The sequence below is a fragment of the Nothobranchius furzeri genome, chromosome 16 (genome assembly GCF_043380555.1).
Source record: "Nothobranchius furzeri strain GRZ-AD chromosome 16, NfurGRZ-RIMD1, whole genome shotgun sequence".
NCBI lineage: Eukaryota > Metazoa > Chordata > Actinopteri > Cyprinodontiformes > Nothobranchiidae > Nothobranchius > Nothobranchius furzeri.
The window spans coordinates 3,824,254-3,896,342 of NC_091756.1; the positions used below are offsets into that span (position 1 = coordinate 3,824,254).

The 72,089-nt window shown below is 44.7% G+C and overlaps 2 protein-coding genes across 7 annotated transcripts in view; one reads left to right on the plus strand and one right to left on the minus strand.

Moving 5' to 3' along the window:
* Positions 1-6,601: 6,601 nt before the first annotated feature.
* Positions 6,602-29,298, minus strand: tfam (transcription factor A, mitochondrial). Its single transcript, XM_015941870.3, has 7 exons — positions 29,088-29,298; positions 28,654-28,793; positions 25,155-25,225; positions 24,938-25,087; positions 19,798-19,893; positions 7,151-7,207; positions 6,602-7,063 (listed from the first exon to the last, which is right to left on the minus strand). Exons 1-7 carry the CDS (start codon positions 29,156-29,158, stop codon positions 6,785-6,787), a joined length of 864 nt encoding a protein of 287 aa, XP_015797356.3. The 5' UTR covers positions 29,159-29,298; the 3' UTR covers positions 6,602-6,784.
* Positions 29,299-41,910: 12,612 nt separating this feature from the next.
* Positions 41,911-72,089, plus strand: part of rab3gap1 (RAB3 GTPase activating protein subunit 1) — a 76,065-nt gene continuing 45,886 nt past the window's right edge. For 4 of the 6 annotated variants that reach the window (XM_054734338.2, XM_054734339.2, XM_054734341.2 and 1 more), the window contains exons 1-7: positions 41,919-42,071; positions 42,166-42,224; positions 42,498-42,552; positions 42,632-42,767; positions 54,395-54,473; positions 65,590-65,709; positions 65,855-66,020. In XM_054734338.2, the coding sequence (XP_054590313.2) occupies positions 42,054-42,071; positions 42,166-42,224; positions 42,498-42,552; positions 42,632-42,767; positions 54,395-54,473; positions 65,590-65,709; positions 65,855-66,020 (633 nt within the window). In that variant the 5' untranslated portion in view covers positions 41,919-42,053. Of the gene's footprint in view, positions 42,072-42,165; positions 42,225-42,497; positions 42,553-42,631; positions 42,768-54,394; positions 54,474-65,589; positions 65,710-65,854; positions 66,021-72,089 lie in introns of all 6 variants that reach the window. The other 2 variants (XM_054734340.2, XM_054734342.2) reach the window with 1 other exon arrangement.

Consider the following 72,089-nt stretch of genomic DNA (forward strand, 5'->3'; position numbering starts at 1 on the left):
GATACTTTTGAGTGTTTATTATTTTAATTCTCTTTTATAATTAAATATATTTTTTTCACAATATATAACCATATATGATAAATATCACGATAAATAACATACAACTGTTTGTATTTTAACATCGTCCTTGTAGTTTCATAAGCTGATAATTAAACTGAAGCAAACATCTTTACTGTGAACTAAATTTACTGTGTATCTTCATTCCTTTTGCCGTCTTTTTTCTTTTGATTTTTCCTACTGGGAAGGTAGAATTTCCGAGGAGAAAGCGAACGCACCATTAGCTGATAACAACGGTGGCAATGGAAGCTAACATATCAAGCTAACGTTATCTTAAACAGTTTATTTAGCTGCTGGAGCAGATTAAAACGATGATGCCTCACACTTAGATCGTTGTCGCTGGTTTCATCTTCACCCAATCACCCGTCGCATTTAGTAAAGTGAAGCCAAACTTTAGAGCGCGTTCATGTTCTTCTAATCAGGAATTCGGAGTTCCGAGGAGAAAGCGAACGCACCATTAGCGAAACCGAAGCTAACATATCAAGCTAATTATATTTACCTACCGGAGCAGATTAAGATGAGGATGTCTCACTTAGATCGTTGTCGCTGGTTTCATCATCACCCAGTTACCCATCACATTTAGTGAAGTGGACCCAAGCTTTAGCGTGCGTTCTTTCTACCATGCTGCTCTGTTTACAACTGGCTCACAGCGACCGACGACATAACGCTCTTGCGCATGCGCAGCTGTCTTGGCAAGTTCTCATTGTGAAGGACGAGTACCGAAACGAGGCACCGTTTCAAATGACGTGAATCGGTGCTCGGTCGGTACTATGGAATTCGGTCGGTACCTTCAAAAGTACCGAATTCGGTACCCATCCCTAACCATTGGTGCCACCCATGCGCAAAGCTGTGCCTCACCTGGGCCCCTCCATTTTAAATGATCTGGACACGCCACTGGTATGAGTGTACTGATTAACTTGTAAAATCAAGCAATACTGATCTGGTGTCGTTTAAGAACTAAGATAATCATCGCAGGGAAAATATTCATTTTGAACACATCATTGATTAAAGCACAGATTATTTTAGGACTTAAACATTTTGTTCATTCAACACATTTGATTTGTTCAACCTATAAAATGTAAAGTGACTCATGAACTTTAGGGAAGAAGAACTTTATTCAGAGTAAAGATGCAGGAGTCTTGCTCCTGCATGAGACCGTGGCTCAAGCTATGTCTTCTTTGACGGGTAACAAGGTCTGGCGCAGTGCTTTCTGGTTAGGAGGCCGAACAGATGGGGTGTTTGTGTCTGCAAATTAAAAGTTACTCTCTGGTCTTTTTTTTAGATGTAAATTTGACCTTTGATCCGCTACAACTCCCCCCCTCCAAGGACACGGGGTCATGTACAGAAGACCACGAGGCGTTTGACACCCTTAGAGGCCCTGAGGACTCAGCAGAAGAAGACAGAGTTAGTTCTCAGACACCACAGCAGCAGGATTTCCGAAAATCAAACCTTCACACAGCAGAACAGTCAAATATCCCAATCAGCAAATTATAATCCCGCTCAACGAAATCCGCAGGCAGGGACCACGATGAGGAGGAAGCCAGAGCCATGAGGAAAAACGGACCAGACCATAGCGAACCACAGCGAGCCACGAGACGGGAAAACCCAGAGGATGTCCAGAACTCCCAGAAGAACCAGAACCCAGAGCAGCAGGAAGCAGAAGCCAGGCCATGGTTGGAGAAAGCAGCGATGTCATTCCCAGGCAGCGAGGACATCTGGCGGAACTCAGCACAGCATCAAAACACACACACACACACACACACACACACACACACACACACACACACACACACACACACACACACACACAGGGCATTTGACCTTAGACCCTCACAGATGGCGTCTGATGGAAAAGAACAAATAAAAAAAACACTAGAACTACATGTAACCTGTATGTGCTGTGTGAATGGAGAATATGCAAAAAGGTGTCAGGTGAAAGATGTGGATGTAGTTAACTTCGAGTATTGGAAAAGATGCACAAATGAAGAAAATAAACAAAACCCTGTAATAAACATAAGGGAAAAAGGAAAGCTTCTGAGCAAAAATTGTGAAAAAAAATGGAAGAGCTAATTAATCAATAGCTCATAACTGACAAAAACCTGAAATTGAAAGCAAAGGAAATCATAAACATTTTGTAAACATCAACGTAATGGAAGTATGTATGGATTTGAATGAATCCTTAAAGGAATTAATAAAATGAAAAAGGCTGAAGAAAACACAAGAAGTTAATCAGTGTTAGTAATCAGGCCTATGTGTGAATGAACCACAAAAGGAATTAAAGATTAGTATTGTAAAATATGAAATATGAAATGAAACTTCAATCAGCATGACATTTTTAAAAAAAATTTAAAATTACTTTTGAAACCATCTAGACATTGAAAAAAAATTGAATTGGGATTCATCTCAACAGTTAGCAGATTTAACCGCGTGTCACTGTAATGAACTTAGTCCTCACAGATCTTCAGAAACCCACAGCATGACAACATCAAACCTGCAGCCAGACCCACCAGAAGACTGAGGATGGCGTCAGGTGAAGTTGCAGCTTGCCAGCAACGCTGGCCTGGAGAGGATGTGGCAAGTGCTCGAACCCTTGAGCGCCCCAGTGTGGAATTCCCCTGACCCTCAAAAGGAGGAGACGAGGCGTCGGGAGGGGACAAAGTCTCTGAAGGCAGGGCCGCTGCATCATATGAACCCTCACGGTCTCTGCACTCCCCTGGCAGGTGTCTCCTGGTTATCCGTAGTCAGGACACATACTCTAGGCGAGGCGTCCTTCCAGTATTACGGCCCTCACTTCTGGAACGAGCTGTCGGAAAACCTCAGGGCCGCAGAGAACGTTCATGTTTTTAAGACCAGGCTCAAGACCCGTCTATTTAGGTAAGCTTTTAACTAATTATTCATTATAGATTTATTATTTGTTTGACATGATTATACTTTGTCATTATTTCATCATTTAATAATTTTACCCGGCATATAATTGTATTTATTTTCTTACCTTTATCATTTAAATTAGCTCTTTTATTTTGTATTTTTACACATTTTAATCCAGTGTTTTCTCTGTGGGGGCCTTCTGCCCTGGGGGGTGGTGGTTGACTGTTGCTGCCTGGGAGCGTAGTGGTGGTGGTGGCCGTCTATGCTCTCCCTCCCCTGGGTGCCCTGACTTGGTGGCTGTGGTTGACCTGATGCTGCAGGGGCAGACGGCTCCTCTGATGGCATTTCCTTGCTTGGCTCATTTGGACTCAGCCAAATATAATATTGTGTGTGTGTGTGTGCACAGCAAATTCAGCATGCTCAAAATAACTTATCAGAGTTGATTTCAACACTTTTAAAGTGTCTATATGGGTCCACCCCAGTGAGTGTTAATTTAACACTTTTTGGAGAGTTGGTACTTTAACTCTGATTTAGTGTTAAAAACCAACTCCTCTAGAGTTAAATATTTAGCACCAGTGTTAGTGTTACTATCTTAAGTGTGCCATGCCAGGGAGCTAACAGCTACACTGTAAAACACTGGCTAACTCATGCCTTGTGCACCTCATGACTGCTACCAATCAGTAGGAGAGGATCACAAGAAGTAGAGTCCTGAGCATGTAGTATGAGCCATGTACCACATGTGTATTGTGACAGTGAAACACACAGCAGTCCCATTCTTTTGACTGGCCTCCCCACTCACGGTACAAACATGACATAACAAGCAAAACCACATTAGCAACAGTGAACTAACTAAGAACAACACAACTCCCCAAAATAAACATGCATAAACACCCCAAAATAGAACAAACAAACTAAAATTATGACTACCTACAATGCACCTCGCCCACTGCAGCTCCTGCAACTGTCTGCAGCCAATCGGTCGCTACCAGTCCAACTTTTCGAATAAAAGGGTGGAGTCTACAAATGAGCTCTGCGGGAGTTACAGCAGCTGTGGAGTTCAGAGTTAGATTTTCAGGACTCCTTTTTTAACACTGCGGTTTAACTCATGTCAGTGTTACATATCAACTGTATAACTCGTTTCAGTGTTAAATTAACAGTTCTTGGTGTTAAATTTGAACAACACCAGAAAATTAACACTTGAATTTTATGTGTATATGACTGTTAATGCTTTTAAACAGTTATGGGAATTTGGGGTAATTTTTTACTCTGTAAAGCACTTTTGAGTCGCACTTTTGCTTGAAAAGCGCTTTATAAATAAAACCTGGTTGATTGATAGCTTCCTTTACTCTTCTCTCAAACCATCTATCTCCTCTGTCCAGAACGTGTACATTGTCATCTTCAAAGGTGTTTCCCTTGTCCTTCAAGTGTGGGTGGACTGCAGTGTCTGGACTGAAGATGTGGTTCTCCAGTGTTGTGCCATGCATTTGTGTAATTGGGGCTGTGTGGTGGCGCAGTTGTTAGCACCGTTGCCTCGCAGCAAAAACGTTGCCGGCTCAAAACTCTGCTGAGGCTTTTCTATGTGGAGCTGCATGTTCTCCCGATGCATGCGTGGGTTTCCTCCAGGTACTCCTCACACATCACAACATGCCCTATAGGTTAAAAAGTGTACATCGCTTTGGATAAAAGTGAAGAAATAAACATAAATTGTTGTTTAGTTTCCCCAATGTAAAGATCAGGGGCCTCATTTATAAAGCTTGCTTACGCACAAAACGCGGTCGGCAAACTGTGTAAGCAACTTTCCACGCAAACTTTGGAATTTATGAAAGAAAACTTAGCGTAAAAAGGTGCGCAACTTTAAGTTGACTAAGGACCTGGCTTACGCACATGTTGGACATGGAGAGCACCTGCAGTGCTGCTGCTGAGGGAGATATAATTATGAAATCCTGCAGCATTATCACTTGTACTGCTTCGTTTTCACACAGACCCCCCCCCCCCCCCCCCCCCCACACACACACACACACAGCCTGAAGCCAGAATACAGAAATCAGCAGGGGGACAGATTGAGACAGAACATCATGCGTCTGTGACAGTGTGTGCCCTGTCACTGTGACCCGATTGATCATGCGCCCTGGCGACTTGGACAGGGGAGATCTGTTTGGCTGACTGGTTAGTGTGCGTGACTTTCACCCGGGAGTCTGGGGATCAAATCCTGATTGGATCATTGTTTTATATCCGCCACAGATCTCTCTGTCAGCATTGACGGCTTCAGCAACGCTGTGCCACTCCGTGGATTTTATTTGTTTTGCAAAAGCACTTCCTTTCATTTCTCCACCTCTCCCACAGGTACCTCAACTTATGCTTCTGTGAAATTACGCTTCCTTGATCTGCGGTCGCCATCGTTAATGGTGGAGCGCTGCAACAAGCCGGCTTATGTATATGCATGAGATCCACAAGACACTTTGCATTGACCATTTATGGCAGTAAGTGGGCGTGGTGAGGGCGGGATGTGACTCGGAAACATCTGAGAACCTTTCTAGGTAGTGGATTCTTTTCCAGACTTTTGTTGATTTGTTTCTCTTCCTTTTGCATTCCTTCAGTCCACAAAATAGGAGACTGCAAAACGTCGCCTCAATTTATTAGGTAGTTTCTACATGTTGCTTTTACAGTGCATTTTTAATTTTCCAACTACAAGAACCCCCAGACCCTCGATCATACATGCTGCGATGCCACGGTAAGAAGACTGAATGACAGCTGCAGAAAGGGGCTGCATTCTCGAACTTTCCAAATAAAACGAACTCCAAACTCATTTTTCATTTATTTGTGACGGGGATCTCTCCTCTGGACCGCATTAACAATCTCTGCTGTTTATTTGGCACTTCGGCAGCCAGCGTCTCTCACCGTCAGTATGGTTTGTGTGTGTGTGTGTGTGGGGTGACAGGCAGGGAATTCCCTGAGCTGAGGAAGTGGTGTGACCAAATATGGTTAACAAGTTTTTCTGTATGTAAATGATCGTGAACGGACACGAGCACCTGGTACATACAGGTGGGATTCATCATTGGATGACTGCGGAGGAACAAGTGGCCATCGCGTTTCATAAAGCAGGGCTTTGACCGCACAAACGTTTTAAATTTTGTTCAGACGAAGGAACATAGAAATATTTCTATTACCGTTTGATGAATGAGGCCCCAGGAGACTGCAGGACCTCTCCAGGAGTCGTGTTCAATGGACAGGTCTTCCAGAAGAAAAACCTTAAGCCTGGCGTTCATTAGGAATGGGGTGACCAGATGTTTCCCGACATTTATCACTTCATTAAACCCCCTCCTAGTCTACTCTGGTCCAGCCATCAAAAACAGAGGATGTAAACATTGTTAAGTAGTATTTATTAGTAAATTTTAACGAAATGCTTTGAAAAACTTGACACAAACAAAAAACCTTATTCCAGTGAAGTTCTATCCATGCCCACCTTGTTGCATGTGCAGCTCTCCCACGACCCGAACCCTGAAGAGTTGAACTTTCAGTGAGAACCGGTGAGGTTCTTCGGTTTGGACTCTTCACACCAAAACTATTAGACTGGCGGTCAAGAAATGTCGACGTAAAGGATTCATCAATCCAACAGACACAAAAGGGTCTGGGCCCCCAGCGCACCTCTAGAGACTGCATGAACAGTAAACAGCAGTTTGTTTTAATAGCATGTGCTGATGTTTATTTGTTATCAATACACCAACAGCTTTAACCTTCACTAAGACACGGTTCAGTCTGAAAAGAAAACTTCTGCTTCAACTACTCAACATTCAAGGACTTTGTAGAGAATTATAAAAGGGTGAACAAGAAGAAGCGTGCTCGTAAGCCAGAAACGCTGTTAGGACTCCCTAACGGACCCTTTGGGGACAGCTTGTGCTGAGCTTCTTGGTTTGGCTTTTTTGGAGGCTTCAGAGGTCTGCGTGGCCTTCTTCGCTGTTTTAAGTTTAGTCTGCTTTTTTTCTTTTTTGACCTGCTTAATTTTAGCTCGAGGTTTCTTTGTGTGGAGCGTCTGTCCACGAATCAGATCTTCTCGTCCGATCTCCTCCATGTGGTCTTCCCAGGACTCCATCTCATTCTTGTAGCGGATCTTGTCATCCTCAGCTAGCTGTGTATACACCTGGAACGTGATTGAGAGGAACTCAGAACAGGAAACTGGCTGGACTACAGACAATTTTAGATCAAGTATAGTGACTGCGAAGGAAACCTTTTTATGATCGCTTAACAAACTCTTCCAATCCTCCAACAGAAACTTCATTTTGGCCTGAAAAAAAAAATCAAAAACAGAATTTGTCCACAGATAATCCCACAAAGGAAGGATGTACATAGCTGACCAGGTAGTTGCTGTTAATGTAACCGGATTAAATCGTGTTGCCCAGTTAACTGCTTAGGCAGTCCACGTCCTTCTGAGTGTGTGTGTGTAATACCCTTTATGCCACTAGAGTGCACGAGAGCACCACTTAAAATATGTTTATTTGAAAACCACAGAAGAAGACGGGATATCGTCACATGACATGGGCGACGCAACGGCTTAGCAACCCCAACTGTTGTACGCACCCCCACTCCCACCACCACCGCCCCGCGTGCGCTGGCCTGGAGCAGCATGACCAGGCGTTGTCTCACATTTAAGACAGTCTCCCGTTTCGTGTTTAAGTCTTCCATAAACGGCGTGGAGAAAGTCGGAGTCGGACCACTACACGTTTTTACCTGTATAAAACAATAAGTTACACACATGTAATATTTATACATCTGATAAAGTTCAGATCACCTTCAACTCTCAGTCACACACCCAGGGCCGTACCAAGACATTTTGGGGCCAAGGCAAAACGGAACACCCCCCACCCCCATAACTGGGCTCCCCAGAAGCCTCTGTGTACTTCCTACCCTGTCCAGGAGTATCAGGCCCTGTCCACACGTAGCCGGGGATCTGCCAAAATGTAGATATTTTTCTACGTTTTGGCCTGTCATCCACACGAAAACAGATCTTTTTAAAAACTCCGGCCAAAGTGAAGATCTGCGTTTTCTCCGTTTTGGGTGTCTGCGTGTGGACAGACAAAACCAGAGTTTTAAGGTCCGCAACGTCACTTTCTGCTACAAAAAATGCTGACATCACGTGTGCGACCTGTGTTTACACTAGCCGGCAGCATGGACGCCCTCAGAGCTGCGCTCGCTTTATCAATCGTCCAAGCGCTTTCTGCTTGTTTGTTTTTGCAAGCGGAGTTACTGCTCCTGGCGGAAGACCACAGACGAAGGACGAGGTTAAGAACGGGGGAAGTACTGCCCCCTACAGGTCTGGCATGTCCTTAACAACGTATTTATCCGGGTACGTGTGGACAGTTTGTTTTTAAACGAGGTGGTGTGGATGCAAGTTTTTGGAGGGGCGGATATTCGTTTTTAAAAAGCCCCGGCTACGTGTGGACTAGGCCTTAGTTATACGGTGTTTGTAAAAGCCTCTCAGACATTACTGACATGTTCTAATAGTATCAGATGAAAACTAAATTGTCGGACACGCCGTCTCATCTGCTTCTTGTCTAAACTCACAAACATCTGTCTGTCAGTAACAAAACCGTTTGAAAGCCTCTATTTGTGGATTCTCTGAAAGTTTCCATGGAGTGTGTGACAAACGTTTTTTTCATTGATCCCATCGACTAATCTCACAGCTGAAATAAGCATCCTTAATAATCTGAAGCTTCAACAACGCTGTAGTAAAACAAAATGTTGTTGCAGCCCTGAAGCAGCAGAAAAATTAGGTTTTGCAATAAATATGCAGAATATTTACAAATGAACTGTTTTAGAGCCGTTTTGCTGGCAGAATCTGATGTTAATGTTAGCTACAAGCTAGGTGTTCTGATAGAACACCGGGAAAAATGGGTCCCAGTGTGGTTTGTGTGCTGTGTCATGTATGTAACAGTGATATTGAAAGGCAGAATAAAAATGTTCACCTTTTTCTGTACTTCATTTCGTTGCACCCCCTCGCTTTTCAGTACGCACCGACAGCGGGCAGCGACGCCAAACACTGGCTGAGCAACTGTATAGCAACTAATGGTAAAATGTCCTGGAGCCGCCCATGTCACATGATCACATTAATTTTCTCAAAGATGAAGCTTGGGAGCATTTTATTCCTCATATGCAGGTGCTGGGCAACAATTAGAATATCATGACAAAGTTCAGTTGAAAACTTTTAAAAAAAGGAAGAAAAAAAAGAAAAGAAATGAGTTTTCTTTGCAGAGTGGCTGGGCTCTCCCTTAGAGATAGGGTGAGAAGCTCGGTCATCCGGGAGGGGCTCAAAATAGATCCGCTACTCCTCCACATCGAGAGATGCCAGTTAAGGTGGCTCAGCCATTTAAAGTAAGATGCCTCCCTGGTGAGGTTTTACGGGCACGTCCACCCGGGAGGAGGCCTAAAAAGAGAACCAGGTCCCATTGGAGGGACTAGGTCTCTCACCTGGCCAGGGAACGCCTTGTGGATCTCCCGGAGGAGCTGGCCCAAGTAGCAAAGTCTGGGCCTTTTGACTTAGGCTACTGCCCCCGCGACCCGACTCCAGATAAGCGGAAGAGAATAAATGAATGAATGGATGGATGACTGGTAAGGAAACTAGTGTTTTTTTTAGAAAGCGTGTCCCCCAAAATGCACCGATGACCAATGCTGTTAATTCGATGCGGGTGTTAATTTTGTTGACAACATTTTTTCGTTTCTTTTTCCGTGACGAATGAAATTTTGCGGACTAAAACTGAAGGAAAACTAAATTTGAATATTGTGTGGGTGAGAGCCGTTTCCACCCAGCCCAGGCCGAGCTGACCAAAATGCTAATTTGCCATATTTTCCCCCTCGTCTTCCTGCCTGTCAAGGACAGGAGCTGAGGAGATCACCATTAGTCTAAACGTGTTTCATACCAGCATTTGATCTTCTCAGTCCCTACACCCCCAGCAGGTCCCTGAGGTCCAGTGACCAAAGCCTACTGGTTGTGCAGCACCAGGCTAAAGGTCAAAGGTGACAGATCATCTGCTGCTGTGGCCCCCAGACTCTGGACCTCTCTCCCCCTGAGCCTGAGATCAGTGGACTCAGTGGTCTCCTTTAAAAAGCAGCTGAAGACTCACCTGTTCAAGCTTTTGTATGACCTTCTTCACCTCTCTCTCTTTATCCTGCTCGCCCCACCTATTCCACCTTCCTCACTTCCAATGATTTCCCTCTTTCCTGTTCACTCTCTCTTTAATATTTTTAATCACAATTGTCTATTTTTGCTCATTTTAATATATTTTTGATCATTTTCTAAATTCTTTTTATATTTTACATTTTTTGTTTTTGTGAAGTGCCTCGTGATTTTTATCTTGAGAGATGCTAGGGCTGCACAATACTAGGAAAACCTGCGATATTCGATAACAGTGCTTAATATTGCGATATCCATTTTAATCACGATAAATGAACAAATACTAAAGTATGCAGTGTTGATGTTGTCTGGCGTGTGACGTCTGCTCTGGGTTCAAAGCAAACAAAAACTAATGCATGAATTCCATTACAACATAACATTTTTATTGCAAAATCATGCAGCTGCACCTGCTACTGTATTAGCAGCTGCACCTGCTGCTGTATTAGCAGCTACACTGTATTAGCAGCTGCACCTGCTACTGTATTAGCAGCTACACTGTATTAGCAGCTACACTGTATTAGCAGCTGCACCTGCTACCGTATTAGCAGCTGCACCCGCTACTGTATTAGCAGCTGCACCTGCTACTGCATTAGCAGCTACACTGTATTAGCAGCTGCACCTGCTACTGTATTAGCAGCTGCACCTGCTACTGTACTAGCAGCTACACTGTATTAGCAGCTGCACCTGCTACTGTACTAGCAGCTACACTGTATTAGCAGCTGCACCTGCTACTGTACTAGCAGCTACACTGTATTAGCAGCTACACTGTATTAGCAGCTACACTGTATTAGCAGCTGCACCTGCTACTGTATTAGCAGCTGCACCTGCTACTGTACTAGCAGCTACACTGTATTAGCAGCTGCACCTGCTACTGTACTAGCAGCTACACTGTATTAGCAGCTGCACCCGCTACTGTATTAGCAGCTGCACCCGCTACTGTATTAGCAGTTGCACCCGCTACTGTATTAGCAGCAGCACCCGCTACTGTATTAGCAGCTGCACCCGCTACTGTATTAGCAGTTGCACCCGCTACTGTATTAGCAGCTGCACCCGCTACTGTATTAGCAGCTGCACCCGCTACTGTATTAGCAGCTGCACTGCTACTGTATTAGCAGCTGCACCCGCTACTGTATTAGCAGCTGCACCCGCTACTGTATTAGCAGCTGCACCCGCTACTGTATTAGCAGCTGCACCCGCTACTGTATTAGCAGCTGCACCCGCTACTGTATTAGCAGCTGCACCCGCTACTGTATTAGCAGTTGCACCCGCTACTGTATTAGCAGCAGCACCCGCTACTGTATTAGCAGCAGCACCCGCTACTGTATTAGCAGCTGCACCCGCTACTGTATTAGCAGCTGCACCCGCTACTGTATTAGCAGCTGCACCCGCTACTGTATTAGCAGCTGCACTGCTACTGTATTAGCAGCTGCACCCGCTACTGTATTAGCAGCTGCACCCGCTACTGTATTAGCAGCAGCACCCGCTACTGTATTAGCAGGTGCACCCGCTACTGTATTAGCAGCTGCACCCGCTACTGTATTAGCAGCTGCACCCGCTACTGTATTAGCAGCTGCACCCGCTACTGTATTAGCAGCTGCACCCGCTACTGTATTAGCAGCTGCACCCGCTACTGTATTAGCAGCTGCACCCGCTACTGTATTAGCAGCTGCACCCGCTACTGCATTAGCAGCTACTGTATTAGCAGCTGCACCCGCTACTGTATTAGCAGCTGCACCTGCTACTGTATTAGCGGCTGCACCCGCTACTGTATTAGCAGCTGCACCCGCTACTGTATTAGCAGCTGCACCCGCTACTGTATTAGCAGCTGCACCTGCTACTGTATTAGCAGCTGCACCCGCTACTGTATTAGCAGCTGCACCTGCTACTGTATTAGCAGCTGCACCTGCTACTGCATTAGCAGCTACTGTATTAGCAGCTGCACCTGCTGCTGTATTAGCAGCTACACTGTATTAGCAGCTGCACCTGCTGCTGTATTAGCAGCTGCACCTGCTACTGTACTAGCAGCTACACTGTATTAGCAGCTACACTGTATTAGCAGCTACACTGTATTAGCAGCTGCACCTGCTACTGTATTAGCAGCTGCACCTGCTACTGTACTAGCAGCTACACTGTATTAGCAGCTGCACCTGCTACTGTACTAGCAGCTACACTGTATTAGCAGCTGCACCCGCTACTGTATTAGCAGCTGCACCCGCTACTGTATTAGCAGTTGCACCCGCTACTGTATTAGCAGCAGCACCCGCTACTGTATTAGCAGCAGCACCCGCTACTGTATTAGCAGCAGCACCCGCTACTGTATTAGCAGCTGCACCCGCTACTGTATTAGCAGCTGCACCCGCTACTGTATTAGCAGCTGCACCCGCTACTGTATTAGCAGCTGCACTGCTACTGTATTAGCAGCTGCACCCGCTACTGTATTAGCAGCTGCACCCGCTACTGTATTAGCAGCAGCACCCGCTACTGTATTAGCAGGTGCACCCGCTACTGTATTAGCAGCTGCACCCGCTACTGTATTAGCAGCTGCACCCGCTACTGTATTAGCAGCTGCACCCGCTACTGTATTAGCAGCTGCACCCGCTACTGTATTAGCAGCTGCACCCGCTACTGTATTAGCAGCTGCACCTGCTACTGTATTAGCAGCTGCACCCGCTACTGTATTAGCAGCTGCACCTGCTACTGTATTAGCAGCTGCACCCGCTACTGTATTAGCAGCTGCACCCGCTACTGTATTAGCAGCTGCACCTGCTACTGTATTAGCAGCTGCACCTGCTACTGCATTAGCAGCTACTGTATTAGCAGCTGCACCTGCTGCTGTATTAGCAGCTACACTGTATTAGCAGCTGCACCCGCTACTGTATTAGCAGCTGCACCCGCTACTGTATTAGCAGCTGCACCCGCTACTGTATTAGCAGCAGCACCCGCTACTGTATTAGCAGCAGCACCCGCTACTGTATTAGCAGCAGCACCCGCTACTGTATTAGCAGCTGCACCCGCTACTGTATTAGCAGCTGCACCCGCTACTGTATTAGCAGCTGCACCCGCTACTGTATTAGCAGCTGCACCCGCTACTGTATTAGCAGCTGCACCCGCTACTGTATTAGCAGCTGCACCCGCTACTGTATTAGCAGCAGCACCCGCTACTGTATTAGCAGGTGCACCCGCTACTGTATTAGCAGCTGCACCCGCTACTGTATTAGCAGCTGCACCCGCTACTGTATTAGCAGCTGCACCCGCTACTGTATTAGCAGCTGCACCCGCTACTGTATTAGCAGCTGCACCCGCTACTGTATTAGCAGCTGCACCCGCTACTGTATTAGCAGCTGCACCCGCTACTGTATTAGCAGCTGCACCCGCTACTGTATTAGCAGCTGCACCCGCTACTGCATTAGCAGCTACTGTATTAGCAGCTGCACCCGCTACTGTATTAGCAGCTGCACCTGCTACTGTATTAGCAGCTGCACCCGCTACTGTATTAGCAGCTGCACCCGCTACTGTATTAGCAGCTGCACCCGCTACTGTATTAGCAGCTGCACCTGCTACTGTATTAGCAGCTGCACCCGCTACTGTATTAGCAGCTGCACCTGCTACTGTATTAGCAGCTGCACCTGCTACTGCATTAGCAGCTACTGTATTAGCAGCTGCACCTGCTGCTGTATTAGCAGCTACACTGTATTAGCAGCTGCACCTGCTGCTGTATTAGCAGCTGCACCTGCTACTGTACTAGCAGCTACACTGTATTAGCAGCTACACTGTATTAGCAGCTACACTGTATTAGCAGCTGCACCTGCTACTGTATTAGCAGCTGCACCTGCTACTGTACTAGCAGCTACACTGTATTAGCAGCTGCACCTGCTACTGTACTAGCAGCTACACTGTATTAGCAGCTGCACCCGCTACTGTATTAGCAGCTGCACCCGCTACTGTATTAGCAGTTGCACCCGCTACTGTATTAGCAGCAGCACCCGCTACTGTATTAGCAGCAGCACCCGCTACTGTATTAGCAGCAGCACCCGCTACTGTATTAGCAGCTGCACCCGCTACTGTATTAGCAGCTGCACCCGCTACTGTATTAGCAGCTGCACCCGCTACTGTATTAGCAGCTGCACTGCTACTGTATTAGCAGCTGCACCCGCTACTGTATTAGCAGCTGCACCCGCTACTGTATTAGCAGCAGCACCCGCTACTGTATTAGCAGGTGCACCCGCTACTGTATTAGCAGCTGCACCCGCTACTGTATTAGCAGCTGCACCCGCTACTGTATTAGCAGCTGCACCCGCTACTGTATTAGCAGCTGCACCCGCTACTGTATTAGCAGCTGCACCCGCTACTGTATTAGCAGCTGCACCTGCTACTGTATTAGCAGCTGCACCCGCTACTGTATTAGCAGCTGCACCTGCTACTGTATTAGCAGCTGCACCCGCTACTGTATTAGCAGCTGCACCCGCTACTGTATTAGCAGCTGCACCTGCTACTGTATTAGCAGCTGCACCTGCTACTGCATTAGCAGCTACTGTATTAGCAGCTGCACCTGCTGCTGTATTAGCAGCTACACTGTATTAGCAGCTGCACCCGCTACTGTATTAGCAGCTGCACCCGCTACTGTATTAGCAGCTGCACCCGCTACTGTATTAGCAGCAGCACCCGCTACTGTATTAGCAGCAGCACCCGCTACTGTATTAGCAGCTGCACCCGCTACTGTATTAGCAGCTGCACCCGCTACTGTATTAGCAGCTGCACCCGCTACTGTATTAGCAGCTGCACCCGCTACTGTATTAGCAGCTGCACCCGCTACTGTATTAGCAGCTGCACCCGCTACTGTATTAGCAGCTGCACCCGCTACTGTATTAGCAGCAGCACCCGCTACTGTATTAGCAGGTGCACCCGCTACTGTATTAGCAGCTGCACCCGCTACTGTATTAGCAGCTGCACCCGCTACTGTATTAGCAGCTGCACCCGCTACTGTATTAGCAGCTGCACCCGCTACTGTATTAGCAGCTGCACCCGCTACTGTATTAGCAGCTGCACCCGCTACTGTATTAGCAGCTGCACCCGCTACTGCATTAGCAGCTACTGTATTAGCAGCTGCACCCGCTACTGTATTAGCAGCTGCACCTGCTACTGTATTAGCAGCTGCACCCGCTACTGTATTAGCAGCTGCACCCGCTACTGTATTAGCAGCTGCACCCGCTACTGTATTAGCAGCTGCACCTGCTACTGTATTAGCAGCTGCACCCGCTACTGTATTAGCAGCTGCACCTGCTACTGTATTAGCAGCTGCACCTGCTACTGCATTAGCAGCTACTGTATTAGCAGCTGCACCTGCTGCTGTATTAGCAGCTACACTGTATTAGCAGCTGCACCTGCTGCTGTATTAGCAGCTGCACCTGCTACTGTACTAGCAGCTACACTGTATTAGCAGCTGCACCTGCTACTGTATTAGCAGCTGCACCTGCTACTGTACTAGCAGCTACGCTGTATTAGCAGCTGCACCTGCTGCTGTATTAGCAGCTACACTGTATTAGCAGCTGCACCCGCTACTGTATTAGCAGCTGCACCCGCTACTGTATTAGCAGCTGCACCCGCTACTGTATTAGCAGCTGCACCCGCTACTGTATTAGCAGCTGCACCCGCTACTGTATTAGCAGGTGCACCCGCTACTGTATTAGCAGGTGCACCTGCTACTGTATTAGCAGTTGCACCCGCTACTGTATTAGCAGCTGCACCTGCTACTGTATTAGCAGCTACACCCGCTACTGTATTAGCAGCTGCACCTGCTACTGTATTAGCAGCTACACTGTATTAGCAGCTGCACCTGCTACCGTATTAGCAGCTGCACCCGTTACTGTATTAGCAGCTGCACCTGCTACTGCATTAGCAGCTACACTGTATTAGCAGCTGCACCTGCTACTGTATTAGCAGCTACACTGTATTAGCAGCTGCACCCGCTACCGTATTAGCAGCTGCACCCGCTACCGTATTAGCAGCTGCACCCGCTACCGTATTAGCAGCTGCACCCGCTACTGTATTAGCAGCTGCACCCGCTACTGTATTAGCAGCTGCACCCGCTACTGTATTAGCAGCTGCACCTGCTACTGTATTAGCAGCTGCACCTGCTACTGCATTAGCAGCTACTGTATTAGCAGCTGCACCTGCTGCTGTATTAGCAGCTACACTGTATTAGCAGCTGCACCTGCTGCTGTATTAGCAGCTGCACCTGCTACTGTACTAGCAGCTACACTGTATTAGCAGCTGCACCTGCTACTGTATTAGCAGCTGCACCTGCTACTGTACTAGCAGCTACGCTGTATTAGCAGCTGCACCTGCTGCTGTATTAGCAGCTACACTGTATTAGCAGCTGCACCCGCTACTGTATTAGCAGCTGCACCCGCTACTGTATTAGCAGCTGCACCCGCTACTGTATTAGCAGCTGCACCCGCTACTGTATTAGCAGGTGCACCCGCTACTGTATTAGCAGGTGCACCCGCTACTGTATTAGCAGCTGCACCTGCTACTGTATTAGCAGTTGCACCCGCTACTGTATTAGCAGCTGCACCTGCTACTGTATTAGCAGCTACACCCGCTACTGTATTAGCAGCTGCACCTGCTACTGTATTAGCAGCTACACTGTATTAGCAGCTGCACCTGCTACCGTATTAGCAGCTGCACCCGTTACTGTATTAGCAGCTGCACCTGCTACTGCATTAGCAGCTACACTGTATTAGCAGCTGCACCTGCTACTGTATTAGCAGCTACACTGTATTAGCAGCTGCACCCGCTACCGTATTAGCAGCTGCACCCGCTACCGTATTAGCAGCTGCACCCGCTACTGTATTAGCAGCTGCACCCGCTACTGTATTAGCAGCTGCACCCGCTACTGTATTAGCAGCTGCACCCGCTACTGTATTAGCAGCTGCACCCGCTACTGTATTAGCAGCTGCACCCGCTACTGTATTAGCAGGTGCACCCGCTACTGTATTAGCAGGTGCACCCGCTACTGTATTAGCAGTTGCACCCGCTACTGTATTAGCAGCTGCACCTGCTACTGTATTAGCAGTTGCACCCGCTACTGTATTAGCAGCTGCACCTGCTACTGTATTAGCAGCTACACCCGCTACTGTATTAGCAGCTGCACCTGCTACTGTATTAGCAGCTACACTGTATTAGCAGCTGCACCTGCTACCGTATTAGCAGCTGCACCCGTTACTGTATTAGCAGCTGCACCTGCTACTGCATTAGCAGCTACACTGTATTAGCAGCTGCACCTGCTACTGTATTAGCAGCTACACTGTATTAGCAGCTGCACCCGCTACCGTATTAGCAGCTGCACCCGCTACCGTATTAGCAGCTGCACCCGCTACCGTATTAGCAGCTGCACCCGCTACTGTATTAGCAGCTGCACCCGCTACTGTATTAGCAGCAGCACCCGCTACTGTATTAGCAGGTGCACCCGCTACTGTATTAGCAGGTGCACCCGCTACTGTATTAGCAGGTGCACCCGTTACTGTATTAGCAGGTGCACCCGTTACTGTATTAGCAGCTGCACCTGCTACTGTATTAGCAGCAGCACCCGCTACTGTATTAGCAGGTGCACCCGTTACTGTATTAGCAGGTGCACCCGCTACTGTATTAGCAGGTGCACCCGCTACTGTATTAGCAGGTGCACCCGCTACTGTATTAGCAGCTGCACCCGCTACTGTATTAGCAGCTGCACCCGCTACTGTATTAGCAGCTGCACCCGCTACTGTATTAGCAGTTGCACCCGCTACTGTATTAGCAGTTGCACCTGCTACTGTATTAGCAGCTGCACCCGCTACTGTATTAGCAGTTGCACCTGCTACTGTATTAGCAGTTGCACCCGCTACTGTATTAGCAGCTGCACCCGCTACTGTATTAGCAGGTGCACCCGCTACTGTATTAGCAGTTGCACCCGCTACTGTATTAGCAGCTACACCTGCTACTGTATTAGCGGCTGCACCTGCTACTGTATTAGCAGCAGTACCCGCTACTGTATTAGCAGGTGCACCCGTTACTGTATTAGCAGCTGCACCCGCTACTGTATTAGCAGGTGCACCCGCTACTGTATTAGCAGGTGCACCCGCTACTGTATTAGCAGCTGCACCCGCTACTGTATTAGCAGCTGCACCCGCTACTGTATTAGCAGCTGCACCCGCTACTGTATTAGCAGTTGCACCCGCTACTGTATTAGCAGTTGCACCTGCTACTGTATTAGCAGTTGCACCCGCTACTGTATTAGCAGCTACACCTGCTACTGTATTAGCGGCTGCACTTGCTAGTGTATTAGCAGCTGCACCCGCTACTGTATTAGCAGTTGCACCTGCTACTGTATTAGCAGCTGCACCCGCTACTGTATTAGCAGCTGCACCCGCTACTGTATTAGCAGCTGCACCTGCTGCTGTATTAGCAGCAAAAAAACAAACTGCATGCATGCAGTTTCTCAGTGACTTTAAAACATCACCTCCACCATAAAACTTTTCCTGATGCTCCAAATACAGAAAAACATCCCTTACCAGAGTTTTTGGAATAAATAAAAATATCTGAAAATAAGTTTACATGTTAAATAATAGTTGACATCACTTAAATGCAACAGCAAATTCTCTCATAGCTACTGAGCATTTTCTCCACTTATGTGGTTATGATATAAGGCTGTTGCTGTAATTGGGAAGTGAACTGTGCTGGGCCAAACTAGGAGAATATTAAGATTTTCTGAGGGAAAGAGAAAAACAATTGTCTACCTTTCAGAAGAGGAACTGGCAAAAAAACTACATGAAAACATGTGAAAACGTTTGTTTTTAACCCCAAATGGAACAAGTTTACCTAGATCTTAAAAAGCAGCTCAGATGATGAAACTGCAACTATGATTCTGATAACAAGCTAACAAACTGAACTAGCTCCTCTAAGATAAGCGGCTAGCAGAGCTTCTGACTGACAGTTTATGTGCAGCAGCAAATCAACTATCCTGATTAACAAGGTTATAAAAGCTCATCAATGAAAAATCACTTTGATGTGTGGGGGAACTTTTCCAGGCCCTCTTTAGCAGGGTGGGACTGGGAGGAGAGTGCTGTAGCCTTTTAGCTGGAAGCTAACCGGAGCCTGGGGCTAACACCACCACCTGGTGGAACACTAGCGACATGGAGGGAGGTGGGTTGGTTCACCGGCACGTGTCGGAGTCAGCCCGGTTATTATCAGCTGCTTAACGACACCGAGCGGACTCACGTTCACGTTTGAAAGCAGCGCTGAATCCAGAAACCTCAGCACAAAGTGTGTTTGTTGCTCTGAGCCAGCATGACGAACAAGGGAACGGCGCCGCTAACTCAGTTCGGGTGATGCTTTCCATCCTAAGGGTCTACGTAGGGGGCGGGCGTATTACGTGAATGGACCCATCTGATTGGCCGCATATCAGAAGGACTACATTTGATTGGTCAAATAATACTTCTGCGTAAAAAACAGAGCTGGTTTACAAAAAGGGGATGTATGACACGGATGGAAATGTTTGAACCAAACATTTATCGCTGTTTTTGACGTGCTTTGCGACGGGCCTATCGCACGTCCTGTTATCGCGATGACGATAATTTTACGATATATTGTGCAGCCCTAAGAGGCGCTATAGAAAATCTATTTTCTTCTTCTTCTTCTTTAAATGCAGTGCACGGAATCAAACCTCTCACCTGTGAGGTGGATCCTCTGGCCTCCTGAAAGTGCTCGGACACGTAGATGTTAAAGGCAGTGCGAGGACGTTTGGGCTTTCCCAAGGTGGTCAGCTCCTGAAGAAGACCCATGCACACAAACCAGAGCATGTTGTAATCATATTATGAAAAATTAACACAGCTGTAAATTATGTATTACACAATAGCATAAAAATCTACTTAGATGTCAATAAAAGAAAAACGAGAAAGTTGTACAAAAGTTCTTGTTGCATTTTATCCTAAAGGATCTTGGCGAGTATTTTCCATGAGAAGAATTGTAGATTAGAGCTCTTCTATGGGATTGGCAGGGTTCCCCCAGTGTTTTATAAGCCTGGCGGCCCGCCAGGCTGAGTGTGGTCCTTACCCCCACCCGGCCCTACTTTCTCCGCTGACACGGACGTTGCATCGCAGCGAAACGAGCCGTGGGCCTCCCCGCTACTGATACTGATGAGAAACGGTGCAGCACAGCCAACACTAAGGTGTTTCTGGTTAAAAACCCAGGAAGCGTGCGCCCCCACCCCTCTCACAGACGAGGAACGGTAGCGCTACCCCAACCCCGCTCTCATGGTCAAGTTTTCTTGAGCTAACGCTGCAGCGCCAGTACGGCTGAAACGAATACTAAAATAAGTCATTTAAATCGATTTTAAAAAGTAGACTTTTATTTTGTAAATTGACGCTTCGTTTATGTTCACTTCTGGGTTCTACAACCTCCATCCGGTGTGACATTCCGGTTATTTTACAACGACCGACGGCAGCACATCACCCCTGTTCTGGTACATCTACACTGGCTTCCAGTTCGGTTTCGTATTAAGTTCAAGATTCTCCTGTTGGTTTACAAATCTATCCATGAAATGGGCCCCTCTTATTTGGCACATCTTTCCAGTCCCTATGTTCCGGCGAGAACCCGGAGGTCCTCTGACCAGCACCTTCTGCTCGTCCCTCCTGCCCGCTATATGGCCTCTGGCAAACGGGCTTTTTCAGTTTGTGCGCCTAAACTTTGGAACCAACTCCCCCCGACGGTCCGACTTGCCCCCTCCCTTCCCACTTTTAAAGTACGTTTGAAGACTTCTTTCTATTCCCTGGCCTTCCCGGCTGAGACTGTTTAACCCTTGTGCTTTCCTGTTTTTTTGTTATTATCGTTTTTATTTGTTTTATCTACTTTATGTTGCCGTATCTACTTTGGTGACGTATTGTCGTGTACAGCACTTTGGTTGGCGTTGTCGCCGTTTAAATGTGCTTCATACATAAAGGTTGATGATGAACCGTGCTTGCTCCAACTGATCATAGAGTTGGTTAGAGCCCTAAAAGCCAACTGGTGTGTTTTTCTCTGTGTTTTATGGCAAAGCAGCATGAGAAGTAGACTAAAATGTTTGAAGATGTTGTCTTTTCTACAGCTAGCTCCTCTCTAGATAAAGGTCACTAAGCACTTGCTTGTTGGCTTTGGTTTTGCATGCATGTTGTTAAATTTCAGGTACTTTTTTTGTAACCTTGCAGTTTTATCTTTATTGCGAAAAGGAAAAGCATGTATGAATGTTTTGGTGATTATTCGTTTTATCGTTAGAAAAACAATCAAAGTTGGTAAACTACATTTATTTTCTCTATATTTCAGGAACCTGCATCATTTGACGGACTGGCCCAGGTAAATCCATCCAGCATGGTGTTAGCTGAACATGAGAGCAAATGAAAAGGAACTGAATAAAAATTGTTACATAAATATTGTGGTTGACTTGTTTTTCTGCTCTGTTTACATTTCTACAGCATTTTCGAGGAAACAGAGGATTATCAGAATATTCGATTACTAAAACAATCGATAGTTGCAGCTCTGAGCGCCACTATTTTTAATTCAAGACCGGCAGGCAAAAGGCTGCAGAATAGCATTTTTTTGGTTTTTTTTAAACACAGTAAAGGGTTGTTTCACCTTTTTTATCTTTTTCTGCTGCTCACAGGTAAACGGAGCAGGAAGTGACGCCGCCATTAGCGGCTAGCTTTGATGAAGACCGCAGGAGTGGTAGAAACTGTCAGCAAAAAAAAGTTCAACAACCCTATCCTGTGTTTAAAAATAAAAAAAAAATAATAATAATGCAATCATAAGCAACACAGTGAATGAATACACAACCAAACAACCAAAGCCAGTAAAAAGGAGCAGCCCAGAAGTAATTTCTTTTGTTTTACTCTAATATTGGGTAAAGAAGGCTAGAGGCTAACACTGAGCTAACCACGTTAACAGTCAATAGTCAGCTCTCAGGCATTTTTTTTTCAATTACTAACAAACAGAGGTGTGAATCTTCCCTTGTCTCCTGATTCGATTACGATTATTGGGTCAACGATTCAATTCGATTCGATATCTCGATGCATCACGATTATTTCATGTTGATTTGTTTCATTAATAAATAGAAGATGTCAGATAATTGCTTTTTATTTTATTTTTTTAATCAAAAGCGTAATTGACACAACCTGCCATCCCTCAAAAGCTCTCCATCCACAACAGGTTAGGACAAAACATTTAAACATTGAAGAAGATTTAACAAAGTAAAACATCGGTTTCCTGGTTCAACACCACGCCTCAGGCTGAGAAAAACACGCTTTGCAAAAACTCACAAAACCTGAAAAAGTACTGAGAACCTACAGGACACATAATGTAATAATAAAATCCATAATGGGTTCATAAATGAGTGTTTAATGTCTCTGAGCAGCTCTAGAGTCAGATGTTTATGTTGAAGGGTGTCAGAAATAACACCAAATGAAATGTTTGACTTAGTTTGTTATTTTATTTGAACCCAGTGGTTCATTTCTGAAATGTTGGAGAATGAATCAAGTTCTGTTTGATGCAGAAAACAATAAAACAAATTCTACACTTCCAATAATATTTAAGATGTGTGTTTTATTCTTTCTGATAATAACACCAGCAGAAGGCTGTGGGCTGGATTAGGATTAAATTACCCAGCTGATGGATCTCCTTCACTAACCAGCTAACCACTAACCTGTCCTGTCCTGTGTGACCCTCATGTCCATGCTGTCTCTGGAGGAGCAGATGGGGAACAAGCTCTCCTGTAACCTAAAATGAACCAAAGCTTCCTCCCAGCTTCTCTTTAAAGGGACTTTACGGAGTTTTGAATTTTTATGCTCGCGATTGCCCCCTCAGTCCAAAAGCGTAACGGCAGCTTCAATAGTAGGCTCATAAGCGAGGCGCGCATGCTGTACGTGCACACTCCTTACTGAAAATAACAGCTGAGACAGTCCCGTGTGTGTGTGTGTGTGTGTGTGTGTGTGTGTGTGTGCGCGTGTGTGTGCGTGTGGTCCGGAGAACAGAGGACAGGAGAACGCGCAGCTAATTAATTAAATAATTTGGTTCTGTACCTTTCTCTTCAGCACAGCCGACAAAAAGAAAGTTGAACCCACATCTTTTTTATCTGTGAATTCAATGTCGTTCGGCGAGTCTCAAATAAAAAGTTGGACATCTTACTGTAAAAATTATACCATTAATGTAAAAATGAAACTCTAAATAATCTACGTTGACATACAGAATCGAACCTGGTTCTCCTGCACGAGAGTCCGATATCTTACTAGGTGAGCTAAACAGCCGCTGACGTCCAATTTATCTGTAACATTTATATCCTTGATGACAGCTGAAACAACGTCAAACCAAAGAACGGTTCAGAGTGAAAATGGCTATTTTGTTGCTAATTAGCAGGAAATATCTAGAAGAAAGTTCTACAGAAAGTAGCTAAGGGTCCTCAGAAATGTAGCTAGCTTTGTCACTAGGCGTTAGGAACAGCGACAAAGTGGCACTGCCTCTCTCTCTGCTGCTAAAGCTACGGATAGCAAATGCTACGGGCGATGCCTGAGCGTGAACGCGCATGAAGCAGCCTGCTCGACCCGAGCATCTCTCTTTTTCTGTGATTTTACAGAAAAACAGGCAATCACAGTAAAAATGCCAGGGCTCATTCTACAGGACCAGGGCATTGCAGGAGAACGTATGAAGAAGACATTTATTATTTCTACACATGTTTTGGCTGTCAGACTTCCATAATGCCCCTTTCAAGCTGAATTTAACATCAGTTTATCATCATGAAACAAAGAATAAAGTGGAACAAGAACTTCTATCTTCTGTTTCTCTCTCTTTTTAACTTCTCCGTGTCCCTAAATAAAAGAGACAGACGATCACGCTGCAGCCGCCGTCACTGACCCCGCCCCCTCCCCAAGACCGGATCTCCTGACCTCACAACACTCGGTCTGACTGAGCGCTTCCAGGAGAAATAATAATTATGAAAATAATAATGCGTGTTTGGAGGAGCGTCCTCCGATCCTCTCTCTTACTGGGCAGACAATGCCCCCCCCCCCACGCTCTCTCTGTCTCTCAGTCGCTGATCGAGCGAGCGGAGCGCGCGACAACCTGCTCAATTAACATAATTCACGGCCCAAATCCGACAGAACCGATCGGGCTGATCCGGGTTCGGTCTCAGGTTCCAACTCCAGCGCTCAGCCCTGCAGCACCACATAAAGGCAGACCAAAGTTTCCTACCCGGTAAATGTGGAGAGCACGGCTCTGACAGATCTGGATGCTGCAGTTAAAGTAACACAGCTACATTCCACTATAACTGATGATGGTTCTCTTCTATGATGCAGAACGGTTTATGCCCGCATCTCGATGCATCCATTATTTGATTATTTTCCTCAGCTCTACTAACAAATCGATATTACACTGAAAGGTACTTATCTTCTCATCAACTTACTGCGTATGACTCGTCTTCACTAGCATCTTCTGGTGCTGAGCCAAAGCTGGCAACAGCCAAAAAACTCCCGAAACAGGAGTGGGAGAGTCACTCGTTTGTTTAGAAAATGGGCTGCAGTACCCAAATTTGACCACAGGATGTCATATTTACTTTGCTCCCACGTTTATGTTCATGTTTCTTCATTTAGGAGACGCTTTTATCCAAAGCGACTTACAATTTATAACCTATAGGGCGTGTTGTGATCCATGTTGTTTTAGCTCCAAGGAGCATGTGCAGTAGTTCATGTTCGCCAGACCCACGTAATACACTGTTGACTATAGTCTCACCAACACTAGAAGCTAATTCGATCAGATCTTCGGAGGAACTCCTTACATACAAACATCTCTTACCCTCTTCTTCCTAATGGCTGTTCTTTTGCGCCTCCTTGTCTTTTGCTCCAAGGCCTGTTGCTGAAGCTGTGCTGGGGTTTGCTGGGCCTTGTACTTCTGGAGATCAACCTTGAACTGCTCCATGGCTTGGTGGGATGCCTCTTGGAAAGGCTGTAAGAGAGGACACCACAGAGTAAACAAACAGGGGTTTTGTAAAACATCAAATTGAACAAATTACCTGTTTTTGTTCTGGGCTCAGCAGTGTCCACTGCTGGGCGATCTTCCTGATGGCATCCAAATGCTTTATTTCTAAAGGACAAAGGAAGACGTTAAATGAAAAGAAAATCAAAGTGCTATTGATTTCTGCCAATAAAACAATAACTCACTTTGTCCCTGATCATCTAACACGGGCCAGTACCGGGGCTCAAATGGCATCTCAGCTGCGTCAAGGCTTTTCTAACCTTTATACGCATCTACAGGCTGGAGGAAACTAGATGGTGCTAAAAACAGTTTTCCACGTCCAAAAGTCTTTGTTGTCCGTGACTTAGGAATGTACATAGCTAACCGGTTAATTGCCGTTAATGTTGTAACTAGGGCTGCCACGATTGGTTGACTCGTCACAATTAATTTAATAGTCGACGTGTTTATTCAATAAACATTTTTTAAATCTCGGCTGCTGCGGCACGTTCGGCGGGTGCTTCCTGCCCCTCTGCTTACGCACATGCGCACTAGTCACCATCCAGGTCTGTAGCAACTTTTAGCTCCAAGAAGCATGTGCAGTAGTTCATGTTCGCCAGACCCGGAAGCTTCTCCGAGGCACAGTGCAGGACAAACTGTTGCCCTGAGGTTCTGTCTCTTCAGCGGATAAGGATTTGACTGCAGATCACCGTCTTTCATTTTGAACGATTCCTTTTCTTCCCATCTCCTGGATTTTACGTACATGATGGAAACCTGGGCTGAGGAAGGAGACGTCAGCTCCTTCTCTGACCTGCTTCCTGCGGGCTGTGGCTTCATCAGCTCTCCACGGACTGCAGGGAAGGGCTGAGGGGTTACTCTGGTGTTCTGATCCTGGTTATTCTGTCGGCATCTTTCAGTCGACCACTTCTCCAGCTTTGAGGTCTAGCTCGCGGCAGCTGAAGGTGACACTCCAGTGTTGTGTGCGGTGACTTAGCGAACACCAGAATATCAGCAAACATTTCCTCAGCATTTGGCGGACTTTCTGTCAGGGATTATGCTGACGTATGACCGCATCTTAATTGTTGGTGATTTTAACGCATGTTTGTTGTGAGAGGACTTCTTCGATCTGATCGACTCTTCTATCTTGACTCAGTGAATGGTTCCACTCATGACACGGGCCACACTTTGGACGGGTGTTTGTGTTGCGTCCGTGCGCCACAGCACCTCCTCCTCAGATTATTAACTCTCTAGGGTCGTCACGGTGAGGAAATTTAACCTCACGGTTATTGTGACCAAAATTATCACGGTTTTCGGTATTATCGCTGTATTTTTTTTCAAACGTGCTACATTTTCACACAATTAAATAAACCCTGTATATCAGGAAAATATTGTCCTCAGTTTGTGTCTAAATTTTGCCTAAAATGTGTTATTTTGTAATTATGTTGTTTATTTGTTTACATTTTTTCCCTTTAGTCTTTAAAATACCAATATTTGCCCATAACTTCTTATTTTTTGTCTGTTTGATGTCATCATTTTAAAAATATTAGATCAGATGATACTCAGTACTCAAGTAGCCTTCTAATCAGATACTTTTTTACCCTTACTTGAGTAATAAACCCTATATCAGGAAAATATCGTCCTCGGTTTGTGTCCTTCCAGTGAGCTTTGCAGATGTGGGAAAATGTCATCAGGCAGTAATCATTGTTAAATTCATAATTATTCTCGGAGAGAGACCAACTCTTATCTGCCCCTGGGAGCCCCGTAATGCATAGCGTCATTTCAACATGGCGGTGTCCGCGACACGGTTTATATGCAGGTAGCGGCGCTGCGGCTGCTTTATATAGCGACTCGTTGCATTCTCCCTCAACCCAAATCCTCGGATCACGCATTTTAGCTAAAGCGCTAACGTTAGCTTGCCTTGCGTTGACTGCAGAGTTGTGGGTGATGGTCACGCAGATGTGTCATGAGATCTGAAGCGTTGCTGCCTTTCACAGACACTTTTTCTGCACGTGCTGCAAACAGGATAGCAGTCTTCTATCAACTGTCCCTCGGCATTCTTCAGATATCCAAAACATGCCCGTACTTCCCACTTTGTCTTCTTTGAGGGATAATAAATGTCCTGAGCGCTGCCGTCTCCTCCTTTGGCCATTATTTCAGCTTTAGCTTCAAGAAAGTTTTGGTTGTAAACAACAAAGTGCGCATGTGCCGCCGGCAACTTCAGCAGATGATACGGTGGCTGGTAAGGGTCACCGCGCCTACACCGCAGCCACGGTAATCCACCAAGATAATACAGTTTTTTTTAAAAACAAGACGGTTATTATTATTGTCAACTGTTTTACCGGGGTTTACTGCTACACCGGTTACCGTGACAACCCTAGACAGCGCAAATGTTTTTAGCAGAATCAGAAATCTACTCTTTAGTCTCTCCAGAGTGGAGATGTTAATGTACTTCTTAGTCACTTTACCTCTGCTCGCATAACTATTTAGGACGAGTAAGTTCCTCTAAAGTCTAAATGCTGTACAGCAGTGATGTCACCGTGGCTCAATGATGACACGCGCGACAAAATCATCTGACCTTTTAATTGTAATTTCTCTTTATTGTTATTGTGCAAAAGAAAGGCACATAGAGTGCAAACTCTACAAAGTGAAACTCCTTTCACGGGAGCACACCAGCGATGCACGAGCACCTTAAACGTAAGCACATCATGGTGGAGAACAAAGTTTCTCTTGTTTGCTGTTATTTGCATTCATAGCTGTAACAACACCAGTAGTGGTGGTGATTTTATTACCTTTAGAACAGGTTTCTATGTCACATATTTTTGCTCCAATTACAAACGCTAATAATTTATTTCATCCCGCTACGTTAGTGTTAATAAAAGTGCTCCTCTTGAATGGATGAGTTTGTTAGGTGAACACCTCAGCAAGCTAACGTCCTGACCGAGGGCTTTGTGAGCATGACGGTCATGAGACTCCAGCCCACGGTCGGTATCAAGGTTTCAGAGAGAGGACCCAGGGAAGTGTGGCGGTTCAGTGAGACCAACAACTGGATGGTCCAATAGTTGCATTTGGTCCGAAACGTGGTATTGGTGGAGGTTTTAGAACAAAAGTGCCAAATTATGAGATCTTCTGCTTGTTTTTTAATCTCTACAATACATTTATAGTGATACCATGTTAGAATGCAAGAGGCATGAAAAAATGTTTTAAGCTAATTTGTTTTCCAAATGTTCTGTAGCAGCTTTAAGTGTTCATTGTATGCCTAAGTGATGGCCTTTCTTGACCTCTGACTTTGTGTATGCAATATCTGTATAATGTACCCATGCATGGACGGAGGTTTTTTTTTGGGGGGGGGGGGGGGTATGCTATTAAATTACATACCATTAAAAAGAAAACATATGGATGAAAGGTTTTGCTAATGCATGTAACCGCATGCTAAAACAAACGGGACCAGTAAGTCTATCTGCGCGTGGCCCCACTTTACAAGTGGAGTGTACCGACCAAATTAAAATGTAGCGTTTGGACAAACACATCACAGCCCTAGAAAACAACAGGTTCTGGTTTACCTGGATTTTGACCAGTCACAATTGGTTTCTGTTGGAGAAGATATCTCATGTATCCATTTAGAGGTCTCTTAGGAGGCCCGCTGGTCTGAGAAGTCAGGTATTTTACTGGGTTCACATTAGCAGAGAAGATCCTGGAAAACCTGAAAATACCAAACGGACCTGCTCATAAGCAACAGACACAGCTCAGGTAAGCACACATCAGTCTGGTGATGAAGCTCACTTTACAGTTATTTACTCTGGTTTAGAAGGCTACACCTTTTGTTTACACAAAGTTTCATAGACTCGTTGCAAAATCTCCGTTTAGGAACCACGAATAAAAGCTACAGCAAAGATAACTCGTTTCTACAGATTATCTTCTACAATCAAATGATGCTTGTCGGGCTATCAGCGGTGTGGGCTGAAGCTGTGCTAAGCTAGTAGCAAAACTTAGTTACCTGGAGTGGGAGAACACACCGAGAGACTTAGCCAACAGGTTAACGGTGACGGTCAGCCCAAACGGAGGCATGTCGGAGTTTAAAACGCTTAAAGTTCAAACAAAAGTAGTACAGACAGACAGTCGCCGAGTGGCTACATGCATGCACGCGCGCTTTTCCCTCCCTCCCAGGCAACAACAGGCGACCTCGGTGCCGCCCGGTGCATTGTGGGAAAAAACAACAATTTATATTTCTTCTTCTTTATGGTGGAAAGCAGACTAGACGCAGCATGTGCGTGTGGCTGCCCTCTAGTGGTTCAAACAAATAATATCAACGAGGCCGATTCGGGAAATAGCTAAAGGGCAATTACACCATATTTTTCTCTACTCTGAATCTGCTCTTTCTTAAAAACTACAACAGCCCCATTCTTCAAACATGTGCAGGATTGTTCTACACTAATAGCAGATTGCACAAAACACAGCTTTTATTTGTGACAAAAAGCCAGATTTATAATTATTTTTTGCATCTGGCCTTCACTGGAACTGGTCTTGTGCAAAAAACAACAACATCCACTCTTCAAACCTGTACCCGATTATTAACAGATTATGTAAAAAATGATTGTCATCCGTCCAACCTTTTTCTGATTTCAAGAAAGCCAGATTTATGCATTTTTTTTTAGCATCTACACTACATTGGAATTGACAACAAACACACTCTGCAGATTGCATAAAAAGTAGTTTGTGCTTAGTGAAATCTTTTTCTGATTTGTGAGACTTCCTAAAAGCCAGATTCATGGATTTTTTTTAGCATCTGGTCCACACTGGAACTGGTCTATCTAAAAAACTACAACCCCCACACTATTCAAACCTGGACTAAATTATTTTGCACTACCAGCAGAACAATTAAAACCAACTCTGATATTTGTGAAAACTTTACATAAAGGTAATTTAACACCTTTTTATGGATGTTGACCACAGTAGAACAGATTTCATGCAACTGTCCAATTTTTATTTATTACCTGTTCCTGTATAATTAAACTTATTTTTTGTTTTAGTCAGTTGTTCTCTCTTCATAGAAGATATCATACATTTGGGCATATTTTTCTTGGACTCTATGGACTGATTCAGACATCATGCAACTGTTTCATTGAACTTGTTCTACGGTACGAACCTATGTTGTCACTATTAACCCATGTATTATATTCACACATTTATTTGTTCATTGTTTATGATGTTTGATTAAATACAGTAAAAAAAAACTTCATAGAGGGTCATCCACTGAGAAACTACGACCAACACCATGATGTTCTAATTCTTCTCCTTTCTACTTTTTAGTTGTTTTTAGCATCGTTTTCCTTTTGTAGTTCCTCCATGCAATGACTTTTCAAAATTTCACTCCAGTTTTTTTCACACACTTTTCAATTCCCTTCATGTTGGTTCATTAATTTTGTCACACGCTACAGCGCATTTAAACTGTACACTGCACAGACACAAACCGGGCAGAGGCCTACAGGGTTTCCTCTGGAGTTTGTTAATTTATTTGACTTTGCGTAAGATCGTTAAAAATTAATTCCTGCAGGTGCACAGACATTTCAAGCATTACTCATGAGCATTTTCTCATGAATATGCTTAGCATCTCGTTGACAGTGCGCTCAAGCGAACTGCGTGCTGAAGAGGATCCCCACATAGCAACCATAACTGGCCCAATGCTGGCTGAGGTCTGGGTCGGCTGACCCATTTGTTTTCTTTATTGGCCCTATTGTGGTTCAATACCATATTTGCCAAAGGTGGACGCGATGTGACTGACACACGTAAAATGGCATGTGGCCTGACAGCAAGCGCAATTATGTCATCGTCGTCTTCCTCCGCTTATGCAGGTCCGGGTCGCGGGGGCAGCATCCCAACTAGGGAGCTCCAGACCGTCCTCTCCCCAGCCACCTCCACCAGCTCCTCCGGCAGGACCCCAAGGCATTCCCGGACCAGATTGGAGATGTAACCTCTCCAACGTGTCCTGGGTCGACCCGGGGGCCTCCTGCCGGCAGGACATGCCCGAAACACCTCCCCACGGAGAATTCCAGTTGGCATCATGACCTGACCTCAACTGACTCCTTTCGATCCGGAGGAGCAGCGGTTCTACTCCGAGTCCCTCCCGAATGTCCAAGCTCCTCACCCTATCTCTAAGGCTGAGCCCGGCCACCCTACGGAGGAAACTCATTTCGGCCGCTTGTATCCGCGATCTCGTTCTTTCAGTCATTACCCAAAGCTCATGACCATAGGTGAGAATTGGGATGTAGATCGACCGGTAAATTGCGAGCCTAGCTTTCTGGCTCAGCTCCCTCTTCACCACGACAGATCAGCTCAGCGTCCGCATCACTGCAGATGCTGAACCAATCCGCCTGTCGATCTCCCGATACCTCCTACCCTCACTTGTGAACAAGACCTCGAGATACTTAAACTCCTCCACTTGAGGTAGGACCTCTCTCCCGACCCGGAGTTGGCAAGCCACCCTTTTCCGGTCGAGAACCATGGTCTCAGATTTGGAGGTGCTGATCCTCATCCCAGCCGCTTCACACTCGGCCGCGAACCTACCCAGCAAGAGCTGAAGGTCAGAGCTGGATGAAGCTAGGAGGACCACATCATCCGCAAAAAGCAGAGACGAGATTCTCCTGCCACCAAACTCGACACACTCCACACCACGGCTGCGCCTAGAAATTCTGTCCATAAAGGTAATGAACAGAACCGGTGACAAAGGGCAGCCCTGGCGAGTCCAACCCTCACCGGGAACAGGTCCGACTTACTACCGGCTATGCGGACCAAACTCACGCTCCTCTGGTAAAGGGACTGAATGGCCCTTAACAGAAAGCCACCCACCCCATACTCCTGGAGCGTCCCCACAGGGTGCCCCTGGGGACACGGTCATAAGCCTTCTCCAAATCCACAAAACACATGTGGATTGGTTGGGCAAACTCCCATGCCCCCTCCATCACCCTTGCAAGGGTATAGAGCTGGTCCACAGTTCCACGGCCAGGACGAAAACCACATTGCTCCTCCTCTATCTGAGATTCAACTATCGATCGGACCCTCCTCTCCAGTACCTTGGAGTAGACCTTTCCAGGGAGGCTGAGGAGTGTGATCCCCCTATAGTTGGAACACACCCTCAGGTCACCCTTCTTAAAGATGGGGACCAACACCCTGGTCTGCCACTTCACAGTAACTGCCCCCGATGACCACTCAATGTTGCAGAGACGTGTCAACCATGACAGCCCTACAACATCCATAGCCTTGAGATACCCAGGACGAATCTCATCCGCCCCCGGGGCTCCGCCGCTGTGTAGTTGTTTGACTACCTCAGCAACTTCTGCCCCTGAGATTGGACAGTCCATCCCCAGGTCTCCCGGCTCTGGTTCCTCCTCGGAAAGCGTGTAGGTGGGATTGAGGAGCTCCTCAAAGTATTCTTTCCACCGTCCGACTATAGCTCCAGTTGACGTCAGCAGCTCCCCATGCCCACTCTAAGCAGTGTGAGCGAGTTGCTGCCTTCCTCTCCTGAGGCGCCGGACAGTTTGCCAGAACCTCTTTGGAGCCGATCGATAGTCTTTCTCCATGGCCTCAGCAAACTCCTCCCACACCCGAGATTTTGCCTCGGCAACTGCCACTGCTGCACCCCGCTTGGCTTTCCGGTACCTATCTGCTGCCTCTGGAGACCCACAGACCAGCCACGCCCTGTAGGCCTCCTTCTTCAGCCTGACGGCTCCCCGAACCTCTGGTGTCCACCAGCGGGTACGGAGGTTGCCACCACGACTGGCACCGGCCACCTTGCGACCACAGCTAGCAACAGCCGCCTCAACAATCGCAGAGTGGAACAAGGCTGTTACAGCTGTTGCTGTTTACCTCAGAAAACAGACACTGCAGAGGACAATCAGTGCATTGCCTCCTCCTCCTACCTGCACAGCTGCACTCACTTGGGCTGATCACGTCCTGAGCAGCATAAAAGGGAGAGCTGCCAGGAGGAAGGGAGAGACTGGATCTGTGCCAGTTCTCTCATGTGCTCCATTTATTGGTGTTTTAATGGCTTTTAAATGGGTTTTAGTTCTTTAAGCTTAGAGAAGCTTAAGAGCTTTTAGAGGTTTTTAACAGACGAGGGACCAGAGTGCTGGTTACCTCTTGGCTCCCAAACTTGTGTTTAAGTCAGTGGACTTTGTTTTGTGAATGTTTGGGAGCATTCAGATGTCTGTTTTAAACGTAAACCCTTGGCCATTTTAACAATGTGTTTAAGTACTTTTAGATTTGGAGCTTTTTGTCATTTTAAAATTCTTTTAATAAAATCAATGTTTACAATTTCCACAACTGAAACACATGCCTCTGTGTTACTCCCCGTTCTTCTCCATATCCACCAATAGAGGACGTAACAAAGGCCCACTCGGAGTCAATGTCCCCCACTGCTCTCGGGACGCGATCAAAGCTCTGCCGGAGGTGGGAGTTGAAGACTGTCTTAACAGGTTCTTCTGCCAGGCGTTCCCAGCAGACCCTCACTATGCGTTTGGGTCTGCCAGGTCTATGCAGCATCTTCCCCTGCCATCTGATCCGACTCACCACCAGGTGGTGATTAGTTGACAGCTCCGCTCCTCTCTTCACTCGGGTGTCCAAAACATATGGCCGCAGGTCAGATGATACGACTACAAAGTCTATCATCGACCTGCGAACTAGCCTGCCCTGGTACCAAGTGTACCGATGGGCATCCTTATGTTCGAACATGGTGTTCGTTAAGGCTAAACTGCGGCTTGCACAGAAGTCCAATAACGAAACACCACTCGAGTTCAGATCAGGCGAGCCGTTCCTCCCAGTCACACCCCTCCAGGTCAAGCTATCATTGCCCACATGAGCATTGAAGTCCCCCAGCAGGACAATGGAGTCCCCTGATGGAGCACTATCTAGCACTCGTCCCAGGGACTCTAAAAAGGGTGGGTACTCTGAACTGATATTTGGCCCATAAGCACAAACAACAGTCAGGACCAGTTCCCTGACCCAAAGGCGCAGGGAAGCTACCCTCTCGTCCCCCGGGGTAAACCCCAACACACAGGCAGAGAGTCTTGGGGCTAACAAAAAGCCAACCCCAGCCCTCCGCCTCTCACCCAGAGCAACTCCAGCAAAGGAGAGTGTCCAACCCCTCTCAAGGTCATGGGTTCCAGAGCCAATGCTATGTATCGAGGTGAGTCGGACTTTATCTAGCCGGCACCGCTCAACCTCTGCCACAAGCTCCTGCTCCTTCCCCGCCAGCGAGGTGACGTTCCATGTCCCAAAAAACAGTCTCCTTGTTCGGGGATCGGACCTCCAAGGCTCCCGCCTCGGTCTGCCACCCGATCCACACTGCACCGGACCCTTCATGTTCCTCCTGTGAGTGGTGGGTCCACAGTTGGATGAGCCCATGTATCCGGTTCGGGCTGGACCCGGCCGGGCCCCATGGGCGAAAGCCCGGTCACCAGGCGCTCGCTCACGGGTCCCAACCCCAGGCCTGGCTCCAGGGTGGGACCCCGGTAACCCTCCGGGCCAGGTACTCCGACTCTTTTGATTGTACATCCATGAAAGATCCAAAAGCACGCTCTTTGATGGAGTGTTCTTTTGGAGTGATGAAAACCAGGTTCAGAGCCATCTTCCTGCAAGCGCTGGAGGTCCACCACACCTTTGTGCCTCACGTAAGTGTATGAAATGTGGCTTTTCTCATTTCTTTGAAATATATTTCAATTAATTAATTTACGTATTACAGGTTGTTACCGCTTGTGCCATCCTCTACAACACATATGTCAGACTCAAGGCCCGCGGGCCAGATGCGGCCCACGGAGCATTTTTATGTGGCCCGCGAGACAATTATAAATATGTTAAAACTGGCCCGCTGGCCGAGTTTACAGCAAAGACTTCAACTCCCATGATGCTTTGAGGCGTTAGCGCGCAGCCGATGAGCCCCCTCGTTTGTGTTTTTTCCAGCGCCTGCTGCCGGTGTGTGCAGCTCCGCTGTCTCGGACAAACTACACTCCTCTCACTCAGCGCCGAGTTCACTCAGCTATTTTCTGACGTTGAAGCCCAGAAACGGAGATTCTAGCCGCTCAGTAATGTGTTCACGACTGAAAGAGAAAGTTTTCCAACTAACGTCCAGACAGAGCTGATATAACTCCAGCGAGCAGCGACACGCTCAAACCAGCACGGCTCTGTGGCTGCTGTAGTTTTTATTTTTCCTCCCCGACACACAACAACGTGGTCACGCTGCTCAGACATGTTCATCAGCACAAACCTATGTGAGCACCTGTTGTCATCTAATGTTGTCATTATTATGATGAAGATGAACAAAACAACAGGAGTCTCCTCCTCAGCTCAGATCAGCCCCATGATGCAGGTATCTGGCTGGAACAGGTGAGCATCACAGTAAACCAGTGGAGCAAACTGAGCTTTAAATATGTTGGTTTTATGCTCTTTTTCTGCTCGAAAACATGAAAGTTAACAGGTGAGATGTTGCATTTTCATTTAAGATAAAATGATATTTTATTTTGTTGTTGGCCCGTGAGAAAAGATTTAACCTACAGTAAACAGGAAGTGGAAAGGCTGCAGATAGATGAATAGAATAGAAAATCCCTTTATTGTTCCTCAGTGGGGAAAGCTAGACGTCACAGCAGCGATGACACTTATTACAGGAGAAAAAAGGAGAATAAAAAATAAGAAAAATGAATAAACAAGAAAACATAAATCCTGAATAGATTTTAAAAATGCTGATTATACCAGAAGTAATGAATACCACTGATGCCTTTTATTTAAAACTGACTTGCTCGTGTGTCATTTGGTTATTCCACATTCAGCGTTAATGCAGAAATAAGTTTGTTTCCAAATTTAAAGGTTCAAAATTGCATAATGTTGATGAAGAAAATGTGCAAATTTGCCGTCACTTTGTCAAAAAATATTAAGTTTGGCCCTCGACTCCGTCCCAGAGTTTCATTTCGGCCCCGTGTGAGTTTGACACCCCTGCCCTACAACATCTGTCTTAGTGCTGGCGGCAGATGTGCCTGAGGAGGATGGTGGCGATGATGAGGGGGAGGCTGGTTTGGAGGATGTCAGCGGTGCACGCTGGCGGGATCAGCTGTGCTGTGAGGTGTCTGCCCTGGAGGAGGTTCCACCGGACCATGACTACTGTTAACAGGTAACAAATGAGTTAATTTACATAATTTTTTTAAACAGTCTAACATTTCACCAATAGTATGTAGATTTTATATTTATTATCTCCTATTTGTCCTATTTATGTTTCAGTCTTGGTCATGTAGCAGCCGTCGACAGCCAGCCCTGCAAACCGATGGACGATGCAGTGGACCGTCAAGTCGCATCTTGAAGCTCTCTCTGCAGACCACCCAGTAGGATGCTTCACTTGTCAACCAGAAAAGAGCCGCCACGGGTCTCAGCTCCAGCACTCCATCCATGACATTCATCTGTTCTGCAGATCCAGCAGCCTGTTAGAGACTTCCTGCTTCAAAGTTGTTGAAACGGTCTTGGAACAGGACACTCAGGTTAATCCTGCACCAAATAGGCGTTTTATTTTTCTTTGTCAGATATTTCTCTTATTTTGTATGTTTACCTTCATGCTTTTGTGTATATAGTATGTATGCAAGTATGTATGTATATATACATATATATGTTATACCATGTTCAGACTAAATTGTTGTAAATTAGAAAAGAATCTTGAAGTCCATTTTAAGTTTTTCAAGGCATTCTCAATATTTTTAATGTCACTGCAGCTTCCTGTTGTCAACATTTACATGAGTGAAACTGGTGCTTTTAATAGTTCACCACCAGTCCACTGTGGTGCTTTTAGAGGCAATTCAAATGCACCCACAATAGGCTACATTTTATGTTTGTTTTTTAGTAAAATGATCAAAATCGCACACTTTTAACAGTGTTTTTTGGACTGTTGGAGATTCATTCAGAGAAAATACTTTTGCAAAGCTGAGCAAAGATTCAATTCAATTCAATTCAAGTTTATTTATATAGCGCCAAATCACGACAAGAGTCGTCTCAAGGCACTTCACATAATAAACATTCCAATTCACAGTTCATTGAGCCAATCAGAAATAATGTTTCCTATATAAGGAACCCAGCAAATTGCATCAAGTCACTGACTAGTGTCAGTGGCTATACAGCAATCCTCATACTAAGCAAGCATGCAGCGACAGTGGAGAGGAAAACTCCCTTTTAACAGGAAGAAACCTCCAGAGAATCCTGGCTCAGTATAAGCAGCCATCTTCCACGACTCACTGGGGATGGAGAAGACAGAACACACACACACACACACACACACACACACACACACACACACACACACACACACACACACACACACACACACACACACACACACACACACACACACACACACACACACGTAATGTGTCTATAGTTATATTGTGATGTCTTAGTAAATATTGTATTTGGTGAAAGATAAACTTTATTGTATTTATCCTAGTGGATCTATAATTAAACGGATAAACTAGTAGTAGCACATCAAGAGTCGATGAAAACAAAAAGTTATTATCAGGAGAGAGAGAAAGTTTTAGTGGTTAGCAGCAGTGTGCTAGTCGATGGCCCCCTCCATGAGGCCACCACAGCTCAGCAGAACATCGTTGTAGCTTCTTCTGGGGAGAAAAACACTTAGAGAGAAAATAAAGTTAACAGATGAAATTGCACAAAATAGTACAGTTAAAGAGCAGACTGTAGAAGAAAGTAGTAGAGTGTGAAAAGTGGTCAGTGTGTCCTCCAGCAGTCTAAGCCTATAGCAGCATAACTACAGAGTTAACTCTGGATAACCTATCCTATTTAGATGTAGGCATGTTGGAGGCAGGGCAAGGGAGAGCCGTCTTTACCGACTGTACACTCCACCTCCCTGTAATCCCCCACTTGTCCAGATTTAGGCTAACATCAGATTTTAACCATAGGCCCTATCAAATAAAAATGTTTTAAGCCTATTCTTAAAAGTAGACAAAGTGTCTGCCTCACGGACTAAAGCTGGGAGCTGGTTCCACAGGAGAGGAGCCTGATAACTAAAAGATCTGCCTCCCATCCTAATTTTAGATATTCTTGGAACCACCAGTAGACCTGCAGTCTGAGAGCGAAGTGCTCGGTTAGGAACGTATGGAACAATCAGATCACTGATGTATGATGGAGCTTGATTATTAAGAGCTTTATATGTGAGAAGAAGGATCTTAAAATCTATTCTGAATTTAACAGGTAGCCAATGTAGGGAAGCTAAGACAGGAGAGATATGATCTCTCTTTTCAATTCTCATCAGAACTCTAGCTGCAGCATTTTGGACAAGCTGAAGACTTTTAACTACATTCTGTGGACTTCCTGAGAGTAATGGATTACAGTAATCCAGTCTTGATGTAATAAATGCATGAACTAGTTTTTCAGCATCACTCCTGGGAAGTATGCTTCTAATCTTAGCAATATTCCGAAGGTGGAAAAAGGAAATTCGACAAACTTGTGAAACCTGGGATTTGAATGACATGTCCTGGTCAAAGATAACACCAAGGTTCCTTGCTTTGTTCTCGGAGATTAATGTAATGCCATTAAGATCAGGCGATTGGCTAAGCAATTTCCTTTTCTGGATTTCTGGTCCAAAGATGAGAACTTCCGTCTTGTCTTGATTTAAAAGCAAGAAGTTAAGAGTCATCCAATTTTTTATGTCCTCAAGACAAGCCTGTAATCTACCCAACCGATTAGGTTCATCAGGGTTAATGGATAAATATAACTGAGTATCGTCAGCATAACAGTGGAAGTTTATCCCATGCTGTCTAATGATTTCACCAATTGGGAGCATATATATAGTAAAAAGAATTGGTCCAAGCACTGAACCCTGTGGTACTTCGCAAGTAACCCTGGAGTATGAAGATTTGTCATGTACGTTTACAAAATGAAATCTGTCAGACAGGTAGGATTTAAACCAGCCTAACGCTGTTCCTTTGATCCCTACAACATGTTCAAGTCTTTCTAAAAGAACATTGTGATCAACTGTGTCAAAGGCAGCACTGAGATCTAACAAGACTAGAACAGACACAAGATTCTTATCTGAGGCCATGAGGATATCATTTGTAACTCTCACTAATGCAGTTTCAGTGCTGTGATACTCTCTAAAACCAGACTGAAATTCCTCAAACAGAGCATTAGTGTTTAAATGCTCACATACTTGGATGGCCACTATTTTCTCCAGGACTTTGGATAAAAATGGAAGGTTAGATATTGGTCTATAATTCATTGGGTCATCTGGATCCAGAGAAGGCTTCTTAAGTGAAGGTTTGATTACAGCAACCTTAAAATCTTGTGGTACATACCCATTTACTAAGGACAGATTGATTATATCTAGAATGGGGGCTGTAACCAAAGGAAATGCATCTTTAAATAATTTGGTTGGGATTGGATCCAAAATGCAAGTTGAAGGTTTAGATGAAGCTAATATTTTTGATAACTCTGAAAGCTCAACTGGATCAAAACGGTTCAAGCACAGATGAGGTTCTACAGTCACCTCTGAAGCTGCCTCACTTACTGAAGAAGAAGAAATCGCATTAGGGAGGATGCTAAAGATTTTGTTTCTAATAGAATTAATTTTACTTGTAAAAAATCCCATGAAGTCATTGCTGCTGAGGGCTAAGGGAATAGATGGCTCAGAGCTACGGTTCTGTGTAAGTTTAGCAACTGTACTGAAAAGCAATTTAGGATTATGCTTATTCTCCTCAATTAATGCTGAAAAATAAGCAGTTCTAGTTTGTTGAAGCTTATTTTTATAAAGCAAAAGACTATTTTTCCAGGACAGGTAGGCCTCCTCATGGTGCGTAGAGCGCCATGTTCTCTCCAATTTCCTAGAGTTTTGTTTTAAGGCTCGTAGATGAGAGTTAAACCAGGGAGCCAACTTCCTGTCCCTAATTACCTTCTTTTTTAAAGGGGCAACATCATCTAATGCCACACGTAAAGAGGAAATCACATGATGAACTAAGGCATCAATTTGTGAGGGGCTAGAACTGAAAATATTGCCCTCTGCTACGTTCCTCTGAGATGCTGAGGACAGTAAAGATGGAACAGTTGATTTAAAAGACGCAACTGCGTTGTCAGATAGAGACCGACTATAGTGAAATTTACTTTCATGTCTCGAGAACTCAGTTATAAAAAACTCAAAGGTTATCAGAAAGTGGTCCGAGAGGACTGGATTATGTGGAAAGATTGTTATTTCCTCACACTCAATGCCATAAGTCAGCACAAGGTCTAATGTATGATGGCAGGAGTGGGTGGAGCTATGTATTCTTTGAGTAAAACCAATTGAATCTAAGATATTAGTAAAGGCTACATTGAGGCAATCATTTTCGATGTCCACATGAATGTTGAAATCCCCCACTACAATGACCTTATCAGTATTTAGCACCAAATCAGATAAAAAATCAGAGATCTGATCCAAAAACTCAGAGTAAGGGCCTGGTGGACGATATAAAACTACAAACAAGAGTGGTTTTACTGTTTTGCAATCTGGATTAGGAAAACTAAGAATAAGATGTTCAAACAAACTGTAGCTATTAATGTGATGTGATAATAGTTTTCAATACTTTCTAAGGGTCTTTATTTGACCACAACTGATTTATCACATTTTAAGACTTTTCAAGACCCAGCGGAATACCCTGTAATAAACAATTCTCATTTGTAAACAAAAATAAAATTGAACAGTTTAATACAGAACTGATTTTATTTAGATATTTTTATTAAATACACGTGTTTAATCTTTATTAACCATTTTTTCTAGCAAACTAAAAAGCCTGTCAAAAGTCTCCCTTCTCTCCTGTGCCCTCTGCTGCTCTGCCTCCCTCTGCACCTTCATGTCCTCCCTGATCAGCTCCAGAAGCTGGTCATCGCTGTCCCTTCTCCTTTTTCTTCCTCCTGGCTGACCATCTTCATCCTCACTCTCCTCCCTAACCTCATCCATGAGGTCAAACCAGGGCCAAGTAGCAGCAGTGGGCTTCCCACTAACCCCTTCTCCTGACCCTGGATACTTGCAATCCTAGATTTAAAAAATATATATAATTATGTCAGTTTACACAAATACCTACAAATCTGTTTAAACATTTTAGATTTAGCATGTATACATGATATTTTTCCCACACACATCTACATACTTTATATTTTTTCTTTAAATTATCCCATTTTTTTTTAGCCTGGATGGGGGTCACCTTCTCCTGGACGCCCATTTTCTCCAGAACAGTCCTAACAAACATGTAAGGAAAAAAAAAACAGGAAGAGAAAAGAGGACAACGGGTTATTCATTCATTCATGTTTTCGTAGAAAAAACTAAACTCAAACGAGTTTTAAAAAGATGAGGCGTTATTGTACCTCCATGCGGAACACTCTGCTCCAGTGAACATGTGGTCCATCTCCGCCCTAAGCTTGATAAAGTCCCTGGTTTTCTCTTTTGTCCCTAAAATACAAACTTCTATTAAAATCAGGGGGAAACGTAGCGGGAGAAGTACGACACCGAGCGGCCGAACATACGAGCCGAGACCGCATTACAAGCACTTTTACCGTAACATTTCACACTAAAATAACGTTCATGTATCACAAAAAGCCCTTAACCTAACAGTTTTCAAGTTTATGCTGACATTTATATGCGCAATCCTCTCCGACATCTCCCGCTTCACTGTCCGCCATTGTTTTTAAAAAATCAGCCGTCCGACCCGCAATGCATCTTGGGAAATGTAAACCACTGAACGATACATCCTTCATCCAGGCGAGGAGTCGTCAGTTCAGACCTGTTCTACACATTCAGTACGCTAGGGGGCAACAATACACATTCTGTTGTCATGGTGGTCAACAAAGATGTAGAGGAAGAGGGACAAACAGGAAATAGTGAAAAACAACCCCCCAAAAACCTCAGGTAACAACACTTAACGCTGACCCTACCCTAAAGGAACCAGACGGGTTAAATATGGCTGCAGACAACGATGTAAGATTATTTCTGAATAAACTCATAAAGTGTTTAGAAAGAGAAATTTCTCCACGCGGACGTGTTAAATCGGCCTAACTCTTTCTCTCTCTAGCAGCTCGAGTCAGAGGTGTTTGAGATAACCGACTTCACCACCGCGTCCGAATGGGAACGGTAAGAACCAAACCGAACAGTCAGTTGTTCAGGTGTCATGCCAAGAAGAGCACCCCTAGCCCCGGTTAGCATGTCTCTTTATGTCCTGTCGCGGGAGCGCGCACAGTGCTGTGCATTCGCATATTGAGGAATGAAACGACACAAACATGAGCGGCAAGGCTACTCTTAAAGTTTGGGTTTGGGTTAGGAACCTTTTCATTCCTATGTAGACGTCATCAATGACATACATGACCCGAGGACGCTCTCCCTCTGAGCTGGACTCTGTCTTTTCAGGTTTGTGTCCAGGGTGGAGGAGGTGCTGACTGGCTGGAAGCTGACTGCAGAAAAGGTGATCTGGTCTTGTTATATTGAAGGAATGAGTGTTGCTTCTGCACCGTGATGAATTCTCACGCTGTCACGTGAAACAGGCTAAATCCACCACCAGGGGCACTTGGGAGGAGGAGTCTGAGGAAATTCACTTTGCTGACTTCAGATTCCACATCACACACTGCTTTCTGAAACAAGAAAGCGAGGAAGACGATTTAACCGACAGGAATGAAGAAGGTACGGTTATTTTAAAATGCACTTGGGACATCGTGTGTTCAGTAAGGTCTGGTGTATTCAGTAGATTTAAAGCATTTCCTCCACACTTTGGTCCAACTCATTCCTAATTGGGTTGGCCCAGCTGATGGCAGGACCCTCATTCAACAACATTACTCACACACAGATCTGTGTGTATGTTGTGCATAGGATAAATTTTATGTATTGTTTGATATTTATCATTTTTTACTTGTGCAAAGAACGTCTGACCATGATCACTACTTAGTGGTAGAACAGAGGAACCGCAATACTGAAGGTCTCAGTCATCCACTCATTTTCCTCGTCCACAAATTAGTCAAACAATAAGTAAATATGTCAGTGGAAAAGCAGCTTTATCGAGTAACTGGTGTAGTGATGCATGGTGTAACCAGTACATGGTTGGTATTGTACTGTAAAAAACCTTGCTTTACCAGTGGTGTTGGTGGGTGAGGGAAGACTTCAATAAATGTGAGAGTCCAGCAGTACCAAACATGGCTAACTTTATTAAGTTACGGTTTAAAGTGACTGTGTGTATTTTCCCTGGCAATAGGGGGCAGTACACAAATCCTGCAAGCAAGCAATATTTTTGTGTTCAAGTAAGTCCTTACCAACAGATGGCCTTTAGGGTGAAAAATCTCTGGGAGTGTAACCTCCAGCGAAATAACGAGCACATCAGACTCCCTTTCATCACTGGCAGCAGGTGAAGAGGTAAATGTGTAAAATAACATTTATTAATGCTAGTTTGTAACCATTTTTTACAAATCAGTACATGCATTTTGTCCTCACGGGCTTCCGTAGAAGGAAACATGGCATTGAATATGGCGTCGCCCAGAGTCATAGACCCACTTCCATGTATTTTACAACATACTTTAATGGTTGTATGTTATGAAACTGGCAATAACTGGGCATCATTTAATTAGTTTCCAACATTTCGACTAGGCTTGGGAGGTATTACGGTATTACGGTACACAGCCGGTGTTAACAAATAGCAATGGTGTCAGTTCCAACACCGTCATAAAAAACGGTGCAGTAGGAGACCAGGATTAACAAATAAGTAAAAAGATACAGATGTGTGAATTTTCTGTTTTACTTAAATAGTTTTATTTATTCTGTCCAAATTTTTGATATGTTCAATAAAATTCATGACTGTGATGTCATCACCTGACAGCGCGGAAAAGACGCGCCGACAGAGACGGTGAGAAAAATGGCAGCCCGTGCACCTGCTGACTGAGTGTCTAAAAGAACCCAACTTCTGCAGTTTGGTAGTATTTCAGAACTTAAATGAGAGCTGGTACACACTGATGAGCTAATTTGTGCAAACAAAAGAGGACAGTGACAGATGCAGGTCCCGTTGGAGCCGACGGTCAGAACAGCAGAGGAGCGAGCCGTAGCTGAGATACGAGCCTTGTTTGGCGCCTGATATTAAAAACACACTTTTCTAGTGGAAATATGCATCCAGCCTTCCCCAGACGTGTGTCTGAGCCACAACTCATCGAAGCAGGTTTTCAGCACTGAGGCAAAGCAGTCGGCCCACAACAACGAGCTCAACATGCAGGTTTTCAGGCAAAAACATCTTTTCATAAGCTGCCGTTTTTTCAAGTTTAGTCGAGCAATAAACAAACATACGAACATACAGTGGGGCAAAAAAGTATTTAGTCAGCCACCGATTGTGCAAGTTCTCCCACTTAAAATGATGACAGAGGTCAGTAATTTACATCATAGGTACACTTAAACTGTGAGAGACAGAATGTGAAAAAAAATCCATGAGTTCACATGGCAGGATTTTTAAAGAATTTATTTGTAAATCAGGGTGGAAAATAAGTATTTGGTCACTTCAAACAAGGAAAATCTCTGGCTCTCACAGACCTGTAACGTCTTCTTTAAGAAGCTTTTCTGTCCTCCACTTGTTACCTGTATTAATGGCACCTGTTTGAACTCATTATCTGTATAAAAGTCACCTGTCCACAGCCTCAAACAGTCAGACTCCAAACTCCACTATGGCCAAGACCAAAGAGCTTTCGAAGAACACCAGGAAAAGATTTGTAGACCTGCACCAGACTGGGAAGAGTGAATCTACAATAGGCAAGCAGCTTGGTGTGAAAAAATCAACTGTGTGAGCAATTATCAGAAAATGGAAGACATACAAGACCACTGATAATCTCCCTCGATCTGGGGCTCCACGCAAGATCTCATCCCGTGGGGTCAAAATGATCATGAGAACGGTGAGCAAGAATCCCAGAACCACACGGGGGGACCTGGTGAATGACCTGCAGAGAGCTGGGACCACAGTAACAAAGGTCACCATCAGTAACACACTACAACGGCAGGGAATCAAATCCTGCAGTGCCAGACGTGTTCCGCTGCTGAAGCCAGTGCATGTCCAGGCCCGTCTGAAGTTTGCCAGAGAGCACATGGATGATACAGCAGAGGATTGGGAGAATGTCATGTGAACAGATGAAACCAAAGTAGAACTTTTTGGTATAAAGTCAACTCGTCGTGTTTGGAGGAAGAAGAACACTGAGTTGCATCCCAAGTAGGGATGGGTACCGAATTCGGTACTTTTTAAGGTACCGACCGAATTCCATAGTACCGACCGAGCACCGATTCACGTCATTTCAAACGGTGCCTCGTTTCGATACCCGTCCATCATAACGAGAACTTGCCTAGACAGCTGCGCATGCGCAAGAGCGTTTTGTCGTCGCTTGCTGTGAACCAGTTGTAAACAGAGCAGCATGGTAGAGAGAACGCACGCTAAAGCTTGGGTCCACTTCACTAAATGTGATGGGTAACTGGGTGATGATGAAACCAGCGACAACTATCTAAGTGAGACATCCTCATCTTAATCTGCTCCTGTAGGTAAATATAATTAGCTTGATATGTTAGCTTCGGTTTCGCTAATGGTGCGTTTGCTTTCTCCTCGGAACTCCGACTTTCCGACTAGAAGAACATGAATGCGCTCTAAAGTTTGGCTTCACTTTACTAAATGCGACGGGTGATTGGGTGAAGATGAAACCAGCGACAACGATCTAAGTGTGAGGCATCGTCGTTTTAATCTGCTCCAGCAGCTAAATAAACTGTTTAAGATAACGTTAGCTTGATATGTTAGCTTTTATTGCTACCATTGTTATCAGCTAATGGTGCGTTCGCTTTCTCCTCGGAAATTTTAGCTTCCCAGTAGGAAAAATCAAATGAAAAAGGACAGCAAAAGGAATGAAGATACGCAGTAAATTTAGTTCACAGTAAAGATGTTCGCTTCAGTTTAATTATCAGCTTATAAAACTACAAGGGCGATGTTAAAATACAAACAGTTGAATGTTATTTATCGTGATATTTATTAAACATTGTTATATATTGAGAAAAATATATATTTAATTATAAAAGAGAATTAAAATAATAAACACTCAAAAGTATCGAAAATTGGTACCGTTAAGTACCGGTATCGATTCGTAGGTACCGGGAATTAGTACCGGATCGATTCAAATGTCAAAGGTACCCATCCCTAATCCCAAGAACACCATACCTACTGTGAAGCATGGGGGTGGGAACATCATGCTTTGGGGCTGTTTTTCTGCTAAGGGGACAGGACGACTGATCCGTGTTAAGGACAGAATGAATGGGGCCATGGATCATGAGATTCTGAGCCAAAACCTCCTTCCATCAGTGAGAGCTTTGAAGATGAAACGTGGCTGGGTCTTCCAACACGACAATGATCCCAAACACACCGCCCGAGCAACAAAGGAGTGGCTCCGTAAGAAGCATTTGAAAGTCCGTGTTGCTCAGCGACAGCCCCAAAACATCACTGCTCTCGAGAAGATCTGCATGGAGGAATGGGCCAAAATACCAGCTAGTCTGTGTGCAAACCTGGTAAAGACCTATAGTAATCGTTTGACCTCTGTTATTGCCAACAAAGGTTATGTTACAAAGTATTGAGATGAATTTTTGTTATTGACCAAATACTTATTTTCCACCCTGATTTACAAATAAATTCTTTAAAAATCCTGCCATGTGAATTCATGGATTTTTTTCACCTTCTGTCTCTCACAGTTGAAGTGTACCTATGATGTAAATTACTGACCTCTGTCATCATTTTAAGTGGGAGAACTTGCACAATCGGTGGCTGACTAAATACTTTTTTGCCCCACTGTAATCAAAATAATAAAAGGAAGGGTCTCCAACCCTCCTCAAGCTTGCTGCAGGAGCCAGCTTTGCACAGATGTAGCAATTCCAGTTGAGTACCACAGAGCATCTCTATGAGCCAAGGTCTAAAGGAAGGTGGGGTTGTGGATTTCCACTTCAGAAGGATGAGTTTTTTACCCACAACCATCCCTAACTGTAGAGCGGCTCACATGTGCTGTGGCAGCTGAAGAGCCTGTGGAAGACATCCAAGAATTGCCGGGGGGGGGGGGGGGGGGGGGGGGGGGGGGGCAGTGGGTTGAATTTTTCTATCATATACATCTGAAAAACATGTAAAGATCGCAGAATGAAGGACAGTACCAGAATAAATACATGTGCTTCTGCTATATGAAACCTGTCACACAGCAGCCTAAGTCGAGAGGCCCAGACTTCCCTCTCCCCAGCCACTTGAGCCAGCTCTTCCAGGGGAATCCCAAAACGTTCGCTGGCCAGGTGAGAGACATAGTCCCTCCACCGTGTCCTGGGTCTCCCTTTACGCCTCCTCCTGGTTGGACGTGCCCGGAATACCTCACCAGGGAAGGCGTCCAGGAGGCATCCTGACCAGATGCCCGAGCCACTTCATGGGTGGGAGTTTTGTATTTGTAAAGCTGTCCTGAATCGTTTCTCAACGGATAAAGAGCTCAGTTCATCCTGAAACGCTTTATGAAACTCCAGCCCAAACCCATCTGGACCCGGTGACTTACTGCTGGGGAATGATTTAATGGCCTCTTAGTTCAAAAAGTGTAAAATCAGATTCCAAATTCTCTGTTGAAGTTGAGCAGTACTCACGTGTGAGTAGAAGGAATTATCCCGATCACATGGGTGTAGCAATCTCCAGATGTCAACTGCTTTCTGTGATTTCATTAGATTATTGATAGTTTGAACGGATGTAATATGTGGAGGGGAGGCCGAAGATTGCCTGTCCAAAAAAGGATAGATATTGACTAATGTAATGGGAAGTGAGTTAATTTGCCCAGATTTGATTGTGAACCTGCCATTTGGGTCAATTTTGGAGGAACTAAGACAAAAAGGCACGGTTTTACAGAAGAGTAGCAACATCCTTGGCTTTAGGTGGAAAGTGTGACTGATAGGTTTGCAAAATCCAATTAGCTCTTAATATCCTAGCTGTGTATCTGAAAGATGACTCTCCTGGAGAAACATTATGTTCGCTTCCAATGATTTCAAATATGAAAGGACTTTGCCACATTTGATTTGGCTATTCAGACCACGAACATGCCGAGAAACCAGGGACGGGAGTCCAAGGTGCTGTTTGAGTTAGAATTTGTCTGTATTATGACACAAAGGTTAAACATTCAGTCTCACAACCCAAAATAGGGGGAAGAAGAAAAAAACCCAGACACCTAAAGCTTACAGAAAAAAGATGAATGGAATCCGTCCACAAAACAAATCCCACCCAGTGCTTCCCCAAAAGAAGCAGGGTTACTCTCAACCGGGCAAATAGTGCAACACCACCTCCTTTTAAAAGCTTATCTTAGGCAAAAGTTTTAATAGAACATTTTAAACAGAAACTGCCTGCATGACAGTCTAATCAAATCCTATCACACTCAACTTCTGTCGCGGGACAAAAGGTCACACCACTAAAGGTTTTCAGTAATGAAAGTCTTAGCTTCCCCCGGGTTGTTAAACAACTTAACTTGTCCCCGGTGGTAAACGTGAAGCTTGGCCAGAAACCTGAGTGTGTGGCGAATCTCATTCTCCCTCAGCAGCTGCAACATCTCGTGGAATCGCCGTCCTTGCTCCGTAACGTCGGCAGTGTAGTTGGGAAAGGTTAAGATGCGGTGGCCTGTGAGATCCATTGTAGTCGGCCTTCCCAGTCGCAAAATCTTTTTTTTTTATCCTGTGCAAAGTGCACCCGGGCGATGATGGTGTGGGCCCTGGTGCTCTCCGGGGGTCTGGGCTTTTAAGTGCGTTGCACCCTGTTGATGATGGCCGGTTTCTAAAATTTGTCACCTCTGAGGAGCTTCAGGGTGAGTTCTGACACAAACTCTGGGTCCCCCTTTCTTCTCTCCTTCAGGAATCCCAACGATTTTTATCTTTTTGCATCTAGATGTTCCCTTGAGGTCTGAGAGCTTGGCTCATAGTTTCTTATTCTCAAACTGTAGATCAAAAACTGAACACTCCATTGGGCTAATGCATAACTTATGGTCTGTAGCTTGGCTCTTGGTTGTGGATAGCCTGTCAGGTAACACTTGCTGGGCCAACAACAACTTCTGAAAACCACTCAAACTTGTCAAACCTCTCATTGATGGACTGCAGAAGCTTGTTTGACATCTTTTGCCACATCAAAGGGAGCTCGTCGTCTTCATGGTCCACCAGCAAAGCCGAACCCTTTTTGCTAGGGCTGCTGTGGCTATTGTTAAACACGGCTGCTCCGATAGCCCATCGTGAACTCTTGGACACGTTTCCTTCCTGGTTCTCAGTGATGGTGCAAGTAAAAAGTGACACAGGATCACTTTTTCACAATGGAAGAGCGTTAGTAGTTCAAAAAGGTGGTTAAATAGTTGTGCTTAAAAAAACATGTCTACTCTTCATCCATCTCACTAGCGCCCCCCATAAGCTGTGTTTTTTAAAAGCTGTTAATATTATTGGGTGTTATGTTATTATTGTTTTAGGAATAGTGTTTGTTGTTCAGTTTCTGAACAGTGGAGGTCCAAACCAACTGTTTGGTAATTCCACTTGAGGCTTACGTCATCATTTTTAAATGAGTCCCGGTAGTACCGTACACCGTGGTAAAATGTGGGTGAAGTTGGACGGTAACAAAATTTCAATACCGCCCAAGCCTAATTTTGACTGGTGTACAGGCTCCACACCAAGCCAGAATAATCTGGCATTGCAACCCACACACTCACAGCAGACTGCACTCAGTCACTCATAACCACTGTGCTGCAAACTTACCTGTGACAAGTAACTTGTATTTGATATAGCGCCTTCTAGAGTCCTGGAACCCCCCAAGGCGCTTTACAACACAATCAGTCATTCACCCATTCACACACACATTCACACACTGGTGGGGAACTTACTTGTGACAAGTGGGATACTATGCCAATAAACACATCCAAACCAGGCTGTCCTCTCCTAAAATCCCTCCTTAAAACCCTCAAAATTTAAAAATATGGACATAGCCTGACTATTGCTCCGCCAGGGGCAAAGTTGCAGCAAAAAAATGGGAGGTTCCCACCACAGATTTTTTTTGACCGAGTCTCACCCAGACAATCTAAAAATGGCAAAAGAGTTGGAGCTGAGGTTGGGGCTGTTATGTTTAGGACAGGGTTGGAACAAATGAAACCAACGTAGCCACAAGCTAACTTATCTGACCCAAGAAGGTAAGAGCTCTGGGGACTGAGGGGTAGCCCACTCGCACGACCAAGCGGTAAAATGACTCCAACGTTGTCGCTTTACTGCATGTTTCTTGCTAAAAACACCTGGAAAAACTCCGTTAGCTTCGAATTAGCATGTAGCTAATGTGCCGCTTGTATCCAACTGTGGAGCTGATCAGATTGTTAGTGCAGTCAATAACCAAAGCTTGCCCTCTTTGTCCAAGCACGAACACACAGACAAAACTAAAGTTCAGAGAGTCAAAATGACCGAACAATTATTAACAATCAATCAATCAATCAATCAATACTTTATTAATCTCAGAGGGAAATTAGAGTTTCAGTACACACAATTCAGAGATCAGACATACATGGGCAAGACACATGACAAGAATTGGTGACTGTGGTCATGCGCAGCCCGAGTCGCGCTACCTTAATAGAGATGAGAGGGTTACATGAGGATTGGTTCAGGTGGAGGGAAAAAAGGCACTTCAGAGTTACCCTCCACTGGGAGGGCAGCTTTGCTCTGCAAAAAAAAAAACACCTCAAACAGATATGCAACAGACTTCAGACAACACAACATAACATGAGACTCCAATAGGAAGGCAGGGGGGAGGCTGGGATCCTGTTTCCCCCAGCGAGAGCAGCCATCTATGGCGCTCATCTACTGTACAGTCACAGGTGGGAGGGAGATCTTGGGAGAAGCAAAGAGCACATTGACTCCTACAGGTTGATGACCTCGCCAGGCTGAAGTCCACCAATCCGAAGGCGGGGGGGGGTGGGGGGGTGGGGGTGGGGGGGTAGGTCGGGTTTTTACAGCATCTGTCTGCATTTCTTCGTGCTCGCCGCTCAAGGCTACCTGGGCATCAGATTCAGATAACAAGGGTTTGTTTGGGTCAGGCTGAGATTATTTTCCTCTCTTCCTTCAGCCTTTAAACTGATCATTTCCAGTCCTTCAGTGAATCCAATTTTGGGGTTTTAAACCTGTCCATACCGTCCGGTGACTCTCTCCGAGATGACATCCATTTTGCGCACTAATACCGGTATCGCAGCTAGAACATTGTCCAGCTTACGATTCACCTCGAGTAACGTCCCAGTCTGAAAAGTCTCCACACGGACGGTGCTTTCCGTGGGTGCGGGTCGCCCTCCAATCGCTCCCGTCTTCCCAAATTTCCAGAAAACCAAATATCCACCCACTCCAATCAGGAGAAATCCATTGATCATCAGGCCGAATATCCACACGTCTTCGATGTCCTCAATGTACAGCTGGCAGAGGCATATGATCTTCCACTCCCTCCAGGAATCCAACATACATCCCACCGAGTGTGTCCCCTGTGGACATGTGGGGGAGCCCCCTGCTCCGTTCTCATTGTTGAAAAAATCTTATCGATCACATTGAATGACCAGTTTATCAAATCCATGGTTAGTGAAAATAGTTTTTCAGAGGGAACCTCAACGTGAGGCTGAGGCCTTTCCCCTTAGCTAGCTCGGAAGTCAAGTGGCTCTGATTCTCATTAATTATTCCGAAATTTAAGCAATTATATTTATGTTTATTTATTTGGCCTAACCTATAGGGCATGTTGTGATCTGTGGGGGAGTACCTGGAGGAAACCCACGCATGCATGGGGAGAACTTGAAACTCCACGCAGAAAGGCCACAGCCAGGTTTCGAACCTGCAACCTTCTTGCTGCGAGGCAACAATGCTACCAACTGCACCACCATTCAGCCCATTTAATTACACTTAAACAGAAGAGTTACAAATAAATTCAGCTAATGAGCTAATGAATAAAGCACCAACCCTAATCCCATACCTCTATAGGGCAGGCCCTTTTAACATTTAATCAGTAATCACACCTTTTATAGCTTCATGCCTATTTTCACATAGCAACAACATCATTGGTCCTAGTATAAGTATTATTCTTACTAGTCATCACTGAAATTAAAGGCATCAACAGCTATTTTGTTACCAATATAATATTATTTTAAGGACATGTTAGTAACTGCTTTAGGAATGAAGTTTGAGAAATGCTGTCTTTAAAAAGCTGGTAGGCGGCCATTTTAACACTTATTATACAGACTGGATGATTTCTCTAGACATCTATAATAACATTTCAGATGAGCAGCAGACTGAAGTTAACTTCTGGGAATGATTTAAAAACATCAGTTGTAGGTAGTAAATATGACAGATATTCAATGTTTCGCCAGGTTGTGACGCTGATACAGCAGCTACCATCATCTCTGTTGCTGCTGATCACAGCTGCTCTCTGAGGGACAGAAAATCAATCAGCTTTGTGTTGATTTTTTAGATTTAATATTATTTTAATGATTTGTAAGTGGTTACTTTAAATAAATAGTCAATAGAATATAAATGTATTCAATAAAATGTAATATTCCATGAAAATATGGACTATCAATATTATTGAGCCTTTAATGTTGGATTGATGATGAAACTACATACTTTGGTTAATCTGGGGAAACAACATTTTATAATAATTAGACTTGGAGACAAAAATATAGTTTAAAAAATCAATTTATTACTATATTAATGATGATGAAAGGCAAATGATTATGAATGGTGATTCACAGTGAAATCTAATGAGACAATGAATAAGCTCTGATGAAACATGACCTGGTGTGTTAGAGTTTTCTAAGGGACTCAGAAAGGTGTGATGCCTGGTTTATAAAATAAATTCGGCTGTTTGTTGGAAAACAAGAACAAACGTGTCAACAGAATGTCTGGTAACTCCGATGAAGACATTCTGTTGAAACGTTAGTTCTTTTTTCTTGCGCCTAATAAATTATAAGATTGAACTGAGAGCTCCGGCCCGCTCCCCATTTAGTTTCGTGCTGTGTCTTATTTATTTGTGTGGGAGTTTTGGGTTGTTCTAAATTGTTGTAACTAATTAATGAAAGGGTTAACAGGATATTTCATCCCCTGTAGAAGTCCAAACATTAGTCGGTAGGACCAGTGGCGCCCACAAGGGGAGGCCAAAAAATTGCTGGCCACCCCAGTGGCCTCAAAAGAGGAGTTTAATGAATCCTATTAATGTTCACACAAACTATAAATTCATCTTTATCAGACATAAAAGTAAAACCCAACAAAATATACAATTAAAGAGTAAACAAATAATCAGATTGAAAAATATTGATTTCTCCTGCTCACCATTTTAACTCATTCACGGCCAGCCGTTTCCAGATCAGAAAGCCCTTCGCTGCCAGCGTTTTTCAGTGTTTTCATAGTTTTTTTAAGAGTCACAGAACGTTGCGCTCTAGGATGATGTCAACGCCAAAACAACCAAAACAAAGAGTAAGACTCACCTCTTACTTCAGGAAGAATTGCACGTTTCGAGCTTTATCCGTTCTTTCGTAATTCGTTGTGGAATTGTGATCGGCAGAAGCTTTTCCGGTTCGCGCCTCACCTTTTTTTTTACAGCAGCGGCCCAAAACGATCTCCTAACACATGGATGTTCTGCTTCCTGATCACGTGACGTGTGACATATGCGGATGAAGATCGGCTTTAGAGCTGGGATGTTTGTTCTCACAGTGCGGGGGCTCGTCCGACGCCCACACAGTAAAAAAATGCAAATGACTGCTTTAGTCGTCAATAGCAGTGAGTGGTTGGATTTAAAATGACGACTTATGGCAGTGAATGAGTTAAAAACAAAAGTTTAGATCTTTATAGTTTTTGAGGATGTTTTTGTCAAAACAGCAATTAAAATGTTTTTAAAAATAAAATAACAGAGATGTCTTTTTCTGAAAAAATTTTATTCTTCAATTTTGAGGTAAGTATGCTTGATGCATCTTGTTTGTTTTTTAAAAAAATGAAAAACAACAAAAGGAGCATGCACTGCATCGCCACAGGCTAAGCTCTCCTAGAGTTACCACACGGACCAATCTGGTTTGCCACATCAAACGTTTTTTCTGGCCCCATTTGGCCACCCCTAAGTGATCTGGGGGTGCCACTGTGTAGGACTAATGGGCTAAAGCTAGTCTGAGCTAATGGGCTAACCAGTAATCAGCATTTTTACATGAGCACTAGGATACAGTAGGTACTTTTATATCAGTATCTGTAATAACAAACACAAACTTTGTTCCTATTGCCAGATATTCTGCCTTCAGCCATGCAAGATCTTCTGTGTATGCAGAATGATTTTCCTCCTAGAGCGCACTGCCTGGTCAGATGGTGAGTTCATTACATTACTTTTTCATTCATATGTTTTAACTTCATATGCAGAAATCAGAGAAACTATACATAAATAAGAAAACCCAGAAGCATTACTTAAATGGTGGTGTTACAATGCGGCCCATGGGACTGCAACATAAATGAAGACATGTTGGGAGTTTTAGAGAAATTTTTTATACAAACAGCCTTTTAAAAGACCCCACTGAAATGGCAAACCCACAGGAACTCCCAAGGTGATGTCTGCACCAAGCAGGCTTCTTTCCTGATGCCCCTCAGCAGAATCAAAGACTGCACACAGCCATGCCAATGGAACACAGAGGGGCGTAACAGGTTGAAATGCAAGTCTCAGACTAATTAATTCCTTATTCTCACTTTTGAACTCAGATAAAATCTTTATGCGATTTTTAGAGACATCACACATAGAATATGGTACCCTAATTGTTTCACTAATAGTTCTTTAAATAACAAGTTCACTCATATTTTTAATACATTTGCAGTAGCCTGTAGTAGGAATGCATGCCTTGTAAGTGGCACTCTGACGAAAAAAGCTCCAGTGTGCCTGTTTCAGGAACTAAAAGTGAGCTAGATCAGACTTCCTGGACACTTGTCTAACAGCCTTCCCTGTCGTGAGTCAAGATGTGAGTCAATGAATGTTAAGTGACAGCATGACGAATATCTGTCCATCTTTTCTAGTCTCTTCACCATCTGTTTTCCATCAGAAGCTAATGCAATAGACAGGTGTTGGAGACTTTACTTCGGGGTCACTCAACCGCATTTTTCGCGCTAAAAATGCTCGGAGAAATTTTTGTTAGCTTTGAGTTAGCATGTATCTAATGTCCTGCTGATCTCCGATCAGTGAACATGAGCTGGCGTAAGAGGCCTGGCTACGATCACATCGGTCTGAGGTTCTGCTTGTATTGTAACAGTCCATATTAGAGCTCCACAGGCGACCAGCACAAGTACAGCCTCACGCGAAGCCATGAGGCTGTACGGGTTGGCTCCCAGCTGCCCTGAAGCTACTTCTTAACTTCTTGGGTTAACTAAGCTAAGCATTGGTTCATTCGTTCCAACCATAACAACACCACCTGTAGCTCCACCTCTTTTTGCTTTTTTGGATTGTCTGGGCATGTCAAGACATGTGACACTGTCAAAATGGTGGTGGTGGGAACCTCCCATTTGGCATCAAAAACATATTAATCAGGCCAATTATTTGTCCAGTATATATGTTGATGGGTGAATCTTGTTGCATTTATCACACTGTTAAGCAGTTAATACTTTTTGGTCTGTGTCGGTGCAAAGACGCACAACACCATTATGCATCGGCTCAAGGGTTCTCTATCGGGCTTGTAGAAGCTGATGGAAACATGCCCAACTACATAACTAACTGTCAAAAGTGACGGAGACCCCAAACTTGTGATTGGTCAGGAAGATATCCATCTATTTTTGGCCGCTTAACCGGGGTTGGGTCGCAGGGGCACTAGCCTAAGCTGGGAGTCCCGGACTTCCCTTTCCCCAGCCGCTTGGGTCATCTCCTCCAGGGGAATCCTAAAGCTTTCCCTGGCCAGCCATGAGACATAGTCTCTCCAGCATGTCCTGGATCTCCCTTTAGGCCTTTTCTCAGTTGGGACGTGCCCAGAAAACTATTCCTCCAACCTGGTGTCCCAGAGCAAAGAGAACCCCAAGGTGCTGTTTAACACCATCAGCAGTATCGTCTTTCCTGCCTCTCCTACAGCCTCCATCCACTCTGTTACAGACTGGGAGAGCTTTCTGTCTTTCTTTGTGGACAAAGTCAGTAAGGTTAGATCTAGCATCTCTCCTTCAGCCTTATCGCCGCCTCTCCCGACTCCAACCCAGCCCATCATCCTAGATAGCTTTGCTCCTGTTTCTTAGCCTGAGCTAACCAAACTAGTTACCGTATTTTCCGGAGTATAAGTTGCTCCGGAGTATATGTGTTGGGTATTTTTATAATTGTACCTTTTTGAGGCCTAAAAGATGCCCATTTTGTGTTATTAACACTTCATGAATCTCTTGTGTTGTCCAACTGTGGCTGTTTGTGAAAGGTTGAACAGAGAAGCTTGTTTGCAGTCAAGGATGTTGATTGTGGATTTCCAGGATGTTGATTGTAGATTTCCAAGGAAACCTCTGTAACCTGAGAAGGCCCGCCTTCTCCTCCATCCTTTGTGAATAAAGCCCCTGACGAACTGGGAGCACATGGAAGTGACGTGGGGAAGCCTCGGATCCTCTGCGTTAACTCTCCATTTATTTTGGGGACTCAGGGTAAAATGTCTTCCTTGTTGTCATGTGTGTTTATTTCAGGTTCCAGGGTTATGGAGATTAAATATTACCTAACATTCTAGTCTCCTGATGGAGACCGCGGGTATGCAGAGCTGGTGAGGTGAAGGCTTTGAGGCTGGAGCAGAGTGGGGGCTGGTTGGTTGAGTCCAGCTTCTCGCATGTTGATTCGCCCACATGGACATTACAAATAAACTCTCTCTCTGTGTGTGTCGTCCTTTAAGGTAATATGGGATAAATCTAATTACCTATCAATATGTCACACCAGCCATAAAATGTATAACAAAGAAGAAAAAAAAACATATAAGTCGCACTGGACTATAAGTCGCATTTTGGGGGGAAATTTTATTATTTTTCTTACAAAATCTGAGAACAAGCATTTCACATTGCAAGACAACTACCGGTAACAATAACAGAATAAACAACCGGGGCGCAGCAGCGTGCCACGGTCTCCAGCAGAGGATGGCGGTGTTTCAAACCCTCCCAGCGGAACAGGGGAGCTCATTCCTGGGTCGCAGCCGACCCGCAGCAGCGCACCACAGGCTGCAGCAGGTGATGACTGTTAACTTTTTATTTGCTGTTGTATCGCGAGAGTACCTGTTGTATCGCGGGAGTTCTGGAAGCCCGGGAGTTGTTGTTGTGTGAGCGGGGAGAAAATGGCGGAGGAATAAAGCTTTTGGCATGAGACGACGTCGTCTTGTATTTTGAATTAACATTGGTAGCAGAGGATGGCTTCCAATTACAAAGTACCACCAAAGCTTGATGAAGCCAGGCCATATGAGTGCTGGAAGAATGAAGTCAGTATCTGGAGACGAGTTACGGAGCTGGATAAAAAGAAACAGGCACTCGCGGTGGCGCTGGGGCTCGAGGGAAGAGCCAGAGAAACGGCCATGGAGATACCCGCGGACGATTTGGACGACGATGCCGGTATGGAAATACTGCTTGCAAAACTTGACGCGGTATTTCAGAGAGAAGAGAAAGACCGCGCTTATGAAGCCTACTCGTGTTTTGACTCCATTACAAAGAACCACAGCGTGTCAATGGCAGACTACATTATAGACTTTGAACAGCGTTATAATCTGATGAAAAGGTACAACATGACGCTGCTTGACGCTGTGCTAGCATTTAAGCTTCTAGATACAGCTCGTCTTGATGAGAAAAGTCGACAGCTTGCACTGACAGCGTGCACGGACTTAACGTTTGCGTCTATGAAGTCTGCACTGAAACGGATTTTCGGAGGAAAAGTAGCCGGAGTTTTCAGCGGAATTCAACTGAACCAAGATCAACTGAACCAAGATGCAATTTTTCTTACGGAGCAAAAAGGTTTCAAATACAAACGAAACAGCGGTGCTTCGTCACGGAGTGGACAGCGACAACCACTACAAGGTACCAACCCACTTGACAAGTTTGGCAAGCGAACAAGATGTGCTATTTGTCAGAGCACTTATCACTGGGCGAAAGACTGTGCTCATCGTAATGGTGACCAAGTAAAGCTAACTGAGGATGGCAAAGTGGAGGAGTGTAACATTACTTTGTACACAAAAGCCTCAATGACAGACTCTGAAATCTTCCTGACTGAAGCACTGGGGTCAGCCATCATTGATACGGCATGTACACGAACAGTTTGTGGTTAGAAGTGGCTAGATAGTTACATGGGTGGCCTCAGCCAAGGCCAAGTAAACAAGTTGTTGCAATCAGAAATCCCCAGCTCCAGACCATTTCGCTTTGGGGATGGTACTGTTGTGTATTCCAGCAGAAAAGTGAAACTTCCAGCCAAGATTGGACAAACGAAATGTGACATTGAAAGGGAAGTAGTTTCTGTTGACATTCCACTATTACTGAGCAAAACGTCTCTCAAGAAAGCAGGGACCGTTCTAGACATGGAGAATGACAGCGTTGTCATGTTCAAGCAGCCTGTTCCCTTAGAGCTCACTAGTTCGGGACACTATTGTGTGGACATTAGAGATGAAAATGCCACAGGAAGCTGCAATGAAAATGAAGTTCTCATGGTAACTGCTGAAATGTCTACAAAAGAGAAACAGAAAGTCCTTGTGAAGCTTCATAAGCAGTTTGGTCATGCATCTGCAGAGAAGTTATTGAGGCTCATCCAAAGCTCTGGTAATACAGATAGGCAATGTGCAGTTATTCTACAAGAGGTCGTTCGTAACTGTGACATTTGTCAGAGATATTGCAAAACCAAGCCGAGACCTGCTGTTGGTCTACCCCTGGCTTCTGAGTATAATGAGACAGTAGCGATGGATCTACATGAGCTGGAGCCCAATGTGTGGTACCTTCACATCATCGACCACTTCACACGCTTCAGCGCCGGCAGCATCGTAAAGACAAAGAAAGCTGCAGAGATGGTCAACTCCTTCATTCACACCTGGATAAGTATTCACGGTGCTCCCAAACGGCTCTACACAGACAACGGCGGAGAGTTCAACAACACAGAGATTCGGGACATGGCTGAAAACTTCAACATTGAGGTAAAGACAACGGCGGGTTATAGTCCCTGGAGCAACGGACTACTGGAGAGACATAACATGACACTTACAGAAATTCTCCTGAAGGTAAAAAAGGAACGAGGATGCGACTGGCACACTGCGTTAGACTGGGCCCTTATGGCAAAAAACAGTATGCTTAATGTACATGGTTATAGCCCACATCAACTTGTGTTTGGACAAAACCCCAACCTTCCTTCGGTGTTGCTGGACAAGCCACCTGCCCTAGAGGGCACAACTGTAAGTGCAAGAGTAGCTGAACACATATCAGCATTACATGCTTCCAGGAAAGCATTTACTGAGGCAGAGTGTTCAGAAAGGATTAGGAGAGCACTACGCAAGCAACTTAGGCCTACAGATGACAAATATGAGGCAGGAGATAAAGTATACTACAAACGAGTCGACTGTACAGAGTGGAAGGGTCCAGGTGTAGTTATTGGGCAGGATGGAGCTGTGGTATTTGTAAGACATGGGGGGACTCTAGTAAGAGTGCACCAGTCAAGGTTGAGTAAAGTGGATGCACAGAGTGGAAATAAACAAACACCACACACTACTACAGATGATGCCACTGACAACAAAGACACAGTTGAAAATGATGACAATGACACACCCGATGGTGAACAGAGTATTAGTGAGGAAGAAGACATCACTACTGACAGAGAAACTAACACTACAGAAAACATGTCTGTCACACAAACTGTAAATGAGCCCTCTACACCCACTGATCCTGTCTCCTCTGCAAATGTAAAGTTAAGGGCAGGACAGCTGATCACTTTTACCAACAGAGACAACGGTGTTCAACACACAGCCAGAGTGCTAGGCAGAGCAGGAAAAGCAAAAGGGCAATACAAAAACTGGTACAATGTGCAATATCTTGAGCATGATGGTAGTGAAGGTGAAAAGAAAGCTGTAGACATGTCACTTGTTAATGGTCTTTGCACAGACGCTGAAAACAAAGATGCAGATGTACTCATAACAAAAGATATTTCTTTTGATTCTGCCAAGCAGCAGGAGATTGAGAGCTGGCAAAGTAATGGTGTGTTTGATGAAGTGAAAGACCTGGGTCAAAAATGTGTGTCTACTAGATGGGTCTGTACACTCAAAGAAACTGCTAATGGTGTCGTCCCAAAGGCTCGACTTGTGGCACGGGGGTTTGAAGAGATAAATACTAAAGAACTACAGAAAGACTCTCCAACATGTGGGTCTGAGTCTCTCAGACTTGTGTTTGCTGTTATATGTCAAAACAAGTGGAGAGTAAATTCAATTTACATTAAATCTGCCTTCTTGCAGGGAATGGAACTGTCAAGAGACATTTATCTTCGTCCCCCACCTGAAGCTGGCAAAGTCAAGGTTTTATGGAAACTGAAAAAGTGTGTTTATGGACTTGCAGATGCTTCACTTTATTGGTACAATAAGGTCAAAGACATTATGCTCAAAACTGGTGGTAAAATATCACAGGTTGATCCTGCAGTGTTCTATTGGCAGAATGACCAATCTGAGATTACAGGAGTGCTTGCATGTCACGTTGATGATTTCCTTTGGGCTGGTTCAAGTCACTTTGCAACTCATATCATTCCTGTACTGAAATCTACCTTCCTTGTGGGCCGTGAAGAACATGACAACTTTTCTTATGTTGGTATGGACATTTGTGCAGTTAACGATGGAATAGAGGTGCATCAACAACTTTACATTGACAACCTACAACCGGTTCAGTTACAAGCAGCACGTGCTGTACAGAGAGAAGCTTCCTTAAGTGAAACAGAATGTGAGCAACTCAGGTCAAAAATAGGACAGATTTTGTGGGTTGCCAAACAAACGAGGCCTGATGTTATGTTTGACACATGTAGCCTTGGATCCAATATCAAACATGCAACTGTACAGTCTATTCATGAAGTGAACAAAGTTATCCGTAAACTTAAAGCAGAGAAAGTGACTCTTAAGTTTCAGCATTTGGGTAACAGTGAGGATTTGGCTTTGGTTATTTTCAGTGATGCTTCATTTGGCAACCTTCCTGACGGAGGTACCCAAGGAGGGACATTAATCGTCCTCATGGGTAAAGGAGGAAAGTTTTGTCCTCTCTTTTGGCAGTCTAAAAAAATCAGGCGTGTGGTCAGAAGTACACTAGCAGGAGAGACCCTTGCCATGTCAGATGGAATAGACAGTGCTGTATTCCTGGCAACACTTTTTTCTGAGCTTACTACTGGCAACACTGGTCTGAACGCTCTTCCTTTGATTTGTGTGACTGACAATCATTCCTTGTTTGATGCACTCAGGTCTACCCAGCAGGTTACAGAAAAAAGACTCAGGCTGGAAATAAGCAGCATTAAAGAGCTCATACAAGCCAAGAAAATCAGACAGATTTGTTGGTCAGATTCAAAATCTCAACTTGCTGATTGTCTGACAAAAAAAGGAGTTTCACCTTTGACCCTTCTAAAGGCACTAGATGAAGGGCTCTGGATACTGTAATCCTTTGTTTACAAAGTTGTCTTTGCATTAAAATGGACTATTGTTTATTGTTATGATAGTTTGCTTTAAGTAAAGCAAAGCGCGTTGAAATTTTCCTTTTGTTTATATGAATTTGCACATGCATATACAAATGTTTACAGGGATGTGTTTATAATTTTATTTTATTTTTTTATTATTTATTTTTTGAGAAAGAAAGAGGGAGATTGTTAACTTGTTATTTGCTGTTATATCGCGAGAGTATCTGTTGTATCGCGAGAGTACCTGTTGTATCGCGGGAGTTCTGGAAGCCCGGGAGTTGTTGTTGTGTGAGCGGGGAGAAAATGGCAGAGGAATAAAGCTTTTGGCATGAGACGACGTCGTCTTGTATTTTGAATTAACAATGACTGGGCAGAGGAGCTGAAACCTGGGCCGGATCTAGTGAGCAAGGACACGCAGCAGGCTCCACCAGGCGATGGCTGTGTGTTTTTTATTCCCAGTGGGACAGGGGAGCTAATTCCTGGTCCAGAGCCGGCCCGCAGCAGCGCAGTATAGCCTACATAATTTGGTATATAAGTCGCTCTGGAGTACAAGTTGCAGGACCGGCCAGACTTTGAAAAAAAGTGCGACTTATAGTCCGGAAAATACGGTACCTCTATGAAGACCTCTGCATGCCCCCTCCACATCTTATCCTCATCTTTGTTTAAAAGTGCTTTTCAGTCCATCGGTCCCAGCGTGCTCTCTATAATTAATGCTTCTCTGGTCTCTGGTCAGGTCCCTGCTTACTTTAAGAACGCTGTAATCCAGCCGCTTCTTAAAAACCGAGTCTCGACCCCTCTCTCCATAGCAGCTTCAGACCCATCTCTAAACTTCCGTTCATCTCCAAGATCTTGGAAAAGGTTGTGGCTAAACAACTCACAGCTGCTCTTGATGAACATAATATCTATGATAGCTTCCAGTCAGGTTTTCGTAGAGCTCATTCTACTGAAACAGCTCTTCTTAGGGTCTCTAATGACCTTCTGACTCACAGTGATGCAGGGGACTGTTCTGTTCTGGCCCTGCTGTACCTGACTGCAGCCTTTGGCACTGTTGACCATCACCTGCTACTGGAGAGGCTGAGAGACTGGGTAGGCCTATCAGGATCTGCTCTGGTGTGGTTCTCGTCTTATCTTTCTTAGCGCTCCTTCTCTGTCGCCGTCTCCCTAGTTTAGGTCCTTTGACAATGTTGACCATCACCAGCTACTGGAAAAGCTGAGAGACTATCTTTCTAAAACCTCGCCAGGGAGGCAGGCGTTCAGGAGGCATCCTAAGTAGATGCCCGAGTCACTATAACTGGCTCTTCTCAATGTGGAGGAGCAGCGGGTCTACTTCAAGCCCCTTCCGGAGCATCAAGCTTCTCACCCTATCTCTAAAGGAGAGCCCTGCCACCCTGTGGAAAAAGGGGAATATATAGAGTGTGGGGGCCTCTGCTGAGCAGGACTCAACCTGGAGGCTGCTTTGGGAAGAGCCTCTGTGACTGTCACCTCATTTCGATATTGCAATATTGAAATTAAACCCTTTTGATTGAATCATGGACTGCTTTCTCATTCTTTTATTAAGTCTCTAAAAAAATTCCACAACATCTGCCAATCCAGTGGAACTGTCCCTGATGTCCATGCGATATTGCAGAGCTGCATCGGCCAACACAACCCTACAACATCCAGAACCTTAAGGAACTTTGGGCCGATCTCGTCCACCCTTGGAGCCTTGCCACCAAAGAGCTTTTTGACCAACTCAGTGACCTCAGCACCAGAGATTGGAGAGTCCAACCCAAAGTCCTCTGCTTCCTCACTGGAAGACTTGCCGGTGGGATTGTGCAGGTTTTGAAAGTGCTCTGCCCACCGATCCACAACACTCCGAGTCGTTGTCAGCAGCTCACCATTCCTACTATAAACAGTGTTGGTAGCACACTGTTTTGCCCTGAGGCACTGGATGGTAGACCAGAATCTCCTCAAAGCCCTATAGAAGTCTTGCTCCATGGTCTCACTGAACTCCTCCCACTCCTGGGTTTTTGCTTTTGTGACCACCTTTGCCGCATTACGCTTGGCTGGTACCCATCAGCTATCTCTGGAGTCCCACTGGCCGAAAAGACCCGATATGACTTTTTCTTCAGCTTGACTGCATCCCTAACCGTCGGTGTCCACCAGCAGGTTCAGGGATAGCCAGTATGACAGGCACTGAAGACCCTGCGACCGCAGCTCCGATCGGCTGCTTCGACAATGGAATCATGGAACATGGCCCACTCGGACTCCCTGCCTTCACCAGAACATTTTGTAAGTTCTGTTGGAGGTGGGAATTGAAACTTCTTCTGACAGGAGATTCCACCAGACATTCCCAGATGACCCTCACAATATATTTTGGTCTGCCAGGTCTTACCAGCATCCTCCACCAACATCGAAGCCTACTGATCACCAAGTAGTGGCCAGTTGACAGCTCCGCCCCTCTCTTAACCCAAGTGTCCAAGACATGCAGCCACAAATCAGATAAGACGATAACAAAGTCTATCATCAAGCTGTAGCCTAAGGTATCCTGGTGCTATGAGCACATATGGACACCTTTATGGACATGGTGTTCATTGTGGACATTCCATGATGAGCACAGGTGTCCAATAACAAAACACTGCTCGAATTCAGATTGGGGGGCTGTTCCTCCCCACCACACTTTGTTGCCCATGTGAGCGTTAAAGCCCTCCAACAAAACAAGGGAGTCACCGGAAGGAGCACTCTCCAGCACCTCCTCTAAGGACTCCAAAACGGGTGGGTAGTCAGAACTGTACTTTGGTTCATAAGCACAGAAAACGGTCAGGGTCCATCCCCCCACACGTAGGTGGAGGAAGGCTACCCTCTCGTTCACTGGAATAAACCCCAATGTACAGGCACCAAGATGGGGGGCAACTGGTGTGCCCACCCCTGCTTGATGCCTCTCAGTTGGGACAACTTCAGAGTGGTAGAGTTTCCAGCCCCTCTCAAGGAAACTGGTTCCGTAGCCAGAGCCATGCATCGAGGTGAGTCCGACTATATCTAGTCAGAATCTCTCAACTTTGAACACCAACTCAGGCTTCTTCCTCACCAGAGAGGTGACATTCCACATACCGAGAGCTGGCTTCTGTAGCCAAGGCCCCTACTTTCATCCACCACCCGTGTGTGGGATGGGTGGTGGCAGGCATAAAGGCTTGGACAACTAGGGTCATTGGGACCCTCAAACTCCTCCACCATGATAAGGTGGCAGCCCAAGGAGTGGGTGGTCAGGATGCTGCTTCCTGTAAATTTGTCAATGGTACCGCCATTGCCACCTTTGTTAAAAGTTCACTTTTTACGATTTTCAGTAATTTTTTTTAAATAAAAGAAACAGAAAAAAACTATTTTGCAAAACAGGACAGAATGGTTATTATAGCACCAAGTTCACATTTTCTTTACAAAACTCCACAAAACAGCAGTTCTGTTGGTGGAAGGAGGACAGTCTGCACTTAGCAAGAGAAGACTGCTGCTTAATGAAATAGCTAATTGTAATAGAGCCCCACTAGTCAATCAGAGGTGAGGAAGGCGGGACCTTCTTTGGACATCCTAATATTCCAAATGACGCAAGCCATTAGACCCGATTTTTATGGTTATATGGTACTAAGCCGCCAATATTTTTCAACAACTGGACATAATTTTATTCATTTTCAACAACATTTTAATGGATATTTTCACAGATTAAAGATAAAAGCTACACATTGTCTCTTTAATATATTGTTTAGAGCAACCTGTGGTTTATTTGACCAGAAGCTTAGAGCTGTGTGCATCTTTATTTAATGTGAGCATACTGTTTGATCTATAAATTCTGTGAATACGGTGTCTCAGGTATGGCATACAGGAGTTTGTGGTCATCACCCCTGGGACGAACAGCGAAGCAGTCATCAGTGAGTCCAAATGCAACCTGCTGCTCAGCTCTGTCTCCATTTCTCTGGCTAACAGTGGATGGTGAGTCCTAGTTGGACAGTTTTGTCATCAGGATCAGAATCCCCCTGAGCATTTTAGCTGTATTCAGATATAATCTATACCTGGATTCTGGTAGAGGCTAGAGTCTGCACTAATACCTCCTCCTTTCTTCTTTCTCTGCATCCAGTCAGATCCCCATGTTTGTCCAGATCCAGCAGAAGTGGAGAAGAATCTACGCTGGAGAATGCCATGGTCCAGGTGTACGAACCAGTTTTGAAATGGTTCAACTCCGCAAGGTGCCAAGCCAGTACAATCATTTGTCTGGCCTTCTTGACATCTTCAAGTCAAAGATCGTAAGTTTTACAGAGAGACAGACATCACAAAATTAGACGAGAGGAAAACCGTTGACTGACTTCCGGTGATCTCTATATGATCAAGAGAAAGCTGTCTGTTAACTCATTAGGCCAGCAAGAGTTAGCCCTACTGCACACTGTAAGCATCAGCAGCACGGAATGACAGCGGAACAGCACCGCCTCCAATAGAATCTGTTATAGTTTATGGAGTGTTACAAACCAGCCCTGACGTGGCAATTTTCAGATGCATCTTAGAAGCGCACCGCACTACAGATGGGATTGGGTTCTGTTTTTTCCACAAGCCGCTTCTGGGATGCAACAATTTCCACAGTTAACATGGTAATCACACACGGTTTCAGTGTAAAATCTCAGCAGATGTAGAAAATAAAAGTACTTGTGTAGCTTATGTGTGTGTGACTTATTTACTCCCAGTATCGTTCCAGAAGGGCAGTGGTGTGTTTTTCATGGCTTTAATCCTGGCAGTGGAGAGGAACAACATCATATATGACATACAACAGCGGTATAAAAGGTGATTTTCTTATTTTTTGGGTTTAGTGGCGGATTGCATAAATAAATCGTAACCTTCGAAGTCTCAAGGCATCTTGTGATCTCGCAAAAAGAGGTTGGCGGAAGTCTCGAGGGATTTTGTGATCTCACGAGTTGAGCGAGGAGCACAGCAGAGAAGTCACTTTGCTGCTGAGACTCTCTCGGTGTGCACTGGAGTGCTGTGATTGTCTCAAGTAAACCGTTCTGCTGCTGTTCCGCACCGCTGATGCTTCCAGTGTGCAGTAGGGGTTGCATTGTTTCTGGTAGATCTACTAGATAAATATTTTGGTAACTTCCCTTTAAACACACATAATTAGTTTTATTATTAATTGCTTCAATTATTTAAAAATTCCTTGTAGTCACACCTGTGGATGTGTTTAGCATGATGTAGTCCTGATTCATTTGATTTGCATTGTTACGACCAGTCTAGGAGAACCCAGTCAGAACATAAAAATGAATCATTCAGTCTTTACAAACCTCCAGCAGCCGCAACAATGGATTGTTTCAGTGGATTTATTAAAGGTCTGGTTCACTTGTTTATGTATTCTATACATTTGCAGTGGTCTCTAGTAGAAGTGAATACTAGGGATGCTCTGATCCGATCACGTGACTTTTAAAAAATCGGAATCAGGTGAAAAAGATCGGATTTAACAGGGGAGGGGTTAGCGTTCCTTGTCCAGAGGTAAAAAGAGCAATGAAATTACTTAAGTGCAAGTACTAATAATTTGATCATTTTTTACTCAAGTACAAGCAAAACTATTTGCCAGAATTTTGTTTCAAGTCAAAGTAAAAGGCATCGTTAATAAAATGTACTCTAAGTAGAAATTACTTAGTTACTTTTTTGTCGGCGTAAGGATGGCTACACCTAAGTACAAAATCACAACGCTAGCTCACAACACGCTTGCGAGCTTGTACGCACTAGGGATGTGAATCTTCACCACTGAGGCCGACTCGATTTGTATCTCGATACGCTGCCAGTGATATGATACATTAACGAAATGGTGAAACCCCGAGCTGATACGATTCATCCCTGCTCACAATTCCTTATTGATTTACTAACGATTTTTGATTCGATACAATTCATGATGCGATTTGGAACAATTCAACACATTAAAAAGAATTTACAAGCTCACATCTGGAACCCAAGTCCTTGAGAGGGGTTGGACACTCTCCTTTGCTGGAGTTGCTCCAGGTGAGAGGCGGAGGGCTGGGGTTGGCTTTTTGTTAGCCCCAAGACTCTCTGCCTGTGTGTTGGGGTTTACCCCGGGGGACGAGAGGGTAGCTTCCTTGCGCCTTCGGGTCGGGGAACGGGTCCTGACTGTTTGTGCTTATGGGCCAAATATCAGTTCAGAGTACCCACCCTTTTTGGAGTCCCTGGGAGGAGTGCTAGATAGTGTTCCATCAGGGGACTCCATTGTCCCGCTGGGGGACTTCAATGCTCACGTGGGCAATGACAGCTTGACCTGGAGGGGTGTGATTGTGAGGAACGGCCCGCCTGATCTGAACTCGAGTGGTGTTTCGTTATTGGACTTCTGTGCAAGCCGCAGTTTGGCCATAACGAACACAATGTTCGAACATAAGGATGCCCATCGGTACACTTGTGGGCCATTCCCATCTGTACCGGGTCGGCCTGGGCCGGGTAGCCCCAGTCGGCCCCAGCCTGGCCCGGTTGATTCCACACATCCTTGCCTTAAGCCCATGTGGGCTGATCCTACCCACCAATCAGAGGCTTGCTCTAATGGAAGGTGTGAATTTGCTGTCAGCAGTGGGCGTGTTGGCCCTGGTCGGCCTGAAGCAGACCCCCTCGAGTAGAGGGCTGAGAATGAGCCTTGGTTGGCCCGGATAAATACCAGGCCACCCAGATATGTAAACAACCTACGCTACCCGGCCCGGGCCGGCCCGGTACAGATGGGAATGGGGCTTTGGTACCAGGGCAGCCTAGGTCGCAGGTCGATGATAGACTTTATAGTCGTATCATCTGACCTGCGGCCGTATGTTTTGGACACCCGAGTGAAGAGAGGAGCAGAGCTGTCAACTGATCACCACCTGGTGGTGAGTTGGATCAGATGGCAGGGGAAGATGCCGCGTAGACCTGGCAGACCCAAACGCATAGTGAGGGTCTGCTGGGAACGCCTGGCAGAAGAACCTGTTAAGACAGTCTTCAACTCCCACCTCCGGCAGAGCTTTGACTGCGTCCCGAGAGCAGTGGGGGACATTGACTCCCAGTGGACCTTGTACCACTCTGCGATTGTTGAGGCGGCTGTTCAATTCAATTCAATTCAAGTTTATTTATAAAGCGCCAAATCACGACAAGAGTCGTCTCAAGGCACTTCACATAATAAACATTCCAATTCACAGTTCATTAAGCCAATCAGAAATAATGTTTCCTATTTAAGGAACCCAGCAAATTGCATCAAGTCACTGACTAGTGTCAGTGACTATACAGCAATCCTCATACTAAGCAAGCATGCAGCGACAGTGGAGAGATAAACTCCCTTTTAACAGGAAGAAACCTCCAGGGAATCCTGGCTCAGTATAAGCAGCCATCTTCCACGACTCACTGGGGATGGAGAAGACAGAGCAGACACACACACACACACACACACACACACACACACACACACACACACACACACACACACACACACACACACACGTAATGTGTCTATAGTTATATTGTGATGTCTTAGTAAATATTGTATTTGGTGAAAGATAAACTTTATTGTATTTATCCTAGTGGATCTATAATTAAACGGATAAACTAGTAGTAGCACATCAAAAGTCAATGAAAACAAAAAGTTATTATCAGGAGAGAGAGAATGTATTAGTGGTTAGCAGCAGTGTGCTAGTCGATGGCCTCCTCCATGAGGCCACCACAGCTCAGCAGAACATCATTGTAGCTTCTTCTGGGGAGAAAAACACTTACAGAGAAAATAAAGTTAACAGATGAAATTGCACAAAATAGTACAGTTAAAGAGCAGACTGTAGAAGAAAGTAGTAGAGTGTGAAAAGTGGTCAGTGTGTCCTCCAGCAGTCTAAGCCTATAGCAGCATAACTACAGAGTTAACTCTGGATAACCTATCCTATTTAGATGTAGGCATGTTGGAGGCAGGGCAAGGGAGAGCCGTCTTTACCGACTGTACACTCCACCTCCCTGTAATCCCCCACTTGTCCAGATTTAGGCTAACATCAGATTTTAACCATAGGCCCTATCAAATAAAAATGTTTTAAGCCTATTCTTAAAAGTAGACAAAGTGTCTGCCTCACGGACTAAAGCTGGGAGCTGGTTCCACAGGAGAGGAGCCTGATAACTAAAAGATCTGCCTCCCATCCTAATTTTAGATATTCTTGGAACCACCAGTAGACCTGCAGTCTGAGAGCGAAGTGCTCGGTTAGGAACATATGGAACAATCAGATTACTGATGTATGATGGACCTTGATTATTAAGAGCTTTATATGTGAGAAGAAGGATCTTAAAATCTATTCTGAATTTAACAGGTAGCCAATGTAGGGAAGTTAAGACAGGAGAGATAATCTCTCTTTTTAATTCTCATCAGAACTCTAGCTGCAGCATTTTGGACAAGCTGAAGACTTTTAACTACATTCTGTGGACTTCCTGAGAGTAATGAATTACAGTAATCCAGTCTTGATGTAATAAATGCATGAACTAGTTTTTCAGCATCACTCCTGGAAAGGATGCTTCTAATCTTAGCAAAATTCCGAAGGTGGAAAAAGGAAATCCGACAAACTTGTGAAACCTGGGATTTGAATGACATGTCCTGGTCAAAGATAACACCAAGGTTCCTTGCTTTGTTCTTGGAGATTAATGTAATGCCATTAAGGTCAGGCGATTGGCTAAGCAATTTCCTTTTCTGGATTTCTGGTCCAAAGATGAGAACTTCTGTCTTGTCTTGATTTAAAAGCAAGAAGTTCAGAGTCATCCAATTTTTTATGTCCTCAAGACAAGCCTGTAATCTACCCAACCGATTAGGTTCATCAGCGTTAATGGATAAATATAACTGAGTATCGTCAGCATAACAGTGGAAGTTTATCCCATGCTGTCTAATGATTTTACCAATTGGGAGCATATATATAGTAAAAAGAATTGGTCCAAGCACTGAACCCTGTGGTACACCACAAGTAACCCTGGAGTATGAAGACGATTTGTCATGTACGTTTACAAAATGAAATCTGTCAGACAGGTAGGATTTAAACCAGCCTAACGCTGTTCCTTTGATCCCTACAACATGTTCAAGTCTTTCTAAAAGAACATTGTGATCAACTGTGTCAAAGGCAGCACTGAGATCTAACAAGACTAGAACAGACACAAGATTCTTATCTGAGGCCATGAGAATATCATTTGTAACTCTCACTAATGCAGTTTCAGTGCTGTGATACTCTCTAAAACCAGACTGAAATTCCTCAAACAGATCATTAGTGTTTAAATGCTCACATACTTGGATGGCCACTATTTTCTCCAGGACTTTGGATAAAAATGGAAGGTTAGATATTGGTCTGTAATTCATTGGGTCATCTGGATCCAGAGAAGGCTTCTTAAGTGAAGGTTTGATTACAGCAACCTTAAAATCTTGTGGTACATACCCATTTACTAAGGATAGATTGATTATATCTAGAATGGGGCAGTAACTAAAGGAAATGCATCTTTAAATAATTTGGTTGGGATTGGATCCAAAATGCAAGTTGAAGGTTTAGATGAAGCTAATATTTTTGATAACTCTGAAAGCTCAACTGGATCAAAACGGTTCAAGCACAGATGAGGTTCTACAGTCACCTCTGAAGCTGCCTCACTCACTGAGGAAGAAGAAATCGCATTAGGGAGGATGCTAAAGATTTTGTTTCTAATAGAATTAATTTTACTTGTAAAAAATCCCATGAAGTCATTGCTGCTGAGGGCTAAGGGAATAGATGGCTCAGAGCTACGGTTCTGTGTAAGTTTAGCAACTGTACTGAAAAGAAATTTAGGATTATGCTTATTCTCCTCAATTAATGCTGAAAAATAAGCAGTTCTAGTTTGTTGAAGCTTATTTTTATAAAGCACAAGACTATTTTTCCAGGACAGGTAGGCCTCCTCATGGTGCGTAGAGCGCCATGTTCTCTCCAATTTCCTAGAGTTTTGTTTTAAGGCTCGTAAATGAGAGTTAAACCAGGGAGCCAAATTCCTGTCCCTAATTACCTTCTTTTTTAAAGGGGCAACATCATCTAATGCCACACGTAAAGAGGAATTCACATGATGAACTAAGGCATCAATTTGTGAGGGGCTAGAACTGAAAATATTGCCCTCTGCTACGTTCCTCTGAGATGCTGAGGACAGTAAAGATGGAACAGTTGATTTAAAAGACGCAACTGCGTTGTCAGATAGAGACCGACTATAGTGAAATTTACTTTCATGTCTCGAGAACTCAGTTATAAAAAACTCAAAGGTTATCAGAAAGTGGTCCGAGAGGACTGGATTATGTGGAAAGATTGTTATTTCCTCACACTCAATGCCATAAGTCAGCACAA

What these genes read in the sequence shown, in the direction of transcription:
- tfam (XM_015941870.3), bottom strand. Translation starts at nt 29,158, where the DNA reads ATGCCTCCGTTTGGGCTGACCGTCACCGTTAACCTGTTGGCTAAGTCT. An exon ending in GGTGTGTTCTCCCACTCCAG is followed by an intron (nt 28,794 to 29,087) that starts GTAACTAAGTTT and finishes TGGTATTTTCAG; the next exon opens with GTTTTCCAGGATCTTCTCTG. An exon ending in CAGCCATTAGGAAGAAGAGG is followed by an intron (nt 19,894 to 24,937) that starts GTAAGAGATGTT and finishes GGTCTTCTTCAG; the next exon opens with GAGCTGACCACCTTGGGAAA.